At 54.6% G+C, this 65,828-nt stretch overlaps 2 protein-coding genes across 3 annotated transcripts in view; both read left to right on the forward strand.

Moving 5' to 3' along the window:
• Nucleotides 1-9,069: 9,069 nt before the first annotated feature.
• On the forward strand, nucleotides 9,070-41,648 carry fus (FUS RNA binding protein). 2 transcript variants are annotated; one of them, XM_052009958.1, is made up of 15 exons: nucleotides 9,070-9,162; nucleotides 16,701-16,734; nucleotides 18,606-18,766; nucleotides 23,369-23,531; nucleotides 24,017-24,273; nucleotides 26,203-26,416; nucleotides 29,042-29,076; nucleotides 31,682-31,717; nucleotides 31,902-32,011; nucleotides 33,324-33,453; nucleotides 35,715-35,825; nucleotides 36,501-36,621; nucleotides 39,417-39,508; nucleotides 40,219-40,363; nucleotides 41,418-41,648. In XM_052009958.1, exons 1-15 carry the CDS (start codon nucleotides 9,150-9,152, stop codon nucleotides 41,455-41,457), a joined length of 1,662 nt encoding a protein of 553 aa, XP_051865918.1. In that variant the 5' UTR covers nucleotides 9,070-9,149; the 3' UTR covers nucleotides 41,458-41,648. The 2 variants fall into 2 exon arrangements, with proteins under 2 accessions (XP_051865918.1, XP_051865919.1); XM_052009959.1 differs by having other exon boundaries at nucleotides 41,430-41,648.
• A 23,683-nt stretch (nucleotides 41,649-65,331) lies between these two features.
• The window catches only part of srcap (Snf2-related CREBBP activator protein), a 48,389-nt gene continuing 47,892 nt past the window's right edge, over nucleotides 65,332-65,828 (forward strand). Inside the window, exon 1 of the mRNA XM_052009949.1 lies at nucleotides 65,332-65,458. Coding sequence (XP_051865909.1) covers nucleotides 65,332-65,458 — 127 coding nt within the window. The remainder of the gene's footprint in view (nucleotides 65,459-65,828) is intronic.

The raw sequence follows: 65,828 nt of genomic DNA on the forward strand, positions 1-65,828 counted from the left end.
CGAGGTAGTACAGGGCACACTGAGGTGGTACAGGACGCACTGAGGTGGTACAGGGTGCACTGAGGTGGTACGGGGCACATTGAGGTGGTACAGGGCGCATCGAGGTAGTATAGAGCGCACAGGTGGTACAGGGCGCACTGAGGTGGTACAGGGCGCACTGAGGTAGTACAAGGTGCACTGAGGTGGTACAGGGTGCATCAAGGTAGTACAGGGTGCACTGAGGTGGTACAGGGCGCGTTGAGGTGGGATAAGATAAGATTTCTTTATTAGTCACACATACATTGACTACGGTAAAGCAGCCGATATAATCAGAGACCCCCACCCACCCCAGGACATTCTCTCTTCTCCCCCCTCCCATCGGGCAGAAGATACAACAGCCTGAAAGCACGTCCCCCCAGGCTCAAGGACACCTTCTACCCCACCGTTATAAGACCATCAAACGATAAGACGGACTCTTGACCTCACGATCTACCCCGTCGTGGCCCTTGCACCTTATTGTCTGCCTGCACTGCACTTTCTCTGTAGCTGGGACACTTTACTCTGCGCTCTGTTACTGTTTTACACTGTATTACCTTGACGCACCGTGTAATGAATTGATCCGTACGGACGGTATGCAAGACAAGTTTTTCTCTGTGCCTCGGCTTCTGATTATGTCGGCTGCTTTCCCGAGGCAGCGGGGAGTGTTGCCGGAGTCCGCGGAGGGGAGGCTGGTTTCCGTGACGCGCTGGGCCGTGTCCACAACTCTCTGCGGTTTCTTGCGGTCCCGGGCAGAGCAGTTGCCGCACCCGAGCCGGGATGCGTCCGGATAGGATTCTCTCTGCGGTGCATCGGTAAAAATAGGTGAGAGTCGACGGGGGACGTGCCGAATTTCTTCAACCTCCTGAGGAAGCAGAGACGCCGGTGAGGTTTCTTGGCCGTGGCATCTCCGTGGTTGGACCGGGACAGGCTGTTGGTGATGTTCCCTCCCGGCTCTCGACCCTCTCGACCTCAGCACCGTCGATGGAGACGGGACCGTGTGCACCGCCCACACACAACCCCCCCCCCCCACCACCACCACCACCGAAATCAGCCGCCAGCTCCTCCCACGTCTCAACGCCGTGCGGGGGTCGGAGGGTTAATTGGCCCCCACCCCACACACCCTCCCAGTGTGGGAGAGTCGGGACGCTAAAGAGCTTTTCAAGTCTTCACCCATCCTGCTCTGTCCCGTGGGTTGGGACTGACCTGTCGGTGAGGGGGGGGGGGTATGCACCCCGAGATGGGGGAGGGCCACCCCTGGGGGTGGGGGACGAAGCCCACACAGGTCGAGAAAGCTCTGTGGGGGGACGAAGAGTGGGCGGGCTGGTAAGTGGACGGTCGACATTTCGTGACCGGAAAGAGGGAGACCGAAGGGGTTTGGGGATTGGGTAGGTGGGGAGGGGAAGGGCCGGCAGGTGGTGGGGGGATCGAGGTGAGGAAGGGGGGGGTGGGGTTGGAGGTGTTGGGATTGGTTTATTATTGTCACTTGTACCGAGGTCCAGTGAAAAGCTTGTCTTGCAAACCGATCGTACAGGTCAATTCATTACACAGTACAGTTACATCGAGGTGGTACAGGGCGCACTGAGGTGGTACAGGGCGCATCGAGGTGGTACAGGGTGCACTGAGGTGGTACAGGGCGCATCGAGGTGGTACAGGGCGCATCGAGGTGGTACAGGGCGCATCGAGGTAGTACAGGGCGCACTGAGGTAGTACAGGGTGCATTGCTGTAGAAACAATAACAGGACAGAGTAAAGTGTCCCAGCTACAGAGAAAGTGCAGTGCAATAAGGTGCAAGGTCACAACAGGGTAGATCGTGAGGTCAGAGTCCATCTCATCGTATAAGGGAGCCATTCAATAGTCTCGTCACCGTGGGGTAGAAGCTGTCCTTGAGCCTGGTGGGACGTGCCCTCAGGCTCCTGTATCTCCTACCCGATGGGAGAGGGGAGAAGAGAGAATGTCCCGGGTGGGTGGGGTCTTTGATTATGCCGGCTGCTTCACCGAGGCAGCGAGAGGTAAAGACAGAGTCCACGGAGGGGAGGCTGGTGTCCGTGACGCGCTGGGCCGCGTCCACAACTCTCTGCGGTTTCTTGCGGTCCCGGGCAGAGCAGTCGCCGTCCCGAGCCGGGATACATCCAGATAGGATGCTTTCTGTGGGGCATCGGTAAAAGTTGGCGAGAGTCAAAGGGGACAAACCGAATTTCTGTAGCCTCCTGAGGAAGCAGAGGCGCCGGTGAGCTTTCTTGGCCGTGGCGTCTACGTGGTTGGACCAGGACAGGCTGTCGGTGATGTTCACTCCCGGGAACTTGAAGCTCTCGACCTCAGTGCCATTGATGTAGACGGGAGCGTGTACACCGCCCCCTTTCCTGAAGTCAATGACCAGCTCTTTTGCTGACGTTGAGGGGAAGGTTGTTGTCCTGACACCATGTCACTAAGCTCTCTATCTCCGTCCTGTACCCCGACTCATTGTTATTTAAGATACGGCCGACAACGGTACAAGGTAGATGCCAGGAGGGGGATGCAGTCTGAGGGGAGCTGGTCCCTGACTTCAGGAAGAGGGGAGGGGGCCGAGGAAACGGCCTGCACCGCGGGGGGAGCGCGGGGAGAAGACAAGGTGCCACTGCCATCGCGATAGGTGCTCGCTCACGCACCGTGGAGAGAGGTCCCTCTGTTCCACAACACTCCCCGTGTGCCCCGTGATGTATCTAAATGACTTGGACCAGTGGGTCCATAAGTCCGCAGACGACACAACGATCGGCAGAGCTGTGGACGGTCGCCAGCGGGACATCGATCGGTCGGGCAGAGAAGCGGCAGATGCAGTTTAATCCGGGCGAGTCCGAGGGGTTGCACTTCGGGAGGTCAGATGTAAGGGGACGGGACACCGTTAACGGCAGGACCCTCAACGGTGTCGGTGTAGAGAGGGGACCCTGGGGTCTGAGTCCACAGCTCCCCTGAAAGTGGCCGCACAGGTCGACAGGGCGGTGAAGAAGGCGTACGGCGCTCTCGCCTTCGCCGGTGGGGGCGTCGAGTACAAGAGTCGAGAAGTCACGTTGCAGCTGTATAAAACTCCGGTCGGGCCGCACTTGTGTGCAGTTCTGGCTACCCCCCTGCTACAGGGAGGGTGCGGGGGGCTTCGGAGAGGGTGCGGGAGAGGTTCGCCGGGACGCTGCCTGGATTAGAGGGCGTGAGCTATAAGGAGAGGTCGGACAGACTCGGGTTGTTCTCTCCGGAGCGGCGAAGGCCGAGGGGAGAGGTTTATAAGATCACGAGAGGCACAGATAGAGCAGACAGCCGGGATCTTTCTCCCCCCACCCCCAGGGTGGGAATGTCTAATACCAGAGGGCGTGCGTTTAAGGTGAGAGGGGGGAGAGTTCAGAGGGGATGTGCGGGGCAGGTTTTTTACACAGAGAGCGGTGGGGGCCTGGAATGTGCTGCCAGGGGTGGGGGTGGAGGCAGATACAATCGAGGGGTTTCAGAGGCTCGTAGACGGACGTGCGGGGAACGGAGGGAGACGGGCACTGTGCAGGGAGACGGGATCAGTTAGGTTGACGTCATGGTCAGGCACAGCCATTGTGGGCCGAAGGGCCTGCGTTGTACCGTCCGATCTTCTACGATCTAAGTCCACTCCGTGAGATGGGTTCACAGGTTAGTCAGAGATACAGAGCTCAGTGACGTGGTGTCAGGACAACAACCTTTCCCTCAACGTCAGCAAAAGAGCTGGTCAGTGACTTCAGGAAAGGGGGCGGTGTACACGCTCCCGTCTACATCAGCGGTGCTGAGGTCAAGAGCTTCACGTTCCCAGGAGTGAACATCACCGACAGCCTGTCCTGGTCCAACCACGTAGACGCCACGGCCGAGAAAGCTCGCCGGCGCCTCTACCTCCTCAGGAGGCTGAAGAAACTCGGCACGTCCCCCTCGGCCCTCGCCAGGAGGGAAGGCGGAGGGGAGGGCTACCAGGGGGGGGAGTGTGTGTGGGGGGCGGGCTGGGGGAGATGGGGCAGGAGGATGATGGAAAAAGATTAAAGATTTCTCTGTCAGTCACGTGTACATCGAAACACACAGTGAACGGCATCTTTTTTCGGGTCATAGAACATCGAACACTGCAGCACAGTACAGGCCCTTCGGCCCACAATGTTGTGCCGACATTTTATCCTGCTCTCAGATCTATCCGACCCTTCCCTCCCGCTCTGAGATCTATCCGACCCTTCCCTCCCGCTCTGAGATCTATCCGACCCTTCCCTCCCGCTCTGAGATCTATCCGACCCTTCCCTCCCGCTCTGAGATCTATCCGACCCTTCCCTCCCGCTCTGAGATCTACCTGACCCTTCCCTCCCGCTCTGAGATCTATCCGACCCTTCCCTCCCGCTCTGAGATCTACCTGACCCTTCCCTCCCGCTCTGAGATCTATCCGACCCTTCCCTCCCGCTCTGAGATCTATCCGACCCTTCCCTCCCGCTCTGAGATCTATCTGACCCTTCCCTCCCGCTCTGAGATCTACCTGACCCTTCCCTCCCACACAGCCCCCCATTTCTCTATCATTCATGTGTCTAAGAGTCTCTTAAATGTCCCTGATGTACCTGCCCCCACCACCTCTGCCGGCAGTGCGTCCCACACACCCACCACTCTCTGTGTAAAAAACTTACCCCTGACATCCCCCTTATACCTTCCTCCAATCACCTTAAAATTCTGTCCCCTCGTGTGAGCCATTGTCACCCTGGGGAAAAGTCTCTGACTGTCCGCTCGATCTGTGCCTCTTGTACACCTCTATCAGGTCACCTCTCATCCTCCTCCTCTCCAAAGAGAAAAGCCCCAGCTCGCTCAACCTATCCTCATGAGACGTGCTCTCCAATCCTGGTAAATCTCCTCTGCACCCTCTCTAAAGCTCCCACATCCTTCCTGTAATGAGGCGACCAGAACTGAACACGATACTCCAAGTGCGGTCTGACCAGAGCTGCAACATCCCCTTGAAAATCCCCTGACTAATGAAGGCCCTTTCCCTTACCCCTGGGGAGAAAAAGCCTGCATGCTATTCACCCAATCTATACCCCTCATCATTTTGTCCACCTCTGTTAGATCTCCCCTCGTTCTCCTGCGCTCCAGGGAATAAAATCCTAACCTATCCAACCTTTTCCCTACAATTCCAAGTCCCGGCAACATCCGTGTAAACTTTCCCTGCTCTCTTTCAAGCTTATTGATGTCTTCCCTGTAGGCAGGTGACCAGAACTGCACACAATAGTCCAAACTCGGCCTCACCGATGTCTTGTACAACTTCAACACCACATCCCAACTCCTGAATGCCCTGATTTATGAAGGCCAGAGTACCAGAAGCTCTCTTTACCACCCTGTCTCCCTGTGATGCCGCTTCCAAGGAACTATGGAGCTGTACTCCTCAGTGCCTCTGTTCTACCGCACACCTCAGTGCCCTACCATTCACTGTGTGAGCCTTACCCTGGTTTGTCCTCCTCACACTTACATAGAACATTACAGGCTCTTTGGCCCACAATGTTGTGCCGACATTTTATCCTGCTCTGAGATCTACCTGACCCCTCCCGCTCTGAGATCTACCTGACCCTTCCCTCCCGCTCTGAGATCTACCTGACCCTTCCCTCCCGCTCTGAGATCTACCTGACCCTTCCCTCCTGCTCTGAGATCTATCTGACCCTTCCCTCCTGCACAGCCCCCCATTTCTCTATCATTCATGTGCCTGTCTGAGGAGTCGGTGAAAAAGTCCTGAGCAGTGAGATTGATCTCCACGTGGATAGGAAGGTCGGTAAATTGGTTTACTATCGGCACATGTCCTGAGGTGCAGTGAAAGCCTTTGTTTTGCGTGCCCTGCAGACAGATCACTTCATTACACCTGTGCATCGAGGTAGTAAGATTTCTTACCAGTCACACGTACATCGAAGCACACGGTGAGATGCATCTTTTGCGTCGAGTGCTCTGGGGGCAGCCCGCAAGTGTCGCCACGCTTCCGGCGCCAACATAGCACGCCCGCGACTTCCTAACCCGTACGTCTTTGGAAACCGGAGCACCCGGGGGAAACCCACGCGGACACGGGGAGAACGCGCAAACTCCTCACAGACAGCGGCCGGAATCGAACCCGGGTCGCTGGCGCTGTGATAGTGTTACGCTGACCGCTACGCTGCCGTGCCCGCCCATTGGGTAGTACAAGGGAAAATCAATAATAGAGCGCAGAGTAAAGTGTCCCAGCTACAGAGAAAGTGCAGCGCAGGCAGACAATAAGGTGCAAGGGCCACGCCGAGGGAGATCGTGAGGTCAAGAGTCCATGTTATCGTTCGGTGGTCTTATAACAGCGGGGTAGAAGCTGTCCTTGAGCCTGGGGGGACGTGCTTTCAGGCTGTTGTATCTCCTGTCCGATGGCGGGGGGGGGGAGAAGAGGGAAAGTCTGCGATGGGTTTTGGAGGGGGGGTTATAATGGGGTTTAATTAACCAGAAGGTAGTCAGTGGACCACAGTCAAGTGAGGTGCGGTGGGGGCAGACATTGCCCGGCCGATTTTTCGGAGCAGTGACCGAGTCCGTTGAAGAGGGCTGGCACAGTGGATGTCCTCCTGCGTGGGTGTCGGCGTGTCCCCCATGTGGGTGGGTGTCAGTGTGTGCCCAGTGGCGGAGAGAGGGGGACCTCTGTGCCCCATGAAGGGTCATGGCTGTCACGTGAAACCATTGACCACCTGGTTGAAAGTCGCATCACCGTCGATCAAGGTCTGGATACGTCCACCCTATGGTGCAGTCACTCGACCATCGGCCCCCGTAAACACCTTCGTACCCGGCCCCGAGCCATTGGCTTGCTCGGATTACCTGGGCTGGCTCCACCCAGCCCTCCAGCCCTATAAAGAGTGCCTCACGTGCGTGGTTCGCTCTCTCTTGGATGCTCCAGGGATCGTGAAGGGACCGTTGGTACGAGGGTGCAATTCCGCAGGGGTTAGGAGCGGCCTTAGTAGGTTCCTGGGAGCGTGTGGCCGATGCTCACACTGAGTCGAGGGGTGGCAGGCGCCGCGTTGTTCCTCTCCTTGATATGGTTGTACTTAGTTTGTTGCGTGTGTGTGTGTGTGCGCATCTCACCCGTGTTGCGATATCCCCCACGTTCGCGATCACCCGTGTGCGTGCGTGTGTGCGTGCCTGTGCGTGCGTGAGCGTGCGTCCGTTCCCGTTCATCCTGTCCCGCGTTTGTCTTTGTGAGCTAATCATTTTTAACTCCAAAGACCGTGTCCAGAGTCCTTGCCCTCTGAGACCCGACGAACTTGTCTTACAACAGTGGGTGTCAGTGTGCCCCACGTGGGTGGGTGTTGGCATGCCCCACGTGGGTGGGTGTGGGTGCTCCACATGGGTGGGTGTGGGCATTCCATGTGGGTGGGCGTCAGCGCACCCCCCCCCACGTGGTTGGGCGTCAGTGCCACCCCGTGGGTGGGTGTGGCTGCCCCATGTGGGTGGGTGTCGGCACGCCCCCCCCCCACGTGGGTGGGTGTCGGAGAGCCCCCCCACATGGGTGCTCCATGTGGGTGGGTTTCGGTGCGCCCCCCCCACGTGGGTGCATATGGGCACTCCATGTGGGTGGGTGTGGGTGTCCATCCCACATGGGTGGGTGTAGGTGCCCCACGTGGGTGGGTGTGGGTGTCCCTCCCACGTGGGTGGGTGTCGGCATGCCCCCCACATGCGTGCCCCACGTGGGTGGGTGTGGGTGCCCGCCATATGGGTGGGTGTGGGTGCCCCACGTGGGTGTCCCTCCCACGTGGGTGGGTGTCGGCGCCCCCGTGGGTGGGTGTTGGCGTGCCCCCCACATGGGTGGGTGTGGGTGCCCCACGTGGGTGGGTGTGGGTGTCCCTCCCACGTGGGTGGGTGTCGGCGCCCCATGTGGGTGGGTGTCGGCGCCCCATGTGGGTGGGTGTCGGCGTGCCCCCCACGTGGGTTGGTGTGGGTGTCCCTCCCATGTGGGTGGGTGTCGGCGCCCCACATGGGTGGGTGTCCCTCCCACGTGGGTGGGTGTCGGCGCCCCCGTGGGTGGGTGTCGGCGTGCCCCCCACATGGGTGGGTGTGGGTGACCCAATGGGTGGGTGTCGGCGCCCCCGTGGGTGGGTGTCGGCATGCCCCCCACATGGGTGGGTGTGGGTGACCCACATGGGTGGGTGTGGGTGTCCCTCCCACATGGGTGGGTGTGGGTGCCCCCCACATGGGTGGGTGTGGGTGTCCCTCCCACGTGGGTGGGTGTGGGTGCCCCCCACATGGGTGCCCCACGTGGGTGGGTGTGGGTGTCCCTCCCACGTGGGTGGGTGTGGGTGCCCCACGTGGGTGGGTGTCGGCGCGGACCAATGGGAGGGCGGCCGGGCCTGACGTCAGCGCTCTCCCCCACGTGGTGGTGTCGGAGGAGGGAGGGGGGGCGGGACTCGGCCGACGTCATCCCCCAGCCCGCCGGCTGGCAGGCACCGCCTCCCCACCTGCGCCCTGACGTCAGGCCGCCTGCCCCACGTGGGGGTAGGGAGGGAGGCGGGGCCAAGCTGCCTGTCTGCCGCCCTCTCTCCTTCTATCCCACGTGACCTGCCCGCCGGCGGACCGTGCCACAGGGGAAGAGGGGAGGCTAAATAATCTTGGGAATAAAACATCAACCTCGCCGGCTGACGGCGGGTCCCTGATGAAGCAGAGACCGTTTGAAACAATTCACCCCTGTCTTGGAAGGGAATCAACACGGGTTGAGGTGGGGGGGGTTAGTGGTGGGGAGATTAATAGACAATGTGGTGCGGAACCCCCCCCTGACGCCAGCTTGCGAGCCCCACGTGGGGTGAGGTGCGTGGAGGGGGGGCGTGGCCAATCTCGCCATCCCTCCCACGTGACCGGCCGGCGGACCGTGCCACCCTCCAGAGGGGAGGAGGGGGGGGTAGGTAGGGGGGAAAAAGAAAGAGAGACGAGCCGGCTGAAGGCGGGTCCCTCCTATAAGCAGAGACTCTGACTGGGAATTCAAAGCACCCGTGTTGTGGAAGGGAATAAACGTGGGGGGGGTGGCGGGGAGACAGAGGGAAAGTAGGGGGGCAACACCCCCCCCGTCACCAGGTACCCGGGTCCCGCCGCCTAAGCCCCGCCCTCCCTCCCTCCCTCCAGTCAGTCAGTCGGCAGCCGCAGCGGCCGGGATGGCGTCCAACGGTAAGCGGCGGCCGGGCACCCGTTTCCCCCCTCCCGGGGGCGGCGGGTCGGATCGGGTAGGGAGGGACGGAGAGACCCCCGACCCCACATACACCCCCCCCTCCTCCTCCTCCTCCCCCCCCCCCGCCCGGGGACACCGACTCCCACCCTCCCCCCCGCCCTCTCCGGCCGCCATTTTATGCCTCCTTCTCCCTCCCCGGTCCGCCCGCCCGCCATTTTGTCTCCTCCTCTTCCATTAACCATAAACCTCTCGTTTGTTATCGTCTCATGGGGTATTTCTGCCGTCGAAACCCAACCCCCCCCCCCGTCGACGGTGCGGGGTCCGGGGGCGGCGGGGATGGGGTTAAAAAGGGAGGGAGGGTTGAGGGGGGGCGGGGGAGACGCCGCCATTTCGCGGCTCGCTTCCATCCCCTTTAAGAAGGGGGAGGGGATGCGCCTTTAAAAGTGTGTCGGAGGGAGAATAAAGCGGTTCGGGAGGGGGGGATGATGATGATGATGGTGCGCCGCCATCTTGTACGGCAACACCCCCCCCTCCCTCCCTCCCCCCACAACTCTCTTTCTCCCCCTCCTCTCCCCGGCTTCATCCGCCGTCGATACCCGGGGGAAAACCTCGGGCGGGCTCCCCCCCGCCGCCCGCCGTCGAGCTCGGGGCTCCCGGACGCCCGGAGGGGGAGGATGGCGTCGGATTGCGGCGGGTGGGTGGGTTGGGTGGTGAGATGGCGGAGGGGATGGGGGGGGGGACATCCGGGTACCGTTCTTCTTCCCTCCCTCGCTCCCCGCGGCGCCGTGCGCGGTGACGTCACGCTCGTTGGGGTCCAGTCACGTGATGTTGGAGGCCAGGTCCCTTGTCCTTGGGTTGGATGGTGGTCCTTTCCAGTGGCAACTATTTGGGGGGGGGCTGTTCCCGTCCACCACCCCCCACCCCGTGCCGTAGAACCCTACAGCACAGAAAACAGGCCATTCGGCCCCTCTAGTCTGTGCCGAAACTTTATTCCGCTCGTCCCATTGACCTGCGCCCAGTCCCTAATCCTCCAGACCTCTCCCCTCCATGTAGCTGTCCAATTTATTCTTAGAACTTAAGAGTGAGCCGGCATTTACTGCGTTAGATGGCAGCCCGTTCCACACTCCCACCAATCTCCAAGTGAAGAAGTTCCACCTTTCATTCCCAAAGCCATTTCCTCTCGTACTTATCTCTCCTAATCTAGGTGGAAAGAGCCTACTCACATTAACCCTGTCTATACCCCTCATAATTTTGTAAACCTCTCTCAAATCTCCCCTCATTCTTCTACGCTCCAAGGAATAAAGTCCTAACCTGTTCAATCTTTCCCTGTATCTCAACTCCTGAAGACCCGGAAACATTCTAGCAAATCTTCTCTGCACTCTTTCAATCTTACTGATAGCTATAGGGCTACAGGGAGAACGTGGGGGGCTATAGCTATAGGGCTATAGCTATAGGGCTACAGCTATAGGGCTACAGGGAGAACGTGGGGGGCTATAGCTATAGGGCTACGGGGAGAATGTGGGGGGCTATAGCTATAGGGCTACGGGGAGAATGTGGGGGGCTATAGCTATAGGGCTACGGGGAGAATGTGGCGGGCTATAGCTATAGGGCTACGGGGAGAATGTGGCGGGCTATAGCTATAGGGCTACGGGGAGAATGTGGGGGGCTATAGCTATAGGGCTACAGGGAGAAGGTGGACGGCTGCTCCTAATCCCCAGTCACAGAGACTATGTGGGGGCTGCTCTCTTCTCTTCTTCCCCCCCCCCCCCCCACCCTGGGTCATGGGAGAATGCGGAGGGGCTACTCTCGCTCCCCCAGGGCCACGGAATGCACACACGGTGGGGGGGGCTGCTCTCACCCCCAGTCCCAGAGCCACAGAGAGCATGTGGGTGGCTGCTCTGCCCTCTCTCCAGGGCATGGGGAGAATGCCCCCCCCCCCCCCGGGGCGACAGAGAGCATGCAGGGGGTGCTGCTCCTGCCCTCCAGTCCCAGGGCCACAGAGAGCACATGTTGGCCTGCTGTCCCCCTCCCATCGGGTCATGGGGAGCACGTGGGCTACTGTCACCACCACCCCCCCCCCCCCGGGCCATGGAGAATACGTGAGGTGGGGGCTGCTCTTGTCCCCTGCCCCCAGGGCTACGGAGAGCACGGGGGGGGGGGCTACTCTCACCCCCTCCCAGGGCTGCAGAGAGCACGTGGGGGCTACTCTTGCCCACTGCCACAGAGAGCAAGGTAAATTGGTTTATTTCCACAGTGGGAAACCTTGCTTTTCTATGCATTCCAGCCAGATCATTTCGTGGCATCAGATTCATTGTCGCTGACTTACGTCATGAAATGTGTTGTTTTGCGGCAGCAGTGCAGTGCAAAGACATTAAAAATTACCATAAGTTACAAAAATAAAGAAACAGTGCAAAAGAGGAATAACGAGGTAGTGTTCACAGACAGTTCAGGAATCTGATGGTGGAGGGCAAGCAGCTGTTCCTGAGTCGTGTGTCTTCAGGCTCCTGTACCACCTCCTCGACGGGAATAACGAGGAGAGGGCATGTCCCAGGGTGGTGAGGGTCTTCAGTGACTGATGCCGCCTTCCTGAGGCGCCGGTGTCCTCAGCGGCGGGGAAGGTTGTGCCCATGATGGAGCTGGCTAAGTCTACAACCCTCTGCAGCCTCCTGCACGTCAGAGCCTCCGTACCAGGCGGTGATGCACCCAGTCAGAACACTCTCCGCTGTACATCTGTAGAAATTTGCATCGAGCTGGTGCAAGTGAACAGCAATAACAATGCAGAATAAAGTGTTACACTGCAGAGAAAGTGCCATGAAGGTGGACAATAGGGTGTAAGGGCCACGACAAGATAGACTGAATTGATAAATTAGTTTATTATTGTCACATGTACTGAGCTACAGTGAAAAACTTTGCATGCCATCCACACATCATTTCATCACATCAGTGCATCGAGGTAGGACAAAGGAAAAGCTATAACAGAATGCAGAAATGTGTTTTGTGGCACCAATACAGTGCAAGACATAAAATTTCCATAAATGACAAAAAAATTAAATAATTAGTGCCGCATAAAAGGAATAAGGAGGTAGTGTTCGTGGACCATTCAGAAATCTGACGGTGGAGGGGAAGAACCTGTTCCTGAATCGTTGAGTGTGGGTCTTCAGGCTCCTGTACCTCCTCCCCAATGGTAGAAACGAGGAGAGGGCATGCCCCAGGGTGGTGGGGTCCTTAGTGACGGACGCCGCCTCTTGAAGATGTCTTCGATGGCGGGGAGGGTTGTGCCTGTGATGGAGCTGGCTGAGTCTGCAACCCTCTGCGATCTCCTGTGCGTTGGAGCCACCATACCAGCCAGTGATGCACCCAGTCAGAAACCTCTCCCACCGTACCTCTGTAGAGATTTGCGAGAGTCTTTGGTGACATCCTGAATCTCCTCAAACTCCTAACGAAGAGGAGCCGCTGGCATGCCTTCTTCGCGATTGCCTCGATGTGTTGGGCCCAGGATCGATCCTCTGAGATGTTGATGCCCAGGAACTTGAAGCTGCTCACCCTTTCCACCACTGACCCCTCAGTGAGGACTGACGTGTGTTCTCCTGACTTCCCCTCCCTTGAAGTCCACAGTCAGTTCCTCGGCCTTGCTGATGTAGGGACTGAGAGGGTGGAACACCACCTGAGATGATATGGAGGCGCCGACTGTCACTCAACAGGCATCCTGGCCTTTGGAGCAACTCAGAAAGCACTGGAGGAACTCAGCAGGTCAGGCAGCATCTGCAGAGGGGAGTGGACCTTTGACATTCTCGGGTCAAGACCTGACTGAAAGAGTAGAGGGCAGGTAGCCATCATAAAAGGAAGGATATGGAAGCGTTGGAAAGGGTGCAGAGGAGATTTACCAGGATGCTGCCTGGTTTAGAGATTATGCATTATGAGGAGAGACTAAGGGAGCTAGTGCTTTACTCTTTGGAGAGAAGGAGGATGAGAGGAGACATGATAGAGGTGTACAAAATACTAAGAGGAAAAGATAGAGTGGACAACCAGTGCCTCTTTCCCAGGGCACCAATTCTCACTAGAAGAGGGCATGGCTTTAAAGTAAAGGGTGGGAAGTTCAAGGGAGATATCAGAGGGAGGTCTTTCACCCAGAGAGTGGTTGGGGCATGGAATGCGCTGCCTGGGGCGGTGGTGGAGGCAGGTACGTTGGACAAGTTCAAGAGATTGTTAGATAAGCATACGGAGGAATTTAAAATAAGAGGGATATGTGGGAGGAAGGGGTTAGATAGTCTTAGGCGAGGTTTAAAGGTCAGCACAACATTGTGGGCCGAAGGGCCTGTGTTGTGCTGCACTGTTCTGTGACTACAAAAAGATGGAGGGAGGAGGAGGTGAGAGGAAGATAAGGGGGGGGTGTGAGTGGAGAATAGCGCCAGCAGCTGGGACGTGATCGGTGGAAGTGACAAAGGGCCAGTTTGGAAAGAGTTGGGCACGGCATCGCCCCTCTCCGTGCAGGTGGGTGATCCTGGCTGATCCTTCACCTGGACGCCACCTTCTGGGTTGGCCCCGATCCCTCAATCTAATGTCCAACAACACAAGAAGATCGATCCTTCTGAATGCACTCAAACTCTTCAGGGACCTCATCAGGGGGGAAGAAAATCAAAGGACACTGGGCTTCAGCCGATTGGGCATTGAGTCCAAGAGCTGTACGAGATGAGAGGCGGCACTTGGAGCGTAGCGTACAGTTCCGATCGCCGTACGACGGGAAATTTGTGATTAAGATGGAGAGGGTGCAGAAAGGATTCATGCAGATGTTGGAGGTCTTGAGTTTTCAGGAGAGGCTGGACAGACGGACTGTTTTCCCCAGAGCGATGGAGGCTAAGGGGGGACCTTATAGAAGTGTATAAAATCACAAAGGGCATAGATAACAATACAGCACAGAACAGGCCTTTCAGCCCACAATGTTGTGCCGACATTTTATCCTGCTCTGAGATCTGTCTAACGCTTTCCTCTCACATAGCCCCCATTTCTCCATCATTCATGTGTCTAAGATTCTCTTAAATGTCCCTCATGTATCTGCCCCACCACCTCTGCCGGCAGTGCATTCCACGCAGCCACCACTCTCTGCGTAAAAAAACTTACCCCGACATCATGTATCAAGTCACCTCTTGTGCTGCTCCTCTCCGAAGAGAAAAGCCCCAGCTCGCTCAACTTATCCTCATAAGACGTGCTCTCCAATCCATGCAGCATCCTGGTAGATCTCCTCTGCGCCCTCTCTCCTGCTGCCTTGGGGAAAGCAGCCAGCACAATCAAAGACCCCCACCCGCCCCGGACATTCTCTCTTCTCCCGTCCCTCCATACCTCTCTCCAATCACCTTAAAATTATGCCCCCTCGGATTCTCCCTGGAAAAAATCTCTGACTGTCCACTCGATCTATGCCTCAAGCAGGTGGATGGCCGCAGTCTCTTCCCCCTCCCAGGGTAGGGTAGTCCCAAAACTGGAGGGCAAATTTTAAAATGAGAGAGGAGAGATTTAAAGGGGACCTGAGGGGCAACTTCTTCACCCAGAGGGTGGTCCGTATGTAGAACGGGCTGCCAGAGGAAGTGTTTGAGGCAGGTACATTAATAATGTTTAAAAGACATCTGAACAGGTTCAGAGACAAGAAAGGTTCGAAGGGATATGGCCCAAACTCGGCAAATTTTACTATCTCAGGAAGGTGCCCTGGTCAGCATGGGTGTGTTGGGCCGAAGGGCCTGTTTCTGTGCTGTATGACCCTGTCCAGTCAATCGTGAATGGCCTCGTGTCCAGCATCAGTGAGCATTGGAAACAGCAGGAACAATCTGCCCATTTGGTGTTGGTTTATTATTGTCACTTGTACGGAGGTCCAGTGAAAAACTTGTCCTTGCATACTTATCGTACAGGTCAATTCATTGCACAGTGCAGTTACATTGAGGTAGTACAGGGTACACTGAGTTACTACAGGTAAAAGCAATAACAGTACTGAGTAAAGTGTCACAGTTACAGAGAAAGTGCAGTGCAATAAGGTGTAAGGTCACAACAAGGTAGATCATGAGGACAGAGTCCATCTCATTTTATAAGGGAACCGTTCAATAGTCTTATCACCGTGGGGTAGAAGCTGTCCTTGAGCCTGGTGGGATGTCCCCTCAGGATCCTGTATCTTCTACCCGATGGAAGAGGAGAGAAGAGAGGATGTCCTGGGTGGGTGGGGTCTTTGATTATGCCGGCTGCTTCACCAAGACAGCGAGAGGTAAAGACAGAGTCCAAGGAGGGGAGGCTGGTGTCCACAACTCTGCAGTTTCTTGTGGTCCTGGGCAGAGCAGTTGCCGTACTAAGCCGTGGTACATCCAGATAGGATGCTTTCTGTGGTGCATGGATAAAAGTTGGTGAGAGTCAAAGGGGACAAACCGAATTTCTTAATCTCCTGAGGAAGTAGAGGCGCTGGTGAGCTTTCTTGACCGTGGCATCTACTTAATTTGACCATGACAGGCTGTTGGTGATGTTCACTCCTAGCAACTTGAAGCTCTCAACTCTCTCTACCTCAGCACTGTTGATGTTGACAGCTGCATTAACTCCAAAGCCTAAACCATACTTCCTACGTACCGCGGAAAGCATCCTACCCGGATGCATCAGGGCTCGGTGTGGCGACTGCTTTGTCTGTGACGGCCCAGCAAACCAGCCTCCCCTCCGCGGACTCCGTCCACACTTCCCAATGCCTCGGGGAAAGCAGCCGACATAATCAAAGACCCCTCCCAACTCGTCCCGGACATTCTCTATTCTCCCCCCTCCCACCGTTGGACAGAAGCTGAAAACACCTACTCCCAGGCTCAAAGGAAGCTTCTATCCCGCTGTTATCAGCCCCTTGAACAGACCTCTTGCACAATAAAGATGAACGCTTGATTTCCCAATCAACCTCGTCGTAGCCCTTGCACCTTATAGTCTGCCTGCACTGCACTTCTCTGTAACTGTAACGCTATATTCTGTATTATTTTGTATTTCCTCTATGTCCTTGTGTACAGAATCATCTGTCTGCACGGATGGCAAAGAAAAGCTCTTCACTGCGTCTTGCTACACGTGTCAACAATAAACCATTTGCCAATTAAACTACTTGTTGAACCTGTCTGCTTCTCGTGATAAATGCACTAAAACATCTAGATTCCTCCCCCCCCCCCCCAACAAGCTTCAGAACTGACTGCAAAACTCTGAATTTCTGTTTCTGAATTTCTGAGGGGCAGGCACGGTAGTGTAGCAGTTAGCATAACACTATTACAGCGTCAGCGACCTGGGTTCAATTCTGGCCGCTGTCTGTAAGGAGTTTGTACGTTCTCCCCGTGTCTGCGTGGGTTTCCTCTCGGTGCTCCGGTTTCCTCCCACATTCCAAAGACATACGAGTTAGGAAGTTGCGAGCGTGCTATGTTGGTGCCGGAAGCGTGGCGACACTTGCGGGCTGCCCCCAGAACACTCTACGCAAAAGATGCATTTCACTGTGTGTTTCGATGTACATGTGACTAATAAAGATATTTTCCCTTTTTTTGTGTTCCAGATCTTGGCAATTTTGGTCAGCCCTCCGCCCAGAAGTAAGTCTCTCTTAATGGCTAGACCCTTAACAGTGTTATGAGCAGAGGGATCTTTGGGCTCAAGTTCAGAGCTCCCTGAAAGTGGCTGCGCAGATTGATTGGGTGGTAAAGAAGGCTTATTGGCATGCCTGCCTTTGTTAGTCGAATTGAGTTCAAGTGTCGGGAAGTTACGCTGCAGCTGTATAAACCTCCGGTCAGGCCCTATCTGGAGTATCGCATTCAGTTCTGGTCGCCCCCGTTACAGGGAGGGTGCGGGGGGCTTTGGAGAGGGTGCAGGAGAGGTTCACCGGGACGCTGCCTGGATTAGAGAGTGTAAGCTATAAGGAGAGGTTGGACAGACTCGGGTTGTTCTCTCCGGAGCGGTGGAGGCTGAGGGGAGAGGTTTATAAGATCACGAGAGGCACAGATAGAGCAGACAGCCGGGATCTTTCTCCCCAACACCCCAGGGTGGAAATGTCTAATACCAGAGGGCGTGCATTTAAGGTGAGAGGGGGCAGGTTTTTGCTTGATTCAGAATTGGCTCGCCCATAGAAGACAGAGGGTGGTGGTAGATGGAGCGTATTCTGCCTGGAGGTTGGTGACCAGTGGTGTTCCACAGGGATCTGTTCTGGGACCCCTGCTCTTTGTGTTTTTTATAAATGACTTGGATGAGGGTGTGGAAGGGTGGGTTAGTAAGTTTGCTGTTGACACAAAAGTTGGTGGTGGTGTGGATAGTGTAGATGGTTGCTGTGGATTACAACAGGGCATTGATAGAATGCAGAGCTGGGCTGAGAAGAGGCAGATGGAGTTCAACCCAGATAAGTATGACGTGACACACTTCGGGAGATTGAATTCGAAGGCAGAATACAAGGTTAATGGCAGGATTTTTAGCAGTGTGGAGGAACAGAGGGACCCTGGGGTCCACGTCCATAGATCCCTCAAAGTTGCCGCGCAGGTCGATAGGGTTGTTAAGGCATATGGAGTGTTGGCCTTCATTAGTCGGGGGACTGAGTTCAAGAGCTGCAAGGTAATGTTGCAGCTCTGGTCAGACCGCACTTGGAGTATTGTGTTCAGTTCTGGTCATCTCATAGGAAGGATGTGGAAGCTTTAGAGAGGGTGCAGAGGAGATCTAACAGGATGCTGCCTGGATTGGAGAGCATGTCTTATGAAGATAGGTTGAGCGAGCTGGGACTTTTCTCTTTGGAGAGGAGGAGGATGAGAGGTGACCTGATAGAGGTGTACATGAGGCACAGATCAAGTGGACAGCCAGAGACTTTTTCCCGGGGCGACAATGGCTAACACAAGGGGGTGTAATTTTAAGGTGATTTGTGGAAGGTGTAAGGGGGATTTTTTTTTACACAGAGAGTGGTGGGTGCGTGGAACGCACTGCCGGCAGAGGTTGTGGGGGCAGATACATAAAGAGACATTTAAGAGACTCTTAGACACATGAATGATAGAGAAATGGACTATGTAGGAGGGAAGGGTTAGATAGATCTTAGAGCAGGAGGGAAGGGTTAGATAGATCTTAGAGCAGGAGGGAAGGGTTAGATAGATCTTAGAGCGGGATAAAGTGTCGGCACAACATTGTGGGCCGAAGGGCCTGTACTGTCCTGTAAAGTACTATGTTCTAGAGAGCGGTGGGTGCCTGGAATGTGCTGCCAGGGGTGGGGGCGGAGGCAGATACGATAGAGGCTCTTAGGCCCGTGGATGTGCGGGGAGGGGAGGGATATGGACACTGTGCAGGCAGAAGGGATTAGTTGAGCGTTTGATAACTCATCCGGCACAATATCGTGGGCCGTAGGGCCTGTGGTGTATAGTCCTAAGTCCGCTGTAAGCCAGTAAGCTTGACTGCGCACGTTGAGCCCACTTAACCTGTCCCCCCTCTCCTCCAGCTACGGCGGTTACAACGCCCAGTCCGGGCAGGGTGGCTACTCGCAGCCTCCCCCACAGGGATACAGTCACCAGGGCTACAGCGGCTACAGCCAGTCGACTGACACGTCCGGCTACGGTCAGAGCAGCGGCTACGGTTCCTCCTACAGCCAGGCACAGACCGGTAAGCTTCTGCTCCCCCCACCCCATCCCGGTAACCGATTTACAGCAGCGCGGGTGTCCTTGAGGGAGAGATCCAGACTGTCTGCACTGGAGCAGGGTACAAAGTGCTGGAGGAACTCAGCGGGTTGGGCAGTCTCTGTGGAGGAAAACGGACTGTCGGCGGTGCGGGTCAAGGCCTTCCCGTAGCGCTTTGTGTGTTGCTCCAGACTCCAGCTTCTGCAGTTTCCCTTGTTTGTGCTGGTCCCATTTCATTCTGCCCCCACCCCCCCCAGACATTCCTGCCACAACTCCACCCTCAGATTCTACCCTCTCCCATTCACTAGGGGCAGTTTCCAGTAGCCGGTTAACCCAGTGACCAGTGAGGAAATCGGAGCAGCCGGGGTAACGCATGTGGTCGTAGGGGGAACCTACAGACAGAGAGAGAGACGCTCTCTCCCTTGCGCACTTTCACGCTTTCTCTTCACGCTCTCGTGTGCTCTCTTTCCACTCCTCTCTCTTTCTTTCTCATGCACCCTCACGCCCTCTTTCATGCACACGCACACTCTCTCACGCACTCTCTCGCGCGCACCCTATCTCTCGCACTTTCACGCACTCGCACTCTTTCTCTCACGCACTCTCTCTTTCACGTTCTCACGCACTCTCACTCTCTCTCTCTCTCTCTCTCTCTCACGGGTCCCCTTTAAATCTCTCCCCGCTCACCTTAAACCCATGCCCTCTAGTTTTGGGCTCCCCTACCCTGGGGATTAAGACAGTAACCCATCCACCCTATCGTCAAGTTGTCGAGTTCATCGTCACGTGCACCAGCACGGTGAGGTACAGGCACAATGAAGAACCCGCCTGCATCAGCATCACATGCAACATAGGTACAGATGACACACACAACATAAGTTACACCTGAACTCTGCCAGACAGTGAAGAGAGAGACTGTGCAAAAACAAGGACCTCACTGCGAAAAAAACAACACAGTCAGAGACAAGTCTGTTGCAGGGCAAGAGGTGGTCCGTAGTGTTCCCTTGCTGAGGTAGCGTTAGGGTTGTGCAACTTTGTTCAAGAACCTGATGGCTGCCAGCAATTCACACAAAAAAAAAGATGCTATAATTGAACCCACCTCCACCACCAGCTTGTTCCACGTACCCACCACTCTGTGTGTGGGGAAAAACTTGCCCCTTGAATCCCCTTTAAATCTCCCCCCCCCCCCCCACCTTAAATTTCTGTCTGCTAGTTTCAGACTCCCCTGCCCTGGGAGAAAGATTTTGATCGTTTATCCCATCCATCCCTGTCGTAACTCGGTGAAACTCCATGGCGTGACCCCTCCACCGCCGAGGAGGATAAAAGCCCAGCCTTTCCTTGTAACTACAGCCCTCTGGTCCAGGCCACACCCTGGTGACTCTCCTCTTGCGCTCTGTCCATTGCTGCCACACCCTTCCTGTGGCGTGGTGACCGGAACTGTACACAGTACCCCAAGTGTAACAAAGACATTTCAAAATTCCTTTCTTGTCCAGCACTGAGGTATTAGCAAGATGTATTCGCAAAACACAGGAGACAGCAGAGATTATAGAAAAGTATTTTATTAGAGTTGTAAAACGTAGAACACAACAGTACAAGATTGCCATACGACAGGGAGTTGGTGATTAAGCTGGAGAGGGGGCAGAAAAGGTTCATGGGGGTGTTGGTGGGATTGGAGGGCTCGAGTTATATGACGCCGGACAGACCGGGACTGTTTTCCCTGGAGCGAAGGAGGCTGAGGGGGGACCTGATAGAGGTTTATAAAACCACGAGGGGGCGTAGATAAGGCGGACGGCCACTGTCTTTTTCCCCCGGGGTGGGGGAGTCTAAAACTAGAGGGCAGAGGTTTAACGTGATCACGAGAGATGTAGATGAGAACACTACAGCACAGGACAGGCCCTTCAGCCCACATCACCACCCCCCCCCCCCGCCCCAGCAGTGCGTTCCACACACCCACCACTCTGTAAAAAAAAACTTACCTCTGACATCGCCCTTGTACCTTCCTCCGATCACCTTAAAATTATGCCTCCTCGTGTTAGCTATTGTCACCCTGGGAAAAAGTCTCTGACTGTCCACTCGATCTATGCCTCTTGTATACCTCTATCAAGTCACCTCTCATTCTCCTCCTCTTCAAAGAGAAAAGCCCTTGCTCCATCAAGACACCTCTCATCCTCCTCCTCCTCCAAAAAGAAAAGCCCTCACTCGCTCAACCTATCCTCACAAGACATGCTGTCCAATCCAGGCAGCATCCTGGTGAATCTCCTCTGCACACACTCTAAAGCTCCCACATCCTTCCTATAATGAGGCGACCAGAACTGAATACTTGTGTTTGTAGTTGTGTTTAGAAATACTTTGTAAGTAAGAAGTCACTGTCCAGAATTACTCATTAGAATTAAACGTGTCTCACTTAATATAAACTACTTTGTTAGCTGGAAGGGTCTTCTCCTGGGGGGAGGGGGGGGGGACCCACCACTCAAGGTAATGACTATTGTGAGGTAAAGTAGCTCCACCTACCCATTAGCACACACTCTTGACCAGTGGTCCCCATGCACACCTTTCATACCTGGCCATGACTCATTGGACTTGTTGAATTACCTGAGCTAGCTCCACCCAGCTCTCCAGCACTATAAAGGATGCCACACGTGCGTGGCTCTTTGATTGCTGCAGGAGTCGAAACCACGCCGAGGGACCACTGGTAAGAGTGTGTGCTTCTGCAGGGGTTCAGGAACGTCATCGGTGGATTCGCAGTAGCGTAGAGCCGTTTGCAAGTCCAGAGTCAGGGGGTTCAGGCACCGTATTGTGTTTTTCCCTGATCATTTGTAACTAGTTAACTGTTTGTATTTGTGTGTGTGTGTGTGCACTTCACCCCCATTGCGACTCCCCTCACGTTTTGCGATTACCCGAGTGCGTGTGTATGAGGGTGCATCCGTTCCTGTTCATTCTGTTCCTGCATTTATCTTTGTAAATAAATTCTTTTTAAAATCCAAAGACTTTGTCCAGAATCCTCTACCATTGAGATCTGAAAGAAGCTTTTCCCACAACAGCGGGTGCGCGGGATGGTGATAGAACACAGGTGCTCCATCCGTGACCACGACCTGCATCTCCCCGTTGCCGGTCACTTCAACTCCCCCTCCCACCCCATCACTGATACGTCAGTCCTTGGCCTCCTCCACTGCCGGGAGAATTCCAAGCACAAACTGGAGGAACAGCACCTCGTTTTCCCTCTTGGAACCTTGCAGCCTAACGGCATGAACATTGAATTCTCCCACTTTAAGTAACCCTTCACCCCCCAACCCCGCACCACCCCTCCACCATGCTTCTTCCCTATCCTAGCCTCTTTTTCTACCTATTTTCCCCTCTCCTTATCTTTGACCAACCCCCTGGTGGATCTGCTCTCCCCTCCTCCCCCCACACCTGCCCATCACTACCTCTTACCTGCGTCTACCTATCACCACGCCGCCTCCCCTCTTCTATCGCTGCTCTGCCTTTCCCTCCTATATATCAGGCAGAAGTAAATGAGCAGATTATTATCTAGATGGGGAGAAAATTCAAAGTACAGAAGTGCAAAGAGACTTGGGGGTCCTCGTGCAGGATCCCCTAAAGGTTAACCACCAGGTCGGATCGGCGGTAAGGAAAGCGAATGCTACGTTGGCATTCATTTCAAGAGGTATAGTGTATAAAACTAAGGAAGTGTTGATGAGGCTCTGTGGGGCACTGGTGAGACTTTGTTTGGAATAGTGTGTGCAGTTTTGGGCCCTTTATCTTAGGAAGGATGTGCTGATGTTGGAGAGGGTTCAGAGGAGATTTACGAGGATGATTCCCGGAATGAAAGGGCTGACGTTCGATGAGTGTTTGTCGGCTCTTGGACTGTACTCACTGGAGTACAGAAGAATGAGAGGGGGCCTCATAGAAATATTTCGAAGGTTGAAAGGACTGGACAGAGTAGATGTGGCTAAGCTGTTTCCCTTGGTGAGTGAGTCCAGGACTAGAGGGCACAGTCTTGGAATTAGAGGGTAACCGTTTAGAACAGAGATGAGGAGAAATTTCTTTAGCCGGAGGGTCGTGGATTTATGGAATCCGTTGCCAGGTACAGCTGTGGAGGCCTGATCATTGGGGGTGTGTAAGGATGAGATTGATCGGTATCTAATTAGTCAGGGTATCAATGGATATGGGGAAAAGGCCAGGAACTGGGGCTGGATGGGAGAATAGTTTAGCCAATGGTGAGGCAGCGGAGCAGACTCGATGGGCCGAATGGCCTACTTCTGCTCCTTTGTCTCGTGATATCGGCCTTCCCCCTTTTCCCATCTTCAGTCCTAAAGAAGGGTCCTGACCCGAAACGTTGACTGTCTGTTCTCCTCCACGGATGCCACCTGGCCTGCTGAGTTTCTCCAGCATCATGGTGTTTTTCATCTGGATTCCGGCACCTGTGGTCCTCTGTTTCTCTATTTTGTGTTGCACACTCTTGCATGTACCAAGGAGGAATCAAATCTTCCCTTTGTAGAATCTAACTCTTTCTGTACACCGAGTGCGGTCAGGCTGATGTTGGTTGTAGCTGCAGTGTGATGTCCTAACACTGTGCTATGTGCTCTTTAAACAGGGTATGGGACCCAGCCAACCTCTCAAGGCTATAGTCACTCCGGCCAGGGCGCCTACAGTTCCTCTGGTTATGGCAGTACCCAGGCACCTCAGAGTTCCTATGGACAGCAGTCTTCCTACCCCAACTACGGGCAGCAGACACCTTCAGCCACCTCCTCCAGTAGGTGAGTCCTGGCCTGTGGAATCCTCATTGGATGGTGACACCCGGTCCCAGAGGTGGGGGGGAGAGGATGGTGTGTCCGACGCCTGGTCCCAGAGGTGGGGTGGGGAGAGAAGACAGTGTCCGACGCCCGGTCCCAGAGGGTAGGAGAGGATGGTGTGTCCGATGCCCGGTCCCAGAGGTGGGGTGGAGAGGACTGTGTGTCCGATGCCTGGTCCCAGAGGCGATGGGGGGGGGGGGGGGGGGGAGGTGGGGGGAGAGGACGGTGTGTCCAACGCCTGATCCCAGAGGTGGGGGGAGAGGATGGTGTGTCCGACGCTCAGTCCCAGAGGTGGGGGGAGAGGACGGTGTGTCCGACGCTCAGTCCCAGAGGTGGGGGGAGAGGACGGTGTGTCCGACGCCCGGTACCAGAAGGGGTATTATCCGTCCATGCCCATCTTTTACCACTTCACCTTTAACGCTGTGCATGCTTTTCCCCCGCGTCAACAGCTATGGGGGGACGAACTCGCAGACAACCAGTTACGGGCACCCCCAGAGCAGCAGCTATGGCCAGCAGCAGAGCTCCTACGGCCAGCAGCCGGGACCCTACGGCCAGCAGCAAGGCTCCTACGGCCAGCAGCAGGGGTCATACGGCCAGCAGCAGGGGTCGTACAACCAGCAGCAAGGTCCCTATGGGCAGCAGGGCGGCGGCGGCTATGGGCAGCAGGGTCAGTACAGCGGCAGCGGCGGAGGCGGCTCGGGAGGAGGTAAGTGCCGGGGCTCCCTGGTCTGGCGTCCGGTCCGGGAGGGGAGAGGGACGTGCAATCTGACTGCTCGGTACGATCGCCCAACGCCTGAGTTGTACCACTTTGCCCCCCAACCGCGTCTCTGCCGTCACGTCCTTTTAAAGCAAGAGCGTAGATTTAGAGAGGGTGCAGAGGAGATTTACCAGGATGATGCTTGGATTGGAGAGCATGTCTCATGAGGATAGGTTGAGTGAGCTGGGGCTTTTCTCTTTGGAGAGGAGGATGAGAGGTGACTTGATAGAGGTGTACAGATCGAGTGGACAGTCAGAGACTTTTCCCCAGGGCGACAATGGCTAACACGAGGGGACAGAATTTGAAGGTGATTGGAGGAAGGTGTAAGGGGGATGTCAGAGGTAAGTTTTTTAACAGAGTGGTGGGCGTGTACCGGCAGAGGTGGTGGGGGCATTTAGGAGACTCCTAGATACATGAATGATAGAGAAATAGAGGGCCATGTGGGAAGGAAGGGCTAGATAGATTTTAGAGCAGGATAAAGTGTCAGCACAATATTGTGGGCCGAAGTGCCTGTACTGTGCTTTTGTGTTCTATGTAACACTAAGGCGTCGGTCAGACCACATCTGGTGACCAGTTTCGGGCCCCCGTATCCAAGGGAGGATGCGCCGGTCCTGGAGAGCGTCCAGAGGAGGTTCATGAGAACGATCCGCAGGTGGGGGGTGGGGGTCGGTGAGGGGGTGAAAGGGTTAACGTATGAAGAGCACCTGAGGGCTCTGGGAGTTTAGAAGGATGAGGCGGGGGGGAGGGGGGTATCTCACTGAGCCCTATGAAATTTTGAAAGGCCTGGACAGAGTGGACATGGGGAGGATGTATCCAGCAGTCGCCGCCCTGAGCCGCGATGCATCCGGACAGGATACTTTCTGTGGGAATTTAAGAGCAAGGATGTTACTTAGAGTACTGTGTTCAGTTCTGGTCGCCTCATTATAGCAAGGATGTGGGAGCATTGGAAAGGGTGCAGAGGAGATTTACCAGGATGCTGCCTGGTTTAGCGAGTATGCATTATGAGGAGAGACTAAGGGAGCTAGGGCTTTACTCTTTGGAGAGAAGGAGAATGAGAGGAGACATGATAGAGGTGTACAAAATATTAAGAGGAATAGGTAGAGTAGACAGCCAGTGCCTCTTTCCCAGGGCACCAATGCTCAATACGGAGAGTGTGGCTTTAAAGTAATGGGGGGGAAGTTCAAGGGAGATGTCAGAGGAAGGTTTCTTACCCAGAGCGTGGTTGGTGCCCTGGGAAAGAGGCGCTGGCTAGCTCCCTTAGTCTATCCTCATAATGCATACTCTCTAAACCAGGCAGCATCCTGGTAAATCTTGTCTGCACCATTTCCAATGCTCCCACATCTTTCCTATAATGAGGCAACCAGTACTGGACACTAAGTGTGGTCTAACCAGAGTCGTATAGATCTGAATCATTACCTCGCGGCTCTTAAACTCGATCCCACGACTTCTGAAAGCTAACATCCCATAAGCTTTCTTAACTACCCGATCCACCTGCGAGGCAACTTTCAGGGATCTGTGGATATGGATCCACATCCGTTTCCGCGTCCTTCCCTGCTGTAAGACTGACTCAACTCTGGAGAACGCAAGCCCCTCTCCCCCAGAGCGAGAACACGGATTATGCAAGTGCGCACAGAGCACCTGAAGCTGGGACTTGAACCCAGCTCACCGGCGGAGTGCCCAAGCGTGCCCATGCGTGAGCGCACACAGAGCACCCAAGGGTGGGACTTGAACCCAGCTCACTGGCGGTTCGATGGTTTTTAATGCAGGCGGGGGGGGGGGGGGGGGGGGGGGGGGGGGGGGGGGAGGGTGCGTCCGTAAAGAGTTCCTCCCGAATATCCCTGGGGTAAACCACCCCCCCTCTCTCTGTGCCCCCCATAGGCGGATACAACCAAGACTCGAGCCCCGGAGGTGGATACGGTAGCCAGGAGCCGGGCGGCTACGGAGGAGGGCAGCCGGATGGCCGGGGTCGAGGCCGAGGCGGTTACAGCCGTGGGGGTGGAGGAGGAGGAGGTGGAGGAGGAGGAGGCGGCGGCGGCGGCTTCGAGCGAGGCGGGGGAAGAGGGAGCCGCGGAGGCCGAGGCGGGGGCATGAGGTAAGGGTCGGCTCCGTCCTCCACGTCTTCGTCCGGTCACGGAGGGGAGGGGAGGGGTGCTGGCGGGGGTGGGAGGGGATGGGGAGAGACGTCCTGTGTGTCCGAGGAAGTTGGGGGGGGGGGGTGCAGAGCCCGGTTCACCCTCACGGAACGGCTGACGGGCGTCCCGGAGCGGTGGGCGTGGGAGAAGTGAGAGGGGGAGGGAAGGAGAAGAGTTGGGGGGGGGGAGGAGAGAGAGAATGGGGGGGAGATTGGGCTTGGGCTGTTGTATCAGGGGCAGTGAAGTTGGCAAGGTGTTGGGGGGGGTGGGGGAAGTTGCCAGGGCAGGAGGGGGTGGGATGAGGGGTCAGGACCAGTGAAAGTGGAGATCGGAGAGTGGTTAAGGTGGGCCAGGGGCATGGTCTAAGGAGAAAGGTGTTGTGGGGGGGGGGGAGGGTGGGGTGAGGTTTTGGGGAAGGTAAGGTAGGCAAAGACCAGGGTAAGAGAGGGATGAGGAGGCAGAGATGAGGGGATGGGGGTGGGTGGGGCAGGTCAGGAAGGTTAAGGCTGACTGCAACAGGAGGAGGGGGTGGTCGATGGTGGGGGTGGGGGTGGTGTTGGAGGGTGGGTCAGGGAAGGAGAGGGGAGAGGCATTGGGTCTGGGTTCTAGTTGGGTCAGGGAAGGAGAGGGGAGAGGCATTGGGTCTGGGTTCTAGTGGGAGGGGGTAAGGGTGGCAAAGGGCAGACCCAGGGGAAGGGGAGAGACTGCTGTTGGGGAGGAAGTGTATGAGGAGCAAGGATCAGGTGGGCAGGGAAGGAAGGGGAGGGGGATTCCCAGGGGTGTGTGGGGCAGACCCGGGGTATGGGGAGGGATTGGCTGGGGTTCAGTGGAAGGAACGTGGGGCTGGAGCGGTGGGCCCAGAGAAGGGAGGGTAGACTGGATTTATGGGGTGGGTGGAGGTGTGGGAGAGGGAGACGGGGGCTGAGAGAGGCGGAGGGTCCTTGGGGAGAGCTGCGAAAGAGGTGGGGATGACCCCGGAGGAAGGGGGACGGGAGAGGAGGGAGGGACCCGGAGGAAGGGGGACGGGAGAGGAGGGAGGGACCCGGAGGAAGGGGTCAGGAGGGATGGGGGGGTCAGTCAGAGCGCTGAGCCCATTGAAGGGGTAGCCAGGTCAAGGCAACGGACCAGCTGCATTGCAGGAGCTTCTTCCCGCTCCGGGGTGCCGAACCGTTCTCTCATCTCAAGCCGAACGTTTCTGCTGGTGGTCGCGGGGGTGGGGGGCAGTCTCCGGCACGGGACCCCCACACGCCGTCCCCCGAGGTCTCCGCCGAGGAAAGCAAAGGGCTCGGGGGCCTGCCCGCTCTCGATTAGTGACTTAAAAACACCTCGTCACCTTCCTACCCGTGTCTGCAAAACCGTTTCGCCGCACAAAGAGAGAGAGCAGTGGTGGTGTCCTTAACGGAAAAGGTGTTGTGGTCAAGAGGAGTGGGGTGGGTGTGTGTACCGGGATTCGTGGGGTTGGTGGGGAGGTTCAGTGTGGTTGGGGAGTGGTAGAGGCCGACACGTGCGGAGCGCCCCTGGCTCAGCAGGTCGCTCTGCGGCTGTTAGACGGAACGGCAGGGTGTGTGTGCGCGGCTTGGCGGTAGTCCGCACAGGAGAGCGCGCGCGCGCGCCTGCAGCTTGGTTGGTAACCAACATGTTGGGTAGTACCCTGCAGCACGTCAGGCTTTGCCACAGAGTTGGGCTTGCTGCACAGGTTCATCAATTGCCAGTGAGTATCTTCGGGTCAGCAGGTCAGGGCCGGGTGTGAAGAGGGGCATAATTTATTGAAGAAAAAAATATATATTTTTTATTTAGATGAAACACATTTGTCTGCTGTTTTGATGTTAACAAATTTTGCAATTTTGTGTGTCACAGGTTTCAAAGTGAAATGAACTATGTCACTTCTGCACCCCTTCACACTAGTTAAAACATAATCAAAAATTCCTCTTTTGCTTTTTGTCAAATCAAGAGTTGCATGCTGTACACAAAAAAAAATTGAGTTAATGACACCACAATTAGCTGGTTCAGCCGATCTTAAGGTTAATGCAGGTCTCAGAAGGCAAAACCGATGTCTTGTTTACACATCTTAAACAAAACAAAACTCTGCCGTAGTAACGGTGTGTGTAAAGTCACGGATTTAAAGGTAACAGCGAGGTGCCCTTACGATAAACGCACCTCTGTGCAGGTTTACATGAATGAATCCTGTATTATATTTACATATTTTTATACATATATATATTTTTTTTTGCAAAACTAAACTGTGTGCAGAGATGTTAATGGTAAAATTGGCTCAGCTTAGTTCGTGAATGTCCTATGTAAGGTTTGGTACCAGAGAGTATATTTCACGGTGGAATTTGGACAGTTTAAGGTTTTTGGAGAAATTCTGACATACCTTGGAAAAAAGAAATGGTTTGCATTACCAGTGTCATTTTAAAAAAAATATCAAAAGGTCTGGTTTTTTAAACAACAAAGGAAAAAAGTGTATATACATGTAAATATACTTTAGGCCTAAGTTCATACACGCATACAACACCCACACAAACACACACGCGCACACACAGACACGTGGAAAAGCTTCAATTTCTTCAAATTTGTCTTCTCAGCGGTGGTGAACGAGGTGGATTCACTAAGTTTGGTGGTAAGTGAAGAGTTAAACAACTCAAAAAACCAAAAAAAAAGCAAAAAAAACCCTAAAGACTTGAAGCATTCAATGTGTTTAACAGAGTATGATGTGAATCAAAGCCTCCGTTATCAGGGTATGACTTAATGTTCGGGGAATGTAAGGCGCGGGATTTACTTAAACCGCCAACCCCCCCCCCCCCCCCCCGCCCCTTGTTGCAAGTCACTCTTCCGAGTGTCTCCCCTGGAGTGAGTGTCTGCACCAATTTTTTAATCACGTCAATACCGGGAGGGTGCTAAAAATCTAAACTATGCATCGTAAAATGGAGAACGATAAGGTTGAACGGGTAGTAGTGTTTCTGATGTGCATGAATGCAAACACTACTGTGTTTTTTTTAAGAACAAAATGTAACGGTGGCGTTTGTTGGTTTAGAAGAAAGAACGTTACCACTTTTAAGGGCTTTATATGTGTGTGATATCGATGTTTGAACAGTTGCTTTGGGTGTATCAAAAAAAGAGTGTTTTTCGTAAAGGGACGTGAGAGGATATTCCCGGAGCAACGCGTGCTCGGCGGCTCAGGCAGGGTCCCCGGAGGGAGACGAGGCAGTGGATGTTTGGGGCTGAGACCACCCCTCACTTTGTCGAGGGGCCCAAAACGTCAACTGTCCTGTCTCCCTCCACGGATGCTGCCCGACCCGCTGGGTTCCTCCGTCGCTCCGGATCTCCGGCGCCTGCCGCCTCTCTCGTGTGTCTGCGGGGTATTTCTGATTGTTCTGATGCACCGTGTAGAATAGGCATTCCCACCCGCCTTGCGGAGACGGGTCTGGCCTGCGGATATTTCTCTCTGCTTATTTGCGAGGAGTTCACAGGCGCCCCGCAGCCGGGTGGAGAGAGCGACGCGCCTGACGTTGGCCGCGCGTGGCTTTTGCTCACCGTTTCCCACCCCATCCCACCCACCGTTCTGTCCCTTTTACACCCTCAAGCCCCTTTCTGGATGTCCTGCCCCATCTCCCAAGACGGAGAAACAGCCTCTTGTGCCAACAAGATTCGGCCGAGGGTGTCCCGGGTTCAGGGAAGCTGTGTCGTCGTTTCCCCTGCCCCGGCGAGGTTCTGACGTGCTGTCAGGAGAGAACCCCCCCCCCCCCTCCCCTTGCCCATTTTAATCTCCCCCGCCATCCCGATCGTATCAGGTTACAGGACCAGAGAGGATTCCCCACCACTCTGCTGCTCCTTGTCATAGAAACATAGAAAACCTACAGCACAATTCAGGCCCTTTGGCCCACAAAGCTGTGCCGAACATGTCCCTAATATCCAACAGTCTCTTAAAAGACCCTATCATATCCACCTCCACCGCCGTTGCCGGCAGCCCATTCCACACACTCACCACTCTCTGAGTAAAAAACTTACCCCTGACATCTCCTCTGTACCTGCTCCCCAGCACCTTAAACCTGTGTCCTCTTGTGGCAACCATTTCAGCCCTGGGGAAAAGCCTCTGATTATCCACCCAATCAATGCTTCTTATCATCTCATACACCTCTATCAGGTCACCTCTCATCCTCCATCGCACCAAGGAGAAAAGGCCGAGTTCCCTCAACGTGCTTTCATAAGGCATGCTCCGCATTCCAGGCAGCATCCTTGTAAATCTCCTCTGCACCCTCTCTATGGCTTCCACATCCTTCCTGTCGTGAGGCGACCAGAACTGAGCACAGTTCTCCAAGTGGGGTCTGACCAGGGTCCTTGTCGTGTCCTTTAAGGGAAAGTGGCCCACTTCCCACCACACCTCCGATCTGCCGCGGTGGGGGCCTTAATAATCCAGACTCGGGTTACGACGCTCTGTGGCTCTCCCCCTCCCACCCCTGGCCGCCATTCGGTGTCGGGTGAAAGTGTTGCACGGGGAGAGAGTTTTTTAAACGTGAGCGCTCTCATTAACACACACTCACACACACACACAAATGCATGGGTTTTATTTCAAACAAGGAGAGAAACTGAACCAGTGTTTGCAGAAGGTGTCGCCCTCTTGCCCTGGTGCGTCGGGGGTTCTCACAGAGGGCGCCGCTCGGAGGATCTCTGCCCGTCGACAGTCCTGCATTAGTGACGGGAGGCAACGAGGCGGGGAATGAAAAAGAATTTTTAAAAAAAACACCCCTAACTTGGTTACGGCTCGGTTGAGTTGCAGGAAGGGGTGAAGGTGGTTTACGTTGAGAAAAATGAAATGGTTTTCTTTTTTTCAAAAAAAAATACAGGAAAAATAACAAAAGCACACACGAACACAAACACACAGAGGTTTAAAGTCACTGTTTGGTGGATTTGGTAACCGGTCACAGGTCGACGTGGAAGGTTTGGTGTTGAGGTGGGTTCCTCGTCACCAAGGGAGCCGCCAGACGGTGACGCTGTTGGCAAGGAGTGTTCTGTCAGAAATGCTCTGGTCTAGAAAGCACATGCACCTCCATTTGGATCTCGACACTTGTTATTGTTGTGGTGTTGTGAGGGTTCTGCGTGACGATCTCTTGCTTACCTCCTCCCTCACCTCCCCTCTCAGTGCGGGGTGGTTTGGGGAGGGGGGAGATGTGAAAGTCCTGGTCTCTGTCATTAAATCTCTCCCTCTTCTCTTTTTTAAACTGAAGGTCCCCGGGACCAAGGGCCAGGAGGCACAAACCCAGGTAAGAGAGCGACTTACTGCCCTGGCTTTTGAAGGGGGAGGGTTAGAGTGATGGGGGTTTCAGTGATGGAGGGTCAGGGTGGCAGGGGTTTCGGTGACGGAGGGTCAGGGTGACGGGAGTGAGCTGTAACCGCAGTACCGCCGCAGAGAGACACAGGCGTGACCACCTCTCCTCCTGCTCCCAGGCTCCGACCAGGACAACTCTGACAACAACACCATCTTCGTCCAGGGACTCGGTGAGAATGTGACCGTGGACACGGTGGCCGACTTCTTCAAGCAGATCGGTGTGATCAAGGTGAGTGGTGCCCCCTCCTGACCGGCGCTCCCGGGCGGGACGGTCAGTGACTTTGGCCCCACCCTGTCCGTGCCGAGCGCTCCTGTATCCCTATCTCCCCTGCCTGAGAGGCAGTGATGGGATCCACGGTCTCCTTGGCACAGTGCTAGGTTTGAGGGGAGAGGTGGGGGTGGGAGTTCAGGGGCCGAGGTTTTTTTGCAGGCAGACAGTGGGTGGGTTATTGGAACGGACCGCCAGGGGAGGAGGTGGTGGCAGATACGATGGAGGCCTTCAAGAGGCATTCAGGAAGGGGGCGTGGATCACAGGCTGGGGATGGTCTCTCTCCCTCTCTGTTTCTCCCCCTCTGTGTCTGTCTGTCTGTCTCTTTGTCCGGTTCCTCTGTGTGTGTGTCTGTCTGTCTCTTTGTACCTGTCCCTCTGTGTGTGTGTGTGTGTGTGTGTGTGTGTGTGTGTGTGTGTGTGTGTGTGTGTGTGTGTGTGTGTGTGTGTGTGTGTGTGTGTGTGTGTGTGTGTGAGATAAGGTTCCCTGGTGGCAGGGTGTTTGACAGCAGTCTCCAGCTGTCCGTAGGATTTTGGTGTTTGCTTGGGGTGGGGGTGGAATTGGTAAATTGGTTTATTATTGTCAGTTGTACCGAGGTCCAGTGAAAAACTTGTCTTGCAAACCGATCGTACAGGTCAATTCATTACACAGTGCATTGGGGTAGTGCAGGGTAAAACAATAACAGAACGCAGAATAAAGTGTCCCAGCTACAGGAAAAGTGCAGCGCAGGCAGACAATAAGGTGCAAGGGCCACGACGAGGGAGATCGTGAGGTCGAGAGTCCATCTTATCGTTCGATAGTCTTATAACAGCGGGGTAGAAGCTGTCCTTGAGCCTGGGGGGACGTGCTTTCAGGCTGTCGTATCTTCTGCCCCGGCAGGAGGAGGGGGAGTAGAGAGAATGTCCCGGGGTGGGTGGGCTGCTTTCCCGAGGCAGTGGGAAGTGTAGACGGAGTCCGCGGAGGGGAGGCTGGTTTCTGCAATGTCCACAACTCTCTGCGGTTTCTTGCGATCCCAGGGCAGAGCAGTTGCCGTCCCGAGCCGGAATGCATCCGGATAGGATGCTTTCTGTGGGGCATCAATAAAAATTGGTGAGGGTCGACGGGGAACGTGCCGAATTTCTTTGGCCTCCTGAGGAAGTAGAAGCGCTGGTGAGCTCTCCCGGCCGTGGCGTCCACGTGGTTGGATTGCCCCCTGCCGCACTTCTCACTGGGAACCCGGTCTGTTTTCTCTCCACCACCTGCCCCCCCCCCCCCCCCCCCCCCACCTCTCCAGATGAACAAGAGGACCGGGCAACCCATGATCAACCTGTACACAGACCGTGAGACGGGCAAACTGAAGGGCGAGGCTACGGTCTCCTTCGACGACCCTCCCTCTGCTAAGGCAGCCATCGACTGGTTCGACGGTGAGTCGCCGTGGGTCCTGGGGGGGTGGGGAGGGAGCTGCGGCAAGCCGAGGGTTAAGGCGGTGTGCGGGCAGTGTGCAGTCACCCCTGCAGAGCAAGGTCCTTGCCTCTTGGTACAGTGTGTACGAAGGCTCCAGGCACAGCAAGGCAGGAGAAAGATCCCAGTGCAGGATTCTGTTGGACAACAGCACCTAAGGTGCAATTGGCTGCTTTCAGCCACAGAACAATTAAGCGCAGATAACTTCAACCCAACGAGTCCATGCTGACCACAGTGCCCACCCAGCTAGTCCCAATTTCCTGCGTTCAGCCCGTATCCCTCCAAGCCCCACCCCTCCATGTACCTATCCAAGTGCTTCTTAAATGACCCTGTTGTACCTGCCTCAAAAAGTTTCCCCTCAGGTCCCTTTTAGATCTTTCCCCTCTCACCCTAATGCCCCCTAGTTTTGGACTCCCCTACCCTGGGGAAAAGACTGTTACCGTCCACCTTATCTCTGCCTCTCATAATTGTAAACATTTCTATAAGGTCGCCACCTCAGTCCTCCTACATTCCAAGGAATAAAGACCCAGCCTGGCCAACCTCTCCCTGTAACTCAGGCCCTCTGGTCCTGGCAACATCCTCGTAAACCTTCTCTGCACTTTTTCCCGGTTCAACCACCTCTTTGCTATAACAGGGTGATCAAAGCTGTACACAGAACTCCAAGTGCAGCCTCACCAACGACTTGTACAACTGCAACATAACGTCCCAACTCCTGTACTCAGTGCCCTGACTGATGAAGGCCAGCGTGTTTCACCCCCATATCTTGTGGTGCTGCTTTCAATGAACTATGCACTTGTACACCTAGGTCGCCCTGTCCCTCACACTCCCTAGTGCCGCACCATTCACAGTACAAGTCCTACTCTGGGTTGACTTTCCAAAATGCATCACCTCACACTTGTGTATTGAAATCCATTTGGCACTCGTTGGCCCACTTTCCTAACTTATCAAGATCCGTCCCGTAACCTACGATAACCTCCTTCAATATCAACAGTACCTCCTAATTTCGATGGGATTAAATGAAAACAAAGGATTCAGTAGCATCTGGTCTTACTGGCTGCATTCGGTTCTGGTCACCTCATTATTAGGAAGGAGACGAGATATCTTTCTCAGTCGTACATCGAAACGCAGTGAAATGCATGCTTTTTTGCGTAGAGTGTCCTGGGGGCAGCCCGCAAGTGTCGTCACGCTTCCAGCCCAAGTACAGCACGCCCACAACTTCCTAACCCCTCACGTCTCTGGAACGTGGGTGGAAACCTATGCAGACGCGTGGTGGGGGTGGTGGAGAACACACAGACTCCTTGCAGACAGCGGCTGGAATCGAACCCGGGTCGCTGGCGCTGTGATGGCACCACGCTGACCGCCGAAAGCTTTAGAGAGAGGGTGCAGAGGAGGTTCACTAGGACGTTGAGGAGACCTTATGAGGACAGCCTGGGACTGTTTTCCTCGGAGCAAAGGAGGCTGAGGGGTGACCTTATAAAACCACGAGGGGCGACAAGGTGGACGGTCACAGGCTTTCTGTGCCTCCCCGGGGTGGGGGACTCTAAAACTAGAGGGAACGGGTTTAAGGTTGGGGGGGGGGGGGAGATTTAAAGGGGCAGGTTTTTCCATTGATGCCGTCGAGCTGGGAAAGAGCACAGAGGGCAGATTTACGAGGACGTTGCCGGGACTCGAGGGACTGAGTTACGGAGAGAGGTCGGGGCAGGTTGGGACTTTATTCCTTGGTGACCTTACAGAGGTGTATAAACTCACGAGGGGCATTGATAGGGTGAATGTGCACAGTCTTTCCCCCCCAGGGTCGGGGAATCAAGAAGCAGAGGGCACAGGTTTAAGGTGAGAGGGGAGAGAGATTTAATAGGGGACCCGAAGGGCAACTCTTTCACCCAGAGGGTGGTCCGTCCATGGAACGAGCTGCCAGAGGGAGTGGGTGAGGCAGGGACATTAACAATGTTTAAACGACACTCGGACAGGTCCGCGGGTGGGGAAGGTTCAGAGGGACAGGGGCCAAACGCGGGGAGGTGGGACTGGGGGATCTGGGCCAGCACGGACCGGTTGGGCCGAAGGGCCTGCCTCTGCACCGTGGGACGCTACGGTTACGTGAAGGAGGTCGAGAAGTTGCAGGCGGACCGAAAGGGATCGAGGTGTGGGAATGGGATGGGCTGTGGCGGGGTTGTGACCGGTCCTGTCTCACGGGCTTTCCCCCAACCTCTTTCCTCTGCCTTTTCAGGGAAGGAGTTCAACGGCCACATGATCAAGGTGTCCTTCGCCACACGCCGCACCGAGTTCAGCCGTGGAGGCATGAGGGGCGGAGGGGGGCGAGGAGGCGGAGGACGCGGCGGTGAGTAGCACCCATGATCTTCCTGGCACCATTTCCCTTCCTCCGAGGCCTCTGGGGGAGGTGGGGGGCTTTGGCTTATCACGACTGTCGGAGCGTTGGGCACGGACGCTCCCTGCTGCAAACCCTGTTTCTCCTCCAACTTTTCATCACCACCTCATCCTCTCGTTTCCAGCCGTATCTGGATTGTCTTTGTTCTTTCAGTGGACCGAGGTTTTTACAGCACGCTAACGATGTTCTCTCTCTCTGCCCCCCTCTCTGCCCCCCTCTCTCTCACCCCCTCTCTCGCCCCCCTCTCTCGTGCCCCCCTCTCTCTTGCCCCCTCTCTCTCGCCCCCCCCTCTCTCGCCCCCCCCTCTCTCGCCCCCCCTCTCTCCCCCCTCTCTCCCCCCTCTCTCCCCTCTCTCTCCCCCTCTCTCCCCCCCTCTCTCCCCCCCTCTCTCCCCCCCTCTCTCCCCCCCCTCTCTCTCCCCCTCTCCCCCCTCTCTCTCCCCCCCTCTCTCTCCCCCCCTCTGTGTGTATCTCTCTCTTTGTGTCTCTTGTGTGTATGTCTCCCTTCCTCTATGCTTCTGTGTGTGTGTGTGTCTCTCTCTCTCTCTCTGCCTGTGTGTGTGTGTCTGTCTGTCTCTGTCTCTCTCTCTCGCTCTCTCTCCCCCTCTCTTCCCCCTCTGTGGGACAGGTCCAATGGGCCGCGGAGGCTTTGGAGGTGGTCCCCGAGGTGGATTCTCTGGTGGTGGTGGAGGAGGAGGGGGCGGTGGCGGCGGTCAGCAGCGAGCCGGTGACTGGAAGTGCACAAATCCGTGAGTAGAGGCACTGGGGGTCGGTGGGGGAGGGGGGCATCGGCATGCACCGGTCCCCGGCGAACTCTAGGTTGCAGAGTCACACAGCAGGGAAACGGTCCGTGCTGGCCCAGATCCTCCAGTCCCATCTCCCCGCGTTTGTCCCCTGTCCCCCTGAACCTTCCCCACCCACGGACCTGTCCGAGTGTCTGTTAAATGTTGTTAATGTCCCTGCCTCACCCACTGCCTCCGGCAGCTCGTTCCACATACAGACCACCCTCTGGGTGAAGAAGTTGCCCCTCGGGTCCCCTATTAAATCTCTTTCCCCTCTCACCTTAAACCTGTGCGCTCTAGTTCTTGATTCCCCGACCCTGGGGGGGGGTGGGGGAAGACTGTGCACATTCACCCTATCGATGCCCCTTGTGGATTTATACACCTCTATAAGGTCGCCAAGGAATAAAGTCTCAACCTGCCTGACCTCTCTCTGTAAACCAGTCCCTCGAGTCCTGGAAACATCCTCATAAATCTCCCCTCTGCACCTCTTTCCCAGCTCAATGGCGTCTTTCCCACGGCAGGCGTGACCAAAACTGAACACGAGACACTCACCAACGTCTTGTACAATTGCAATGTAATGTCCCGACAGCTATACTCGATGCCCCTGACCGATGAAGGCCAGCGTCCCAAACACCTTTCACCACCCTGTCTACCTGTGACGCCGCTTTTCGGGATCCAGTACTTGTACTCCTGATAGAGGGAATCCTGATATAGAGAGAGAGAGAGAGAGAGAGCAAAGCTCCTGGGAAGGGGTGGGGGGGAAGCTGCTGAGGGAGAGAGCAAGGCTCTCGGATGATACAGCTTCCAGAACCACAGTCTCACACGTCAGGAGACCCGGGTTCGATCCCGACCTCCAGCGCTGTGTGTGTGTGTGGAACTTGCACATTCTCCCTGTGACCGTGTGGGTCTACCCTGGGTGCTCAAGTTCCCTCCCACTTCCCAAAGACGTGCAGGGTCGGTGGGCTAATCGCACCACCCCCCCCCCCCCCCCCCCCATGTGGGTGGATGAGAGGGAGGATTGGTTGGGGGGGGAGGTATGTAATGGCGAGGGAATTGGGGTTGTAGGGCAATTGGAATTGGTTTGTTATTGTCACTTGTACTGAAGTCCAGTGGAAAAAGGTGTCTTCCATCCCATTCATACAGACCAATTCATTACACAGTGCATTGAGGTAAAACAATACAGAACGCAGAGTAAAGTGTCCCAGCTACAGAGAAAGTGCAGTGCAATAAGGTGCAAGGTCACAACAAGGTAGATCGTGAGGTCAGAGTCCATCTCATCGTATAAGGGAACCGTTCAATAGTCTCATCACCGTGGGGTAGAAGCTGTCCTTGAGCCTGGTGGGACGTGCCCTCAGGCTCCTGTATCTTCTACCCGATGGGAGAGGGGAGAAGAGAGAATGTCCCGGGTGGGTGGGGTCTTTGATTATGTCGGCTGCTTCACCAAGGCAGCGAGAGGTAAAGACAGAGTCCGCGGAGGGAGGCTGGTGTCTGTGACGCGCTGGGCCGTGTCCACAACTCTCTGCGGTTTCTTGCGGTCCCGGGCAGAGCAGTTGCCATCCCAAGCCATGATATATCCAGATAGGATGCTTTCTATGGTGCATCGGTAAAAGTTGGTGAGAGTCAAAGGGGACGTGCCGAATTCATCATTGTTGTATTTGGAATTGGTTTATTATTGTCACGTACTGAAGTCCAGTGGAAAACTTGTCTTACAAACCGATCGTACAGGTCAATTCCTTACACAGTGTATTGAGGTAAAACAATACAGAATGCAGAATAAAGTGTCTCAGCTACAGAGAAAGTGCAGCGCTCAAACTCCAAATGAAGTAGAGCCGAGTATTGGGCCCAGGATAGATCCCCCGCAACGTTGACGCCCACCGCTGAACCCCTCAGTGGGGACTGGTGTGTGTTCTCCCGACTTCCCCTTCCTGAAGTCCGCAGTCAGTCCCTCAGTCTCGCTGACACTGAGTGCGAGGTTGTTGTGACACCGCTCGACCAGACGATCTCGCTGACACTGAGTGCGAGGTTGTTGTGACACCGCTCGACCAGACGATCTCGCTGACACTGAGTGCGAGGTTGTTGTGACACCGCTCGACCAGACGATCTCGCTGACACTGAGTGCGAGGTTGTTGTGACACCGCTCGACCAGACGATCTCGCTGACACTGAGTGCGAGGTTGTTGTGACACCGCTCGACCAGACGATCTCGCTGACACTGAGTGCGAGGTTGTTGTGACACCGCTCGACCAGACGATCTCGCTGACACTGAGTGCGAGGTTGTTGTGACACCGCTCGACCAGACGATCTCGCTGACACTGAGTGCGAGGTTGTTGTGACACCGCTCGACCAGACGATCTGTCTCGGGAGTAAGTCCTCCGTCGATGCCCCTGAACCCTCTGGTCTCAAACCCCTCTGCCATGAAAAATGGTTTCTCGTCTGTGCTCCTCGTTATTACGTACATCTCTATTTGGGTTATACTTATTCCCGCCGGCCTTGTCAGGGTCACAGGGAGAATGTGCAAACTCCACGCACGTAGACACAGACTGACGTGAGCACTCGCGCACAGCAGCGGAGGTGGGCATTGAACCCAGGTCCCAGGAGATGGGAGGTCTCCAGCCTGGCCCAGGGAGCTGTAGCTCAGTCCCCGACCCGGTCCCCACCCCCGGACACGGGGATCGAGCGGCGGTGTGCGTACCTGACTGGGGTTCTGGGCTGACGGGAGGCTCTGGGTGTGATCTGAGCGGGACTCTCTCCTCTCGCCGGCAGGACCTGCGGGAACATCAACTTCTCGTGGAGGAACGAGTGCAATCAGTGCAAGTCCCCCAAGCCCGAGGGAGGTGGCGGCCCCCCACAGATGGGTGAGTGAAGAATCGGAATGTCCCGGGAGTGTGTGATGGGACGGTGCGGGGGGAGCCTCACCCTATGTCTGACCCCGGGAGTGTGTGACGGGAGCCTCACCCTGTGTCTGACCCCGGGAGTGTGTGACAGGACGGTGCGGAGGGAGCTTCACCCTGTGTGTCTGACCCCGGGAGTGTGTGACGGGACGGTGCGGGGGGAGCTTCACCCTGACCCTCGGGAGTGTGCGATGGGACAGTGCAGGGGGAGCCTCACCCTGTATCCGACCCCGAGGGTATGTGATGGGATGGTGCGGAGGGAGCCTCACCCTGTGTGTCTGACCCCGGGATTGTGTGACGGGACAGTGCGGAGGGAGCCTCACCCTGTGTGTCTGACCCCGGGAGTGTGTGACGGGACGGTGCGGAGGGAGCCTCACCCTGTGTCTGACCCCGGGAGTGTGTGACGGGACGGTGCGGAGGGAGCCTCACCCTGTGTGTCTGACCCCGGGAGTGTGTGACGGGACGGTGCGGAGGGAGCCTCACTCTGTGTGTCTGACCCCGGGAGTGTGTGACGGGACGGTGCGGAGGGAGCCTCACCCTCTGATTCTGGGAGTGTGTGACGGGACGGTGCGGGGGGAGCCTCACCCTGTGTGTCTGACCCCGGGAGTGTGTGACGGGACGGTGCGGAGGGAGCTTCACCTTGTGTGTCTGACGTTCCTGCCTTCCCGCTGCAGGTGGATTCGGAGGAGGAGAGCGCGGAGGCCGCGGTAACTTTGACCGTGGCGGATTCCGCGGCCGCGGAGGGGACCGAGGGGGGTTCCGGAGCAGAGGGGGCGACCGAGGTGGTTTCGGCATGGGATCCGGGAAAATGGACTCCAGGTAAGTGGGTTCTGCTGTTGTTTGTCCCCTGCGCTCCCAGCCCGATCTGTCCAGACCCGTGACCGAGGACCGACCCCCCCCCCCCCACCCCCCCACAGCACAGGGCTGTGCAGCCTGGGTGTTGGAGACCCCGCTTCGACCCTTCTCTTCCCCCCACCCCCATCCTCTCCCTCTCCCTCCCCTCCCATCTCCCTCCCCCACCCCCCTCCCTCCTCTTCCCCCCCCCCCCCACCCGCTCCTCCCTTCCCTCCCTTCACGGTGGCTGGTCCTGGGGTTTCCTGCCCCCCATCAGAAGCAATGACGGGACGTCCCGGTCTCGGGGCTGAGGGCCTCGGGCTGGCTGTGATCCGGATGCCGGAATTTTGTGGCCTCTTCCCATCTGCCCCTCCCATGGTCCCTGCCTGCCCCTGAGAGTTCTCCGTTCTCGCCCCTCCCGCTGAGTTCCTCAGCTGCCACCCTCCCCCCGGGAATATTGTAACCCCTCAGTCTCACCACCTGCCCTCTGCGGTGACGCCGACTGTTCGACCTGCCTGGTGTCTCGTCATCTGCGAGCCCAGAGGTGAAGCCCCTCTCCCCGCTTCATACTGCTGCTGGATGTGAGTCTAACCCAGTCTTCCTTCTCTCTCTCTCCCCCTTCCCCCTCTCTCTCCCCCTTCCCCCCTCTCTCTCCCCCTTCCCCCCTCTCTCTCCCCCTTCCCCCTCTCTCTCCCCTTCTCTCTCTCTCCCCCTTCTCTCTCTCCCCCTTCTCTCTCTCCCCCTTCTCTCTCTCCCCTTCTCTCTCTCTCTCCCCTTATCTCTCTCCCCCTTCTCTCTCTCCTCTCTCTCCCCCTTCTCTCTCTCCCCCTTCTCTCTCTCCCCCTTCTCTCTCTCCCCCTTCTCTCTCTCCCCCTTCTCTCTCTCCCCCTTCTCTCTCTCCCCCTTCTCTCTCTCCCCCTTCTCTCTCTCCCCCTCTCTCTCTCTCCCCCCCTCTCTCTCTCCCCCTTCTCTCTCTCTTCCCCTTCTCTCTCTCTCCCCTCTCTCTCTCCCCCCCCCCCCTCTCTCTCTCTCTCTCAAGGAGTGATCACAGACAAGACCGAAGAGAGCGACCATATTAGACTATGTACATATTCATTGGGACCTTGGGATTTCTACCTTCTATTTTTTATTTTGTATACGGTTTCTGTGTTGTGCATCAAACTGTGTAATAACCGTTACATCGCGTGAGAGGAGCTGTTTTTTTTTGTATTTGTTGGATTTTAACCTGTATTTTCCACAAAAGTTGACATTAAACTTCCAGCTGTTTTAACTCCCCTCGTTACTCCTCCCCAGCGGAGAGCCATGCCTTGCCTTTCCAGTGGATGCCCCCTTCCCACGGGGGAGCAGGTGGGTGGGGTGTGGGTCAGTGATACTGCCAGTCTTACAGTCCAGGCCCTTCAGCCCACAATGTTGTGCTGACATTTTATCCTGCTCTGAGATCTATCTGAGCCTTCCCTCCTGCTCTGAGATCTATCTGAGCCTTCCCTCCCGCTCTGAGATCTATCTGAGCCTTCCCTCTCTAACCCTTCCTCCCCACATAGCCCCCCATTTCTCAATCATTCAGGCGTCTAAGAGTCTCTTAAGTGTCCCCAATGTATCTGCTCCCACCACCTTTGCAGGCAGTGTTCCACCACTCTAAAAAAAGAAAAAATGCCCCCTACACCTTCCTCCAACCACCTTAAAATTCTGTCCCCTCGTGTTAGCCATTGTCGCCCTGGGAAAAAGTCTCTGACTGTCCACTCGATCTGTGCCTCTTGTACACCTCTATCAAGTCACCTCATTCTCCTTCTCTCCAAAGAGAAAAGCCCCAGCTCGCTCAACCTATCCTCATAAGACGTGCTCTCCAATCCTGGTAAATCTCCTCTGCACCCTCTCTAAAGCTCCCACATCCTTCCTGTAATGAGGCGACCAGAACTGAACACAATACTCCAAGTGTGGTCTGACCAGAGCTGCAACATCACCTCACGGCTCTTGAACTCAATCCCCCGACTTATGAAGGCCGACACTCCACACGCCTTCTTAACAACCCTATCGACCTGCGCGGCAACCTTGAGGGATCTGTGGACGTGGACCCCAAGATCCCTCTGTTCCTCCACGCAAGAGGGTGTGGGGTGTTAATGGTTACAGGGAGAATGGAGCCACACGTGCTGGAGGCTGATGAACCCACCAGCACCCCGCACGTCGTTGGGACGTGGGAGGGGACTGGAGCACTCTGTTGCGGGGGGGGGGGGTTGCTGCTCACAGGGAGAACATGCAGACTTGCACCCTTCAATACTGCTAGAGGTGGAGGTCGAACACGGGGTCCCTGGAGTCAGTCAGTCTCGCTCTCTCAACCCGTCCCCGGGTCCAAACAGAGGAATGGAGGGACGCGGTGGCGATTCATCGAACGGAAACCCGATGCTGTTGGGAGACCCAACGATAAAAAGAGTGGTCAGGAACACTCACCAGGTCGGGCAGCATCCGTGGGGAGAGGGACAGGGGCCACCGTTGGGGTCACAAAAGAGTCGCACCAGGGTTGCCCATCCAAGCAAGTCCCGTCTGGCCCCTATCCCTCTGAACTTTTGCTATCCACGTGAAGAAGTTGCCCCTCGTGTCCTCTATTAAATCTCTTACCCCCCCCCCCCACCTTAAACGTGTGCCCTCTGGTTCTTGATTCCCCAACCCTGGGGGGGAGAAAGACTAACCAGCATCTGATCTGCACCCCTTATCAACCTACGGACCTCGATACAGTCACCCTGCTGCTCGAAGGAATAAGGTCCCGGCTGTGTCAACCTCTGCCTATCACTCAGTGCCTGAACTAATAACATAACACTGCCGTGTGTCACAGACCACCTTTGAATCAACATATAACACTATATAATGAATGTAACACCATATTTGATGAATTAACAGGTAACGCTGATGTATGTAACAGACACCATTTGATGAATTGACACCATAAAATGTATGTAACAGACCCCGTTTGATGAATTGACACCATAAAATGTATGGAACAGACCCCATTTGATGAATTGACACCATAAAATGTATGGAACAGACCCCATTTGATGAATTGACACCATAAAATGTATGGAACAGACCCCATTTGATGAATTGACACCATAAAATGTATGGAACAGACCCCGTTTGATGAATTGACACCATATGATATATGGAACAGACCCCGTTTGATGAATTGACACCATATAATGTATGGAACAGACCCCATTTGATGAATTGACACCATAAAATGTATGGAACAGACCCCGTTTGATGAATTGACACCATAAAATGTATGGAACAGACCCCGTTTGATGAATTGACACCATAAAATGTATGGAACAGACCCCGTTTGCTGAATTGACACCATATAATGTACGGAACAGATCCCGTTTCATGAATTGACACCATTTAATATATGTAACAGACCCAGTTTGATGAATTGACACCATAAAATGTATGTAATGGACCCAGTTTGGTGAATTGACACCATATAATGTATGGAACAGACCCCACTTGATGAATTTAACATATAAAACTGACGTGTACAACGGACCGCTGATGGATTAGCAGAGGTAACATGAACGTGTAACAGAGCACTTCTGAGGCATGCCTCGTGACCGACTGAACCTCGCGCACCGGAGCTGAGCTTGCGCAAGGTCTGTATTCAGCACAAGCCGACACTCAGCAGGAGATCCGGTGGGAGACTCCGCGCCGAGAGGATGTCTGGAAACAAGTACCTTGAGGTTCTATATTTGAAGAGCGAAGGTTGACTTCAAGGATTACAGTCACACAGTTAATATTGGGTGCAGACAGTTCCATGGAATTACGCGTGTCAGAATTGTCACGACATACGACGTGAAACGTGTTGTTTTGTGGCAGCGGTACAGTGCAGGACGTAAAACTCACCGTAAGTTACAAAACTAAAGAAATAGCGCGAAAGAGGAATAACGAGGGGCTGTTCACGGGTCCGTGGACCGTTCAGGAATCTGACGGCGGGGGGGGAAGAAGCTGTTCCTGAATCGTCGAGTGCGGGTCTTCAGGCTCCCGTACCTCCTCCCCGATGGGAGTAACGACAAGAGGGCATGTCCCGGGGTGGTGAGGGTCCTCAGTGATGGACGCCGCCTTCTCGAGGCACTGATGTCCTCGATGGCGGGGGGGGGGGGGGGGAGGGGGTTGTGCCGGTGATGGAGCTGGCTGAGCCTACAACCCTCTGCAGCCTCCTCACCAGGCGGTGACGCACCCAGTCAGAATGCTCTCCCGCCTGAAAGTTGCCTCGCAGGTGGACAGGGTAGTTAAGAAAGCTTATGGGGTGTTAGCTTTCATAGGTCGTGGGATCGAGTTTAAGAGCCGCGGGGTAACGATGCAGCTCTACAAAACTCTGGTCAGACCACACTTGGAGCACCGTGTCCAGTTCTGGTCGCCTCATTATAGGAAGGATGTGGGAGCTTTAGAGAGGGTGCAGAGGAGATTTACCAGGATGCTGCCTGGTTTGGAGAGGATGCATTATGAGGAGAGACTAAGGGAGCTCGGGCTTTACTCGTTGGAGAGGAGGAGGATGAGGGGAGACATGATAGAGGTGTACAAAATATTAAGAGGAATAGATAGAGTGGACAGCCAGCGCCTCTTTCCCAGGGCACCAATGCTCAATACAAGAGGGCACGGCTTTAAAGTAATGGGTGGGAAGTTCAAGGGAGATATCAGAGGGAGGTTTTTCACCCAGAGAGTGGTTGGGGCATGGAATGCGCTGCCTGGGGCGGTGGTGGAGGCAGGTACATTGGTCAAGTTCAAGAGATTGCTGGATAAGCATACGGAGGGATTTAAAATAGAGGGGTATCTGGGAGGAAGGGGTTAGATAGTCTCAGGCGAGGTTTAAAGGTCGGCACAACATGGTGGGCCGAAGGGCCTGCACTGTGCTGCACTGTTCGATGTTCCAAAAGTAGGGCGACCAGAATTGTACGCCGTATCCCGAGTGTCACAGTCACAGAGCTGTACAACGCAGGGATGGTCCGTGCTAACCTTTGTCCCCCAACCGACACCAACCTGCCCACATTGGGACCCGTTCCCTCCGGACCTGAACTTTCCTGAACAAATTGAACCTCTTCTGTTTGGCGCCTTTGAACAACGACCTCTTGAAGTCTTTTGCGCCGCTGCACAACTTTACCTGAGGACAACTTGACCCGAGTTTTCTTTCTAAACAACTTGCACTTTGTTGGGTCTTTCCGAACAACTTAGACCCTTCCTTGGCTTATTTCGTTTTTATTGAACAACTGGGAACTTTTTTATCGCAGTACTTCTTCTCAAAGTCGAGTTTGCAGGCAGACGTGTCTCATGAGGACAGGTTGAGTGAGCTGGGGCTTTTCTCTTTGGAGAGGAGGAGGATGAGAGGTGACCTGATAGAGGTGTACAAGAGGCACAGATCGAGCGGACAGTCAGAGACTTTTCTCCGGGGCGACGATGGCTCACACGAGGGGACAGAATTTTAAGGTGATTGGAGGCAGGTACAAGGGGGATTTTTTTTACAGAGAGTGGTGGGTGTGTGGGACGCACTGCCGGCAGAGCTGGTGGGGGCAGGTACATCAGGGACATATGAGACTCTTAGATAGACACATGAATGATAGAGGGCTATGTGGGAGGGAAGGGTCAGATAGATCTCAGAGCGGGAGGGAAGGGTCAGGTAGATCTCGGAGCGGGAGGGAAGGGTCGGATAGATCTCAGAGCGGGAGGGAAGGGTCAGATAGATCTCAGAGCGGGAGGGGAGGGTCAGGTAGATCTCGGAGCGGGAGGGAAGGGTCAGATAGATCTCAGAGCGGGAGGGGAGGGTCAGGTAGATCTCGGAGCGGGAGGGAAGGGTCAGATAGATCTTAGAGCAGGATAAAATGTCGGCCCAACATTGTGGGCCAAAGGGCCTGTACTGTGCTGTAGTGTCCTACGATGGGAGTGGGGGTGGGAGCAAATGAAATGGGAGCACTATACATGGGTTGGCACAGACTCAGTGGGCCAAAGGTTTCGAATTCGATCTCCCGAAGTGTATCACTTCACACTTCTCCGGGTTGAACTGCATCTGCCACTTCTCAGCCCAGCTCTGCATCCTATCAATGTCCTGTTGTAACCTACAGCGACCTTCGTGTCATCTCTGTAATAACTCGATGCTTTCTGGCATTTTGAGGATTGCAGCCTGATTTTACGTTGTGTTTTACGTCTGTGGGATCGCAAACTTCCCTTGGCGTTTAAAAAAATTGTTTTTTTCTCAACAGCTCACGCATTTTGCAATTCAGGTTACCATCCTTTTAACAAGTTGGAGCCGTTTTTGGTTGAGCTTGCGCCTAAGTCGTACGATGCAGGTCTTTTTCAAGTTGCTTTGTGCTTTAGCTGGACTAAATCGACCTTGTTTAGCCGTCATGTGTGTTTTCTTTTGAATTAAGTCATTTTTCCAGGCGCCTTGTTTCCGAATTTTGGACAATGGAACATCTTTGGGATCTTTGAATGAAAGTTTTGTCAACTTTTTTCACCAGTTTCGACCAGTTTGGGAACTAAGCGAATGATACGTTGTGTTTTATAGCGGTGTAGAGGTTAGCATGACGCTATTACAGCGCCAACGACCTGGGTTCAACTCCCGCCGCTGTCTGTAAGGAGTTTGTACATAGAAGACGACAGCGCAGAACAGGCCCTTCGGCCCACAATGTTGTGCTGACATAGCTAATCCCTCCTACCTACAGAATGCCCATAACCCTCCATCTTCCTCTCATCCAAGCCCCCAATGAATTTGCCCCCACCACCCTATCAGGCAACGCATTCCAGGCGTCCACCACTCTCTGAGTAAAAAAAACGTACCCCTCACGTCTGTTCTGAACCTGCCCCCCTCTCACCTTAAATGCACGCCCTCTGGTATCGGATCGCTTAATAATGGGAAAAAGATATTGCTCGTCCACCCTATCTACGCCCCTCATTATTTTGTACACCTCCAAGAGATCACCCCTCAGCCCCCTCCGCTCCAGAGAAAAGAGCCCAAGCTTCTCCTGATAGCGCATGCCCTCTAATCCAGGCAGCATCCTGGTAAACCTCCTCTGCACCCTCTCTCAAGCCTCAGCATCCTTCCTGTAGTGAGGAGACCAGAATTTCACGCAGTAGCCTACAATGCGGCCGAACCAGATTTCTGTAGAGATGCATCATAACTTCTCGACTCCTGTACTCAGCACCTCGATTAATAAAAGCAAGGATTCCATAAGCCTTCTTAACCGCCTCGTCTACCTGTGGAGCCACTTTCAGTGAGCCATGGACTCGCACCCCAAGGTCTCTCTGCTCTTCAACACTGTGAAGCGTCTTGCCCTTAAGAGCGTACGTTCTCTGCATGGGTTTCTTCCCACATCCCAAAGACGTACGGGTTAGGAAGTTGCGGGCGTGCTACGTTGGCACCGGCAGCGTGGCGACGCTCGCGGGCTGCCCCCCCCAGCACATTCTCAGTAACGCAAAAAGGCGCATTTCACTGTGCGTTTCGATGTGCGTACGACTAATAGATAAGATACGAACGTTTCTTTGTGTAGTTTCAACAAAGGGGGAGCCTCCTTTTGTGTTGTTTTCCAGTTTATGTTGGATGAATCATCTCTGGGGGGGGGTCGAATTTGTATTTTACATTCTCTCGAAGAACGTGAACCTCTTTTTTTTGGCAGGGTTATTGACCAATTTTGACAAACCTTATTTTCCCTTGTTTTGAAGGACTTTTAATCCATCTCCTCGAAGAACTTGGACCTTGTTACCATTTCTGGAGATCTTTAAACAGGGGACCTTTACGATTACGGAAAACTTGAACCAATTTGGAGCATCCCGTCTCTGAGTGACGCATTTTTTCGCTCGACGTCACTCTGTCTCATCCCGTCCATCTTCCCGTTTTGTCGCTTCAGGGAGTATCAGTATGGTCAAGGACGCACCCTCTCCCTCCTCGCCGTACCCTTTTCTCTGTCCTACCTTCTGGGAAGAAGATACGGGAGCGGGACAGAGCCCGGACGTCCGGAACAGCCTCTCCCCCACCGCCGTCAGAGCCCTGAATCTGTCACCTCGCTCGCATCCCCTCCCCGGGGGTGGAGGGATGGTGCAGCCACTCGGGACCCTCAACCCACTCCACTCAACTCTAGTGAATATTGGTTTACAACCCCATCCTGTTACCGAAATTTTTCTTTTTCAATCTTTTTATTAGTTTCCAACTTAATACAGATTAATATATAACATCGATGGTCGTACGAAGAGATCAGGAGAACAACCGTGGCATAGATAATGGTAAAGAACTATCAAATATAAAAATCTTTAGATCCCACGATCTCTTAGTAGATGAATAACCATAGAACCATACAGCACAAAACAGGCCCTTCGGCCCACCGTGTCGTGCCGTCCATCAGACCACCCTCACACTACCTAACCCCTTCCTCCCGCATATCCCTCTATCTCACGTTCCTCCATGTGCCTATCCAACAAGCTCTTGAACCTGTTCAATGTATCTGCCTCCACCACCGCCCCAGGCAGTGCATTCCATGCACCAACCACTCTCTGGGTGAAAAACCTCCCTCTGACATCTCCCCAGAACCTCCCACACATAACCTTAAAGCCATGCCCTCTTGTATTGAGTATTGGTGCCCTGGCAAGGAGGTGCTGACTGTCTACTCTATCTATTCCTCTCAGTATTTTATACACCTCTATCATGTCTCCTCTCATCCTCCTCCTTTCCAGTGAATAAAGCCCTAGCACCTTAAGCCTCTCCTCATATTCAATACCCTCCAATCCAGGCAGCATCCTGGTAAATCTCCTCTGCACCCTCTCCAATGCCTCCACATCCTTCCTATAATGCAGCGACCAGAACTGAACACAGTACTCTAAGTGTGGTCTAACTAGAGTTTTGTAAAGCTGCATCATCACTTCGCGGCTCTTAAACTCAATCCCGCGATTTATGAAAGCCAACATCCCATAGGCCTTCTTAACTGTGAGGCAACTTTCAGTGAACTGTGAATATGAACCCCCAGATCCCTCTGCTCCTCCACACTGCCAAGTACCTTGCCATTTACCTTGTGCTCTGCCCTGGAGTTTGTCCTTCCAAAGTGTCCCACCTCACACTTCTCCAGATTGAACTCCATCTGCCACTTGTCAGCCCAGCTCTGCATCCTATCAATATCCCTCTGTAAGCTCCGACAGCCCTCCACACTATCCACAACACCGCCGATCTTAGTGTCATCCGCAAACTTACTAACCCAGCCCTCCACCCCCTCATCTAAGTCATCTACAAATATCACAAAAAGTAGAGGTCCCAGAACCGATCCCTGCGGGACACCACTAGTCACTGCCCTCCAATCCGAGGACACTCCTTCCACCACGACCCTCTGCTTTCTACAGGCAAGCCAATTCCTAATCCACACAGCCAAGCCTCCCTGGATCCCTTGGCCTCTGACCTTCTGAAGAAGCCTACCATGAGGTACCTTATCAAACGCCTTACTAAAATCCATATAGACCACATCCACCGCATCAATCTTCCTGGTCACCCCCTCAAAGAACTCTATCAGGCTTGTGAGGCAAGATCTTCCCTTCACAAATCCATGCTGGCTGTCCCTAATCAGTCCATGATTCTCCAGGTGTTCATAGATCCTATCCCTTAGAATCCTTTCTAACAGTTTACCCACCACAGACAGTAAGGCTCACCGGTCTGTAATCTCCCTGGACTATCCCTACTACCTTTTTGAACAAGGGGACAACATTCGCCACCCTCCAATCCTCCGGCACCATCCCCGTGGACAACGAGGACTCAAAGATCCTTACCAGCGGTTCAGCAATCTCCTCCCTCGCCTCTCGAAGCAGCCTGGGGAAATCCCGTCAGACCCCGGAGGACTTATCCGTCTTGATATTATTTAACAACTTCAACACATCTTCCTTCTTGATATCTACAACCTCGAGAACATTACCCTTACCAGCACTCCCTTCCACATCATCAAGACCCCTCTCCCTGGTGAATACCGAAGAGAAGTACTCATTGAGAACTTCTCCCACTTCCGCCGCCTCCAGGCACATTCTCCCACCTTTGTCTTAATCGGACCTACCTTTACCCTAGCCATCCTCCTACCCTTCACATAGGTGAAAAAGGCCTTGGGAATCTCCTTAACCTTACTAGCCAAAGCCTTTTCATGTCCCCTTCTAGCTCTCCTCAGCCCTTCCTTCCTCGCTACCCTATATTCCTCACGGGCCCTGTCTGAACCTTGCTGCTTATACCTCACGTATGCTACCTTCTTCTCCCTAAACAAGTCGTTCCACCTCTCTCGTCACCCACGGTTCCTTCACCCTGCCGTTCCTTCTCTGCCTCACCGGGACATATTTATCCCTAACATCCTGCATAAGATCCCTGAACATCGACCACATCCCCATGGTACATTTCCCTTCAAAAAGGACATCCCAATTTACACTCCCAAGTTCTCTCCTTATAGCCTCATAGTTCGCCCTTCCCCAATTAAATATCTTCTTGTCCTCTCATGCACCTGTCCCTGTCCATGACAATTTTAAAGGTTATGAGCAATGGTCACTGTCCCCCAAATGCTCACCCACCAATAGATCCTTCACCTGTCCCGGTTCATTTCCTAAAACTAGATCTAGCATGGCATTCCCTCTAGTCGGCCTGTCGACATACTGCGTCAGGAATCCCTCCTGGACACATTTAACAAATTCCGTCCCACCTAAACCTTTGGCACTAAGCAGGTTCCAGTCTATATTTGGGAAATCTAATATAAAAGGAAAGAAAAAGATTTATTGTGTATATAAAGAGAAAAAAATCCCCAAATCAATAAAAAAATTGTAAATAAACAACTAAAAGAAAATTTCTTTTTAGGACCCATATGTCCAAAGATAGGCTAGCCCGTTTTAATCACCCTGTAAACCCTACCTGTGACAGCTGGAAATCGACCGTGGCTTCCCTGACACACACGTTTGGTCCTGTCCCCTTCTGGAAAGATATTTTTAACACTATTTGAAACATATTGAAGATTGATTTACAGCCTCACCCTATCACTGCAATTTTTGGATCACCAAGGACATCTATCTGCCTCCGCTAACCGTATGATTGCCCTTGTTACATTAATGGCCAATACGATCCATTTTGCTTAAATCCAATACCCCCGACTACTTTTCAATGGTTCTCTCAAACGATGTCATGTTTCAACGTGGGAAAAATTCGGAGCGGCACTGTCGACCCTTCGCTGAAATGTGAAGATATCTGGAGCCCGTTTATCCAATTTTCTCACGCGACGTGGATCCCCTCTCAATAACTTTCCAACTCAGAGGAACGGAGCTGACGACGTCGTATATTGCTCTGTTTCACGGAGACACTTCAGCCCAGTCTTTTGTTTTGAGATTTTTCGGTTTGGTTTGATATATTGAGACGTGCACACACTACAAGACCGGAACGCAGCTTTTTTTCCCAAAGCTGTTAGTGTTGAACGTGGACGGACACCTCCTACACATAATGTCTTCCCCCCCTTTACCGGCTGGACTCGTCACGGTGTTATTTAACTGATCATCACGGTTCATTTGCACACTGCCTTTTTATTTTTTACACTTTGTGTAGCAAGTGTGTTTGTTTTATTTTATAGTTATAACGGGCTCTTACCAATCTGCCGGTTTGGTTTTTATTAGGCAAGGGCGTGCCATCGTAATCTCGTTGTGTTGTTGTTGCAACAGTACAGTGACAAATAAAGAATGGTTAATTGTTAAATAACTTTTCTTATTGATTTGGGGATTTTTAAAATTCATATAATAAATCTTTCCTTTCTTTCATATTATATTCATTTACTAGGAGATCGTGAGATCTAAAGATTTTTTATATTTTATTGTTCTTTACGACGATCCATGCCACAGTTGTTCTCCTGATATCTTCATACGACCGTCGATGTTATATATTAATCTGTATTAAGTTGAAAACTAATAAAAAGAATCAAAATGAAAGAAAGCTTTAAAAAAAAGACAGAAAAAAAAGACAGGACTGAAATTTCTCAACAGAAGCAGAGCAATATTACGTCGTTTTATAATCACTGCAATCCTCGGGCTACCAGTGACGGATTCTGGCCATTTATCCTCTTCTGCTTGTCCTATGATCGCTTTCGTTGCATTAACGGCCAAGAGGTCCATCCTACTTAAGTGGAGGGACCCTAAACCTCCGACCACATTTCAATGGTTTTCTCAAACTATAACATGTCTTAAACTTGGAAGAAATTCGGAGCGACACTGCTGATCCTTCGCTGAAATTTGAGGAAGTTTGGAGCCCAGTTCTTCAATATTTCCATACGATATAAGCTGACCTTCTTTCAAATCCCTTTCAACGACCTTTGAATGTAGAGGAGCAGAGCTGACCACAAAAGAAGGTTTGCTTTTAACGGAAGGAATATCAGTCCAGTTCTTTTTGAAGTTTTTGGTTTGCTTTTGTTAGTATTTTTCTGGATTTGGTTTTTTTTTAATACATTTCTTTTCAATTTTTCTTTGTAGCACGTTCACTTAGCAAGAGAGCGGGAGGTCTAGATCCTTGTGAGTATACACATTAACTTATCATTGTTATCCAGATCTCTTAGCTCCGTACGTCGAATCATTAAATGTTACGTATATTAATTTGAACTAATTTGAAGTTCAATAAAAAGATTGAGAAAGGAAGAAGCCCACTCCACGATCAATCCAACCCTTCCCTCCCACACACCCCACAACCCTCCATCGTCCTGACATCCGTGGGCCTATCCAAGAGTCTTTTAAATGTCCCTGTTGTATCAGCCTCTCCCGCCACCCCCGGCAGTGCGTTCCAGGCGCCCACCGCTCTCTGTGTAAAGAACCTACGTCTGACACCTCCCCTAAACTTTCCTCCACTCACCTTAAACGGATGTCCTCTGGTGTTGGCCATTGCCGCCCTGGGGAAAAGGTGCCGGCCGTCCACTCTGTCTATGTCCCTCGTAATCTATCGAGTTGCCTCTCATCCTCCGTCCCTCCAAGGACAAAAGCCCTCGCTCGCTCAACCTTTACTCATAGGATGTGCTCTCCAGTCCAGGCAGCACCCGGTAAGTCTCCTCTCTATAGCTTCCACACCCTTAGAACATAGAAAACCTCCAGCACAATTCAGGCCCTTTGGCCAAACATGTCCCTACCCTAGAAATTACTAGGCTCACCCGTAGCCTCTATTTTCACTCAGCTCCATGTACCGATCCAACAGTCTCTTGAAAGACCCTATCGTATCCGTCTCCCCACCGTTGCCGGCAGCCCGTTCCCCGCACTCAGCCGCTCTCTGAGTAAAAAACTTACCCCTGACATCTCCTCTGTACCTGCTCCCCAGCACCTTAAACCTGTGTCCTCTTGTGGCCACCATTCAGCCCTGGGGAAAAAGCCTCTGACTATCCACCCGATCATGCCTCTCATCACTCTTATACACCTCTATCAAGGTCCCCCTCATCCTCCAGTCGCCTCCAAGGAGAAAAGGCCGAGTTCCCTCGACCTAGCTGTCATAAGGCAGGCTCCGCAATCCAGGCAGCATCCTTGTAAATCTCCTCTGCACCCTCTCTATGGCTTCCACATCCTTCCTGTAGTGAGGCGACCAGAACTGAGCACAGTACTCCAAGTGGGGTCTGACCAGGGACCGATATAACTGCAACAATACCTCTCGGCTCCTAAATTCAATTCCCCGATTGATGAAGGACAATACACCATGTGCCTTCTTAACCACAGAGTCAACCTGCGCCGCCGCTTTGAGCGTCCTATGGACTCGGACCCCAAGATCCCTCTGATCCTCCACAGTGCCAAGAGTCCTACCATTAATACTATATTCCGCCAACATATTTGACCTACCAAAATGAACCACTTCACACTTATCTGGGTTGAACTGCATCTGCCACTTCTCAGCCCAGCTTTGCATCCTATCTATGTCCCTCTGTAGCCTCTGACAGCCCTCCACATAATAAGGCGAAGCTTCTTGTGGTTTTTCTTACTGCGGTGTGCACTGATCGCTTTGCGAGCTTCCCTCGAGCAGGGAATTTGAACGCACACTGGCGCGCGTGACAATAAGCTGCTCTGATGTGAATCTGTCGCAGGGTTTTTACTTGAGACATTGACCAGCCGTCTGCCTCCAGAGGTGTTTTGCCCTGATGGGTTCCTCTGTGTTGTGAGTTGAGGAAACAGGTTCGGTGGGTCTCAAGAGCAAGGGCTCTGAACACAGTCTGGCAGTAAAGGATTTTATTTACAAAAGAGGAGTGGGGGAAAACGGTAACAGGAATAACACACACGCGCACGGTTTCTAGCGAGCGTGGGAAATCGCACCGGGGATAAAATGCGCACACGCACACACACACAACAAACTAGGCACACACAATCAAGGAAAACCAACGATACCTGCCACCCCATGCAGGCATGGCTCTACACTACTAGGGACACTAACTAAGACGCTCCCGACCCTTTAACAGTGCACACCTCACCAACAATCTCTCCAGCGCCGTTCCACGGTCCTCGGCCTGGAGTGAAGCAGGGTGGACCCTCGAAGACGGCCGAGTGGGGGAGCCAAGCACACATGGCGCCCTTCATAGTGCTGGAGGGCTGGGGGGGGGGGGGGTCCAGCCCAGGTAATTTACAGGGGGCCAATGGCTCGGTGCCGGCAAGGATGAACCGATTACAAAGGCCAATGGCCCAAGGTCAAGTACAAAGGTGCTTAAAGGGGCCAATGGTCAGGTGTGAACTGATGGGTGGGGCAGGGCCCAACCTCGATCGGCAGCGGTGTCCTCTGACCAGGTGGTGGGCGGTGCTGTCATCTGACAGCCACGACCCCCCACGGTACACTCCGGTGGTTAGACTTTTTTTTAACAAGAATCAGAGATTAAGTGATTTCAATTTTCTCCAAAGCCACTTGCTCAGACTGACGTCGCCAGGACCGGACAGCTTGAGTCACAAGGAGAGACTGGACAGGCTGCGACTATTTTCCCTGGAGCTGAGGGAGACTGAGGGGTGAGGTTTATAAAACCACGAGGGGGGGGGCGGACGTAAGGTGGATGGTCTTTAATTCCCCCACGCCCTGGAGGGTATTAGGATTGGTTTATTATTGTCATTTGTACCGAGGTCTGGTGAAAATCTTGTCCTTGCACACCGATCGTACAGGTCAATTCATTACACAGTGCAGTTACATTGGGTTAGTGCAGGGCGCACTGAGGTAGTACAGGGCACTGAGGTAGTACAGTGTGCATTGAGTTAGTACAGGGTGCATTGAGTTAGTACAGCATACATTGAGGTAGTACAGAGTGCATTGAGGCAGTACAGAGTGCATTGAGTTAGTACAAGGTGTACTGAGGTAGTACAGGCCGCACTGAGGTAGTACAGGGTGCATTGAGGTGGTACAGGGTGCATTGACGTAATAGAGAGTACATTGAGGTAGTACAGAGTACATTGAGGTAGTACAATGTGCACTGAGGTAGTACAGTGTGCAGTGAGTTAGTACAGGGTACGTTGAGTTAGTACAGGGTGCACTGAGTTAGTACAGCGTGCACTGAGGCAGTACAGGGTGCACTGAGGCAGTACAGGGTGCACTGAGGCAGTACAGGGTGCATTGAGATAGTACACTGTGCATTGAGTCAGTACAGGGTGCACTGAGGTAGTACCGGGTGCATTGAGGTAGTACAGGGTGCATTGACGTAGTACAGGCTGCATTGAGGCAGTACAGGCTGCATTGAGGCGGTACAGGGCGCTTGAGGTGGTACAGGGTGCACTGAGGTGTACAGGTGCACTGAGGTAGTGACAGGTGCATTGAGGTAGAAACAATAACAGTACAGAGTAAATTGTCCCAGCTACAGAGAAAGTGCAGTGCAATAAGGTGCAAGGTCACAACAAGGTAGATCATGAGGTCAGAGTCCATCCCATCGTATAAGGGAACCGTTCAATAGTCTCATCACCGTGGGGTAGAAGCTGTCCTTGAGCCTGGTGGGACGTGCCCTCAGGCTCCTGTATCTCCTACCCGATGGAAGAGGGGAGAAGAGAGAATGTCCCGGGTAGTCTCTGCAGAACTCTGTTTCGGCCCCATTGAGGGTACTGCGTGCAGTTCTGGTCACCTCACTACAGGAAGGATGTCGAGGCTTTAGAGAGGGTGCAGAGGAGGTTTACCAGGATGCCGCCTGGATGAGAGGGCATGTGCTATCAGGGGAGGCTGGACAAACTTGGGCTCTTTTCTCTGGAGCGGCAGAGGCTGAGGGGTGATCTGTTGGAGGTGTTCAAAATGATGAGGCGCGTAGATAGGGTGGACAAGCAATATCTTTTTCCCATTACTGAGCGATCCAATACCAGAGGGCATGCATTTAAGGTGAGAGGGGGGTAGGTTCAGAACAGACGTGAGGGGTACGTTTTTTTACTCAGAGAGGGGTGGATGCGTGGAATGTTTTGCCTGATAGGGTGGTGGGGCAAATTCATTGGGGGCTTTGAAGAGGGGCTTGGATGGCGCATGAATGAGAGGATAAGGGCATTCTGTAGGTAGGAGGGATTAGCTATGTCGGCACAACATTGTGGGCTGAAGGGCCTGTTCTGTGCTGTACTGGTCTATGTTCTATTTAAAACCTTCAAAAAAGTTACAAAAGTAAAAAAAAGTGCAAAAGTGGAACAACGAGGAGGTGTTCGTTGGTCCGTGGACCGTTCAGGAATCTGACGGCGGAGGGGAAGAAGCTGTTCCTGAATCGTTGAGTGTGGGTCTTCAGGCTCCTGTACCTCCTCCCCGATGGGAGTAACGAGGAGAGGGCATGTCTCGGGGTGGTGAGGGTCCTCAGTGAGGGATGCTCCCTTCTTGAGGCACCGATGTCGTCGGCGGCGGGGAGGGTTGTGCCCGTGATGGAGCTGGCTGAGTCTACAACCCACTGCGCGCCGGAGCCTCCGTATGGGGCGGTGACGCACCCAGTCGGAACGCTCTCCGCCGTAAATCTGTTGAAATTTTCGAGAGCCTTTGGTGACATCCCGAATCTCCTCAGACTCCTAACGAGGAAGAGCCGCTGGCGTGCCTTCTACGTGATCGCGTCGATGTGTTGGGCCCGGGATAGATCTTCTGAGACGTTGACGCCCAGGAACTCGAAGCTGCTCACCCTTCGCACGGCTGACCCCTCAGTGAGGACTGGTGTGTGTTCTCCTGACCTCCCCGTCCTGAAGTCCGCAGTCAGTCCCTCAGTCTCGCTGATGTTGAGTGTGACACCACCCAACCAGCTGATCGATCTCATTATGAACAACATGAATCTTTCTTTGGCATTTTTCCCCCCGATTTTGAACAACTTACACCATTTTCCCCCTTGAAGGACTTTTTAAAAACTTGAACTGCTGTTTCAAGTTGTACAAACTAAGGCACGACTGGTTCGTTGTCAAAAAACTTGCAAAACCCAAAATTGGGTCTTTCCTACATCAAAGAATACTAAATGCCAGGTTTCCTCAGAAGGCAAAGGAAATTCGTCCACCCTCACCAATTTTTTCACAGACATCCCATAGGAAGCATCCTATCCAGACGCATCCCAGCTTGGGACGGCAACTGCTCTGTCCCAGGACCGAAAGAAACCGCAGAGAGTTGTGGACACAGCCCAGCGCGTCACGGACACCAGCCTCCCCTCCGCAGACTCTGTCTACACTTCCCGCTGCCTCAGTGAAGCAGCCAACATAATCAGAGACCCCTCCTACCCCGGCCATTCTCTCTTCCCCCCACTCCCGTCGGGGCAGAAGATACAACATCTGAAAGCACGTACCCCCAGGCTCAAGGACAGTTTCTACCCCGCTGTTATAAGACTATCGAACGATAAGATGGACTCTCGACCTCACGATCTCCCTCGTCGTGGCCCTTGCACCTTATTGTCTGCCTGCGCTGCACTTTCTCTGTAGCTGGGACACTTTACTCTGCGTTCTGTTTTTGCTTTTCCCCTGTACTACCTTGATGTACCGATGTGATGAATGATCTGTGCGGGTGGTGCGCAAAGCAAAGTTATTCACCGTACATGTGACAATTAAAAACCAATTTATCTCACGCTAGGTGCCTGTGAAGCTGCTACAAGAAAGTTTTTCATTGTACCCGTGAACACATGGACTTGTGCAGATGACTTAGTTAATCCCGCTGGGTAAGGATTCACTGCACCCTGTTCATGCATGTTGTGAGTTGAGGAAACAGGTTTGGTGGGTCTCAAAAGCAAGGGCTCTGAGCGCAGTCTGGCATTAAAGGAATTTATTTACAAAAAGAGTGGGAATAACACACACACACACAAACAACAAACACACACACACACACACACACACACACACACACAGTTTCTAGCGAGCGTAGGAAAATCGCACCAGGATAAAATACATACATACAAACACACCCCCCCCCACCACCCCACCACAAACTGGGTACATACAATCAAGGAAAACCAATACAATACCCGCCACCCCTTGACGCAGTGCAGGCTCGGCTCTCTGCTACCAGGGACACTAACTAAAACGCTCCCAACCCTTTAACAGTGCACACCTCACCATCGATCTCTCCAGCGCCGTTCCACGGTCCTCGGCCTGGAGTGAAGCGGGGGGGTTCCCGAGAAGATGGCCAAGAGGTGGTGCCTGTTATAGTGCTGGAGGGCTGGGGGTCCAACCCAAGGGTTCAGAGCCCACTCTATACCACCTCAATGCACCTTGTACCACCTCAATGCACCCAATACAACCTCGGTGCACTCTGTACTACCTCATGCACCCTGTACCACCTCAAGGCAACCTATACTACCTCAATGTACTCTGTACCACCTTGTTGCACCCTGTACCACCTTGTTGCACCCTGTACCACCTCGATGCACCCTCTATTACCTCAGTATGCCCTGTCCCTCCTCAGTGCGCCCCGTCCCACCTCAGGGGACCCCGTCTTACGTAAATGCACCGTGTACCACCTCAGTGCACTCTGTACCACCTCAATGCGCCCTGTAGTATCTAAATGCGCCCTGTACCATCTCAGTGCGCCCTGTACTACCTCAGTGCGCCCTGTACTACCTCAGTGCGCCCTGTACCACCTCAGTGCGCCCTGTACCACCTCAATGCGCCCTGTACCACCTCAGTGCGCCCTGTACCACCTCAATGCACCCTGTACTACCTCAGTGCGCCCTGTACCACCTCAGCGCGCCCTGGATCAACTCAATGCACCCTGTACCGCCTCAGTGCGCCCTGTACCGCCTCAGTGCGCCCTGTAGTACGTCAATGCACCCTGTACCGCCTCAGTGTGCCCTGTACCGCCTCAGTGCACCCTGTAGTACGTCAATGCACCCTGTACTACCTCAGTGTGCCCTGTACCACTTCAGTGTGCCCTGTACAACCTGCATGCACTCTGTCCCACCTCAGAGCGCCCTGTCCCACCTCAGAGCGCCCTGTACCACCTCAGTGCGCCCTGTACTACCACAATGCGCCCTGTACCACCTCAGTGAGCCCTGTACCACCTCAATGCACCCTGTACTACCTCAGTGCGCCCTGTACCACCTCAGCGCGCCCTGGATCAACTCAATGCACCCTGTACCGCCTCAGTGCGCCCTGTACCGCCTCAGTGCGCCCTGTACCGCCTCAGTGCGCCCTGTACCGCCTCAGTGCGCCCTGTACTGCTTCAATGCACCCTGTACTGCCTCAATGCACGCTGTACTGCCTGAATGCACCCTGTAATACTTCAATGCACCCTGTACTACCTCAGTGTGCCCTGTACCACTTCAGTGTGCCCTGTACAACCTGCATGCACTCTGTCCCACCTCAGAGCGCCCTGTCCCACCTCAGAGCGCCCTGTCCCACCTCAGAGCGCCCTGTACCACCTCAGAGCGCCCTGTCCCGCCTCAGAGCGCCCTGTCCCGCCTCAATGCACCTCGTACTACCTAAATGCCCCCGGTAGTACCTCAATGCGCCCCGTCCCACCTCAGTGCACACTGCACTACCTCACTGCGCCCTGTACCACCTCAATGCACCCTGGATCAACTCAATGCACCCTGTACCACCTCAATGCACCCTGTACCAACTCATTGCACCCTGTACCAACTCATTGCACCCCGTCCCACCTCAGAGCGCCCTGTCCCACCTCAGTGCACCTAGTACTACCTCAGTGCACCCCGTCCCACCTCAGTGCACCCCGTCCCACCTCACTGCGCCCTGTACTACCTCAGAGCGCCCTGTACTACCTGCATGCACTCTGTACCACCTCAGTGCGCCCTGTACCACCTCAGTGCACCCTGCAATACCTCCATGCACCCTGTACCACCTCAATGCACCCTGGATCAACTCAATGCACCCTGTACCACCTCACAGCGCCCTGTATTACCTGTATGCACTCTGTACCACCTCAGAGGACCCTGAACCACCTCAGTGCACCCCGTCCCACCTCAGTGCACCCAGTCCCACCTCAGTGCACACTGCAATACCTCAATGCACCCTGTACCACCTCAATGCACCCTGTCCCACCTCAGTACCCCCTGTACCACCTCAGTGCACCCTGTACCACCTCAATGCACCCTGTCCCACCTCAGAGCGCCCTGTCCCACCCAGAGCGCCCTGTCCCACCTCAGTGCACCTCGTACTACCTCAATGCGCCCCGTCCCACCTCAGTGCACACTGCACTACCTCACTGCGCCCTGTACCACCTCACTGCGCCCTGTAACCACCTCACTGCACCCGTACTACCTCACTGCGCCCTGTACCACCTCACTGCACCCTGTACCAACTCATTGCACCCTGTACCACCTCATTGCACCCTGTACCACCTCACAGCGCCCTGTACTACCTGCATGCACTCTGTACCACCTCAGTGCGCCGTCCCACCTCAGTGCACCCTGCACTACCTCACTGCGCTCTGTACCACCTCACTGCGCCCTGTACCACCTCACTGCGCCCTGTTACTACCTGCATGCACTCTGTACCACCTCAGAGGGCCCTGAACCACCACAGTGCACCCCGTCCCACCTCAGTGCACACTGCAATACCTCAATGCACCCCGTCCCAACTCAGTACGCCCTGTACCACCTCAGTGCACCCTGTACCACCTCAGTGCACTCTGTACCACCTCCATGCACCCTGTACCACCTCAGCTCACCTTGTACTACCTCAGCGCGCCTTGTACCACCTCAGCTCGCCCTGTACCACCTCAGCGCGCCCTGTACCACCTCAGCGCGCCCTGTACCACCTCAATGCACCCTGTACCACCTCAATGCGCCCTGTACCACCTCAGTACCCCCTGTCCCACCTCAGTGTGCCCTGTAATACCTCAGTGCCCCCTGTACCACTTCAGTGCGCCCTGTACCACCTCAGTGCGCCCTGGAATCAACTCAATGCACCCTGTACCACCTCAGTACCCCCCTGTACCACCTCAGTGCCCCTGTACCACTTCAGTGCGCCCTGTACCACTTCAGTGCGTCGCCTGTACTACCTCAGTGCGCCCTGTACCACCTCAGTGCCCCCTGTACCACCTCAGTGCGCCCTGTCCGACCAGAATACACCCTGTACTACCTCAGTGCGCCCTGTCCGACCTCAGTGCGCCCTGTCCGACCTCAGTGCACCCTGTACTACCTCAGTGCGCCCTTTACTACCTCAGTGCGCCCTGGATCAACTCAATGCACCCTGTACCACCTCAATGCACCCTGTACCACCTCAATGCACCATGTACCACCTCAATGCACCATGTACCACCTCAGTACCCCCTGTCCCGCCTCAGTGCGCCCTGTACTACCTCAGTGCCCCCTGTACTACCTCAGTGCCCCCTGTACTACATCAGTGCGCCCTGTCGGACCTCAGTGCGCCCAGCGCCACCTCAGTGCCCCCTGCAATACCTCCATGCACCCTGTACCACCTCAATGTACCCTGGATCAACTCAATGCACCCTGTACCACCTCACAGCGCCCTGTACTACCTGTATGCACTCTGTACCACCTCAGAGGACCCTGAACCACCTCAGTGCAACCCGTCCCCCTCAGTGCACCCCGTCCCACCTCAGTGCACACTGCAATACCTCAATGCACCCTGTACCACCTCAATGCACCCTGTCCCACCTCAGTACCCCCTGTACCACCTCAGTGCACCCTGTACCACCTCACTGCACTCTGTACTACCTCACTGCACCCTGTACCACCTCACTGCACCCTGTACTACCTCAGCGCGCCCTGTACCACTTCAGTGCGCCCTGTACCACCTCAGTACCCCCTGTACTACCTCAGTGCACCCTGTCCCACCTCAGAGCGCCGTGTCCCACCTCAGTGCACCTCGTACTACCTCAATGCGCCCCGTCCCACCTCGTGCACACTGCACTACCTCACTGCGCCCTGTACCACCTCACTGCACCCTGTACTACCTCACTGCGCCCTGTACCATCTCATTGCACCCTGTACTACCTCATTGCACCCTGCACTACCTGCATGCACTCTGTACCACCTCAGTGTACCCTGCACTACCTCACTGCGCCCTGTACCACCTCACTGCGCCCAGTACTACCTGCATGCACTCTGTACCACCTCAGAGGGCCCTGACCACCACAGTGCACCCCTTCCCACCTCAGTGCACACTGCAATACCTCAATGCACCCCGTCCAAACTCAGTACCCCCTGTACCACCTCAGTGCACCCTGTACCACCTCAGCGCGCCCTGGATCAACTCAATGCACCCTGTTCCACCTCAATGCGCCCTGTACCACCTCAATGCGCCCTGTACTACCCCAGTGCGCCCTGTACCACCTCAGTGCGCCCTGTACCACCTCAGCGCGCCCTGGATCAACTCATGCACCCTGTACCACCTCAATGCACCTGTACCACCTCAGTACCCCCTGTCCCACCTCAGTGTGCCCTGTACTACCTCAGTGCACCCTGTACCACCTCAGTAGCCCCTGTACTACCTCGATGCACCCTGTACCACCTCAGTGCGCCCTGTACCACCTCAGTAGCCCCTGTACTACCTCGATGCACCCTGTACCACCTCAGTACCCCCTGTACCACCTCAGTGCGCCCTGTACTACCTCGATGCACCCTGTACCACCTCAGTACCCCCTGTACCACCTCAGTGCGCCCTGTACCACCTCAGTGCGCCCTGTACTACCTCAGTACGCCCTGTGCCACTTCAGTGCGCCCTGTACCACTTCAGTGCGCCCTGTACTACCTCAGTGCGCCCTGTACCACCTCAGTGCCTCCTGTACCACATCAGTACCCCAAGTACCACCTCAGTGCGCCCTGTACACCACCTCAGTGCGCCCTGTACCACCTCAATGCACCTGTACTACCTCAGTGCGCCCTGTACCACCTCAGCGCGCCCTGGATCAACTCAATGCACCCTGTCCACCTCAATGCACCCTGTCCCACCTCAGTACCCCCTGTCCCACCTCAGTGCCCCCTGTACTACCTCAGTGCCCCCTGTACTACCTTAGTGCGCCCTGTACCACTTCAGTGCGCCCTGTACCACCTCAGTGCACCCTGCAATACCTCCATGCACCCTGTACCACCTCAATGCACCCTGGATCAACTCAATGCACCCTGTACCACCTCACAGCGCCCTGTACTACCTGTATGCACTCTGTACCACCTCAGAGGACCCTGAAACCTCAGTGCACCCCGTCCCACCTCAGTGCACCCCGTCCCACCTCAGTGCACACTGCAATACCTCAATGCACCCTGTACCACTCAGTACCCCCTGTACCACCTCAGTGCACACTGTACCACCTCAATGCACCCTGTCCACCTCAGAGCGCCCTGTCCCACCTCAGCGCCCTGTCCCACCTCAGTGCACCTCGTACTACCTCATGCGCCCCGTCCCACCTCAGTGCACACTGCACTACCTCACTGCGCCCTGTACCACCTCACTGCACCCTGTACTACCTCACTGCGCCCTGTACCACCTCAATGCACCCTGTCCCACCTCAGTACCCCCTGTCCCAGCTCAGTGTGCCCTGTACTACCTCACTGCCCCTGTACTACCTCAGTGCCCCTGTAATACCTCAGCGTGCCCTGTACCACTTCAGTGCGCCCTGTACCACCTCAGTTCCCCCTGTACCACCTCAGTGCACCCTGTACCACCTCAGTGCGCCCTGTACCACCTCAGCTCGCCCTGGATCAACTCAATGCACCCTGTACCACCTCAATGCACCCTGTACCACCTCAGTACCCCTGTACCACCTCAGTGCGCCCTGTACTACCTCAGTGCCCCCTGTACTACCTCAGTGCGCCCTGTACCACCTCAGTGCGCCCTGTACCACCTCAGCATGCCCTGGATCAACTCAATGCACCCTGTACCACCTCAGTACCCCCTGTACCACCTCAGTGCCCCCTGTACTACCTCAGTGCCCCTGTACCACTTCAGTGCCCCCTGTACTACCTCAGTGCCCCCTGTACTACCTCAGTGCCCCCTGTACTACCTCAGTGCACCCTGTACTGCCTCAGTGCCCCCTGTACCGCCTCAGTGCCCCCTGTATAACATCAATGCACCCTGTACTACCTCAGTGCCCCCTGTACTACCTCAGTGCCCCCTGTCCGACCTCAGTGCCCCCTGTACTACCTCAGTGCCCCCTGTCCGACCTCAGTGCCCCCTGTCCGACCTCAGTGCCCCCTGTCCGACCTCAGTGCGCCCTGTACCACCTCAGTGCGCCCTGTACCACCTCCGTACTCCCTGTACCACCTCAGTACTCCCTGTACCACCTCAGTGCGCCCTGTACCACCTCAGTGCGCCCTGTACTACCTCAGCATGCCCTGGATCAACTCAATGCACCCTGTACCACCTCAGTGCCCCCTGTCCCGCCTCAGTGCGCCCTGTCCCGCCTCAGTGCCCCCTGTACCACTTCAGTGCAACCCTGTACCACCTCAGTGCCCCTGTACTACCTCAGTGCGCCCTGTACCACTTCAGTGCGCCCTGTACCCCCTCAGTACTCCCTGTACCACCTCAGTGCACCCTGTACCACCTCAGCGCGCCCTGGATCAACTCAATGCGCCCTGTACCACCTCAATGCACCCTGTACCACCTCAATGCGCCCTGTACTACCCCAGTGCGCCCTGTACACCTCCATGCACCCTGTACCACCTCGATGCGCCCTGTACCACCTCAGCGCGCCCTGGATCACTCAATGCACCCTGTACCACCTCAATGCACCCTGTACACCTCAGTACCCCCTGTCCACCTCAGTGTGCCCTGTACTACCTCAGTGCGCCCTGTACCACCTCAGTGCCTCCTGTACCACATCAGTACCCCATGTACTACCTCAGTGCGCCCTGTACTACCTCAGTGCACCCTGTACCACCTCAATGCACCCTGTACTACCTCAGTGCGCCCTGTACCACCTCAAGCGCGCCCTGGATCAACTCATGCACCCTGTCCCAACTCAATGCACCCTGTCCCACCTCAGTAACCCCCTGTCCCACCTCAGTGCCCCCTGTACTACCTCAGTGCGCCCTGTACCACGTCAGTGTGCCCCGTACCACGTCAGTGCGCCCTGTACCACGTCAGTGCGCCCTGCGATACCTCC

The sequence above is a fragment of the Pristis pectinata genome, unplaced genomic scaffold, assembly GCF_009764475.1.
Source record: "Pristis pectinata isolate sPriPec2 unplaced genomic scaffold, sPriPec2.1.pri scaffold_88_arrow_ctg1, whole genome shotgun sequence".
Lineage (NCBI taxonomy): Eukaryota > Metazoa > Chordata > Chondrichthyes > Rhinopristiformes > Pristidae > Pristis > Pristis pectinata.

Coding starts and splice junctions, on each gene's coding strand:
- fus (XM_052009958.1), top strand. Junction 33,454..35,714: donor AGCCATCGACTGGTTCGACG/GTGAGTCGCCGT, acceptor CTGCCTTTTCAG/GGAAGGAGTTCAACGGCCAC. Junction 39,509..40,218: donor TGGCGGCCCCCCACAGATGG/GTGAGTGAAGAA, acceptor TTCCCGCTGCAG/GTGGATTCGGAGGAGGAGAG.